This window comes from Mobula birostris, chromosome 8 (genome assembly GCF_030028105.1).
Source record: "Mobula birostris isolate sMobBir1 chromosome 8, sMobBir1.hap1, whole genome shotgun sequence".
NCBI lineage: Eukaryota > Metazoa > Chordata > Chondrichthyes > Myliobatiformes > Myliobatidae > Mobula > Mobula birostris.
This window is the reverse complement of record NC_092377.1, coordinates 94558660-94630748: the sequence shown is the minus strand read 5'-3', so window position 1 is coordinate 94630748 and position 72089 is coordinate 94558660. Positions and strand designations below refer to the sequence as shown.

Genomic DNA, 72089 nt, shown 5'->3' with positions numbered 1-72089 from the left:
CTGTCACCCCAGTTGCACTGGGTTCCTCCCACTGTCCTCCAGACTCTAAAAACTCACACTCGGTCCTCAGCCACACTTTATTCACTCGTGCACAGACAACTACATGGCCCCTGTCACCACATTGTTCCAAAGTCTGAGCAAAGAAAAGCCACCTTTTCACAGAACTTGTCGAGTTGGATACCGATATTGACCAACTGGTAACCTTGTGTACATTCAAATTCACTACTTGCATAATCAATCACCAATCACACTCTGATAATACAGGTATTAATAGACAATAGAATCGCCACATTAAAGGCTGATATTACTTCAGAATTAGTAAAGTAAGTGACCAGGATCAGAATCAGAAGCAAGTTTAATATCGCCAGCATATGTCATGAAATTTGTCGTTTCGCAGTAGCACCACATTGCAATACATAATAATAAAAAATATAAATTACAATAAGTGTATATAAAAATTAATTAAATAGCTAGTGCAAAAAGAGAGGGATAAAAATAGTGAGGTAGTATTCCTGGGTTCATTGTCCATTCAGAAATCTGATGGTGGAGGGGAAGAAACTGTTCCTGAAATATTGAGTGAGTGTCTTCAGGCTCCTTTACCTCCTCTTTGCAGGTAGAAATGAGAAGATTCAATGTCCTGGATGCTGGGTGTCGTCAGTGACAGATGCTACCTTTCTGATTTGGTGGGAGGGGTGGGTTGTGGACACCTGCCTGGTCAGTTTGGACCAGAAGAATTGCCTTTATAAGATATAAGTCGTAAGACATAGGAACAGAATTCAGCCATTTGGCCCATCAGGTCTGCTCTGCCATTCCATCATGGCTGATTTATTATCCCTCTCAACCCCCATTCTCCTGCCTTTTCTCCATAACCTTTGACAGTTTAACTAATCAAGAACCTATCAACCTCCACTCTAAATATACCAAATGACTTGGCCTCCACAGCTGTCTGTAGCAATGAATTCCACAGATTCACTACCCACTGACTGAAAAAAAATTCCTCCTCATCTCTTCCAAATGGGCATCCCTCTATTCTGAGGCTGTGCCCTCTGGTCCTAGACTACCCCACTATAGGAAACATTCTCTCCACATCCACTCTATCTAGGCCTTTCAACATTCAATAGCTTTCAATGAGACCCCCCTAATTCTTGTAAAGTCCAAGGAGTACAGGCCCAGAGCCAAAAACTCCTCATACACTAACCCTTTCTTTCATGGAATAATTCTTGTAAACTTCCTCTGGACCCACTTCAATGCCAGCATATCTTTTCTTAGATAAGGGGCCCAACACTGCTTACAATACTCCAAACGTAGTCTGACCAATGCCCTATAAAGTCTCAGCAACTGCTCTCAAAATGAATGCTAACATTGCATTTGCCAACCTCACAGTCGACCTGCAAATTAACTTTTAGGAATCCTGCACAAAGACTCCCAAGTACCTTGTGCTTCTGATTTTTGAATTTTCTCCTCATTTAGAAAACATCTACAGCTTTATTCCTTTTACCAAAGTGCATGACTATACACTTCCTAGCACAATATTCCATCTGTCACTGCCTTGGCCATTCTCCTAATCTGTCTAAGTCCTTCTGCAGATTCCATGCTTCCTCAACACTACCTGCCCCCCACCTATCTTTGCATCACCTGCAAACTTTGCCACAAAACAATCAATTCAGTCATCTGGATCATTAATACATAATGTGAAAAGAAGCGGTCCCAACACTGAACTCTGCAGAACATCACTAATCAGCTGCAGCCTACCACAAGAGGCCCCCTTTATTCATACTCTTGGCCTCCTGACAGTCAGCCAATCTTCTATCCATGCTAAATCTTTCCTGTAATACCATGGGCTCTACTTTCGTTTAGCAGCCTCACGTGCGGCACCTTATCAAAAGCCTTCGGAAAATCCAAGTAAACAATATCCACTGACTCTCCTTTGTCTATCCTGCCTGTTGCTTCCTCAACAGATTCCTTTTTTTAACCTCCCACTTAAAGAAAAAACAATTTCTTTCTCCCTAAGGAAATCATGTTCTGACTTTGACCTATATAATCATGCACTTCCAAGTACTTCGAAACCTCATCCCTTAATAATGGACTCCAGCATATTTGCAATAATGGCCCACAATTTCCTTTCTTTTGCCTCCTTCACTTCTTAAAGGTCTTCATCCTTCAACAAGATATTATATGTACCTGACAGATGTGCTCCCCAAAATGGGAATTGGGGAGGGAATCAGGAATTGGATCCAACTGCTCAACACAGACATCCGTGGTGCGGTCCAAATCAATGAGTGGGAAACAGACAGCTTCCCCATTAAGTCTAGAGTCAGGCAGGGCTGCCCTCTCTCCCCTGCCTTGGTTGTGTGGTGTATAGGACCCTTTACCAAAACCATCAGGAACAATGAGGGGTGATGTTGCCGGACAGTGGAGGGACCAAGTGGAACCGTCCATGGACATGGGAGATGTTACTGTCTTCTGCTTGGATCTGATGTCGGTTCACAGGTTGATCCGTGTCTGTGACCAGTTTGAGTTGGCATCAGGGGCCAGGGTTAACTGCACAAAGAGCAGAGCCATGCTCTTCGGCAACTGGCCTGACAGACCCAGTGTCCCCTTTCCCCCTCACCATCAGGGCCACAGGGGCTGAGGCATGCGACAAGATTTTGCTGGAGCGGATTGGGGAAGTAAGAAGGAGATTGGGACTGCGGAGAGGACGTGCCCTTTCGGATAACTGGGGAGAACCTGGTCATCAGGTGTGAGGTGCTCTCAGGCCTGCTGTGTTTGGCATGGTGTGGCCGTCCCCTGCTCCTCCAAATTGGAAAACTCCTGAGCCATCTTCAGGTTCAGCTGAGAATCCAAGATGGAGCAAGTCAGGCAGGTCACAGTCCACAAGTCCCTGGACAATGGGGGCAAAAACCACACCCAAATTCACCCTCACCCTGGTGACCACTGTCAGTCTGCAATCCAAGATCCGCAATCTGCTGAGGGCCAGATCAGTGGGATTCAGGTCAGGTGACAAAGTAACATACAAGGGGTCCAGGTCAGATCTCCAGAAAGCCACCTCACACGTGAAGTGACAATTCCGGACCAAATTTGAATCCCTGAAGGATGGTCGACAGCTGTGACAGGGCTTGTGTGCTGTCACCTCTTACAAAGTGAAATCAGGTGACATAGGTGACAGCAAGGCTTCGCTCCCAGATGAGCTCAATGCCTTTTGTGCCCGCTTTGACTGTCAAAACATGGAGGCACCTTCACGAACTCCCCCAGTCCCCGATGACCCTGAGATTTCTGTCTCTGAGGCTGATGTGAGAGCATCATTCAGGAGGGTAAACCCACGGAAAGCATATAGCACAGACAGAGTACTTGGCCGGGTACTTCAGACCTTTGCTAATCAACTGGCCGGACTGTTCACTGATATAAGACCATAAGACCATAAGACAAAGGACCAAAAGGCGGCCATTCAGCCCATCGAGTCTGCTCTGCCATTCTATCATGAGCTGATCCATTCTCCCATTTAGTCCCACTCCCTCGCCTTCTCACCATAACCTTTGATGCCCTGGCTACTCAGATACCTATCAATCTCTGCCTTAAATACACACAATGATTTGGCCTCCACTACCGCCCATGGCAACAAATTCCATAGATTCACCACCCTCTGGCTAAAAAAATTTCTTCACATCTCTTGTTCTGAATGGGCGCCCTTCAATCCTTAACTCATGCCCTCTCGTACTAGACTCCCCCACCATGGGAAACAACTTTGCCACATCCACTCTGTCCATGCATTTCAATATTTGAAATGTTTCTATGTGGTCTCCCCTCATTCTTCTAAACTCCAAGGAGTACAGTCCAAGAGCGGTCAAACGTTCCTCATATGTTAACCCTCTCATTCCCGGAATCATTCTAGTGAATCTTCTCTGAACCCTTTCCAACGTCAGCACATTCTTTCTTAAATAAAGAGCCCAAAACTGCCCACAGTACTCCAAGTGAGGTGTCACCAGCGCCTTATAGAGCCTCAACATCACATCCCTGCTCCGATACTCTATTCCTCTAGAAATGAATGCCAACATTGCATTCGCCTTCTTCACCACCGACTCAACCTGGAGGTTAACCTTAAGGGTATCCTGCACGAGGACTCCCAAGTCCCATTGCATCTCGGAACTTTGAATTCTCTCCCCATTTAAATAATAGTCTGCCCACTTATTTCTTCTGCCAAAGTGCATAACCATACACTTTCCAACATTGTATTTCAAATTTGCCACTTCTTTGCTCATTCTTCCAATCTACCCAAGTCTCTCTGCAGACTCTCTGTTTCCTCAGCACTACCGGCCCCTCCACCTATCTTTGTATCATCAGCAAACTTAGCCACAAAGCCATCTATTCCATAATCCAAATCGTTCATGTACAAAGTGAAAAGAAGCGGCCCCAACACGGACTCCTGTGGAAAACCACTGGTAACCGACAGCCAACCAGAATAGAATTCCTTTATTCCCACTCTCTGTTTCCTGCCAATCAGCCAACACTCTATCCACCTATGCAACTTTCCCGTAATTCCATGGGCCCTTATCTTGTTAAGTAGCCTAATGTGTGGCACCTTGTCAAAGGCCTTCTGAAAATCCAAATATACAACATCCACTGCATCTCCCTTGTCTAGCCTACTGGTAATTTCCTCAAAAAATTGCAATAGGTTTGTCAGGCAGGATTTCCCTTTAAGGAAACAATGCTGAGTTCTGCCTATCTTGTCATATGCCTCCAGATACTCCGTAATCTCATCCTTGACAATCGACTTCAGCATCTTCCCAACCACCGATGTCAAGCTAACAGGTCTATAGTTTCCCTTTTGCTTCCTTGCCCCCTTCTTAAATAGCGGAGTGACCTTTGCAATCTTCCGGTCCTCTGGACTTCTGAAAAATCATTGCTAATGCCTCCGTAATCTCCACAGCTACTTCCTTCAGAACTCGAGGGTGCATTCCATCTGGTCCGGGAGATTTATCTACCCTTAGACTATTCAGCTTCTTGAGTACTTTCTCTGTTGTAATTGTGACTGCGCACACTTCTCTTCCCTGACACCACTGAGTGTCCGGTATACTGCTGATGTCTTCCTCAGTGAAGACTGATGCAAAATACTCATTCAGTTCCTTTGCCATCTCTTTATCTCCCATTACAATTTCTCCAGCATCATTTTCTATCGGTCCTATATCTACTCTCACCTGTCTTTTACTCTTTATATACTTGAAAAAGCTTTTAGTATCCTCTTTGATATTATTTGCTAGCTTCCTTTCATAGTTCATCTTTTCCCTCTTAATGACCTTCTTAGATTCCTTTTGCAGCTTTTATAAAACTTCCCAATCCCCTGTCTTCCCACTAATTTTTGCTTCCTTGTATGCCCTCTCCTTTGCTTTAACTTTGGCTTTGACTTCTCTTGTCAGCCACGGTTGTTTCCTTTTTTCCATTAGAAAATTTCTTCTTTTTTAGAATATATCTGTCTTGCACCTTCCTCACTTCTCGCATAAACTCCAGCCTCTGCTGCTCTGCCGCCCTTCCTGCTGGTGTCCCTTTCCAATCAACTTTGGCCAGTTCCTCTCTCATGCCACTGTAATTTCCTTTATTCCACTGAAATAGTGACATATTGGATTTCGGCTTCTCATTCTCAAATTTCACAGTGAACTCAATCATGTTATGATCACTGCCTCCTAAGGGTTCCTTCACCTCAATCTCTCTAATCATCTCTGGTTCATTACACAATACCCAATCCAGTACAGCCAATCCCCTAGTAGGCTCAACAACAAACTATTTTAAAAAGCCATCTTGTAGGCATTCTACAAATTCTCTCTCTTGAGATCCAGTGCCAACCTGATTTTCCCAATCCACTTGCATGTTAAAATCCCCCACAATTATCATAACACTGCCTTCTGACAAGCCTTTTCTACTTCCCGTTGTAATTTGTAGTCCACATCATGGAAGCTGTTAGGAGGCCTGTATATAACTGCCATCAGGGTCCTTTTACCCCTGCTATTTCTTAGCTCAACCCATAAAGATTCTGCACCTTCCAATCATATGTCACCTCTTTCTAATGACTTAATATCATTTTTCACCAATAAAGCCACACCACCCCCTCTGCCTGCCTGCCTATCCTTCCAATACAGCGTGTATCCTTGGATGTTCAGCTCCCAGAGACATGCATCCTTTAGCCACATCTCAGTGATGGCCACGATATCATACCTGCCCATCTGTAGCTGTACCTTTAACCTCTTGCTTCAGCAGTCTAAGGTGCCCACTTGTGTCAAGCAGGCTTCAACTATACTGGTGCCTAAGAAGAATGTGGTGACCTGTCTCAATGACTGTCATCCAGTAGCACTTACATCCACAGCGATGACGCGTTTTGAGAGACTGCCATTGACTCTTCACTCAACCCTGGAACATCTGGACTGTGATGGTGTATGTATACATCAGGATGCTCTTTACCAACTACAGTTTGACTTTCAATATCATCATCCCCTAAAAACTAATCAATAAACTTCAAGACCTTGGCCTCAATGCCCCTTTGTGCAAGTGGATCCTCGACTTCCTCACTTGCAGACCCCGGTCAGTTTGGATTGACAATGACATCTCCTGCACAATCTCCATCAGCACAGGTGCACCACAGGGCTGTGTGCTAGCCCCCTGCTCTACTCGTTTCATAATTAGGATTGTGAGGCTAAGCACAGCTCAGTTCCATATTCAAGTTTGCTGACGACACCACTGTCATTGGCCGAATCAAAGGTGGTGACAAATCAGCATATTGGAGTGAGATTGAAAATCTGGCTGAGTGGAGCCACAACAGCAACCTCTCACTCAATATCAGCAAGACCAAGGAGCTGATTATTGACTTCAGGAGGAGGAAACCAGAGGTCCAAGATCCAGTCCTCATCGGGGAATTTGAGATGGAGAGGGTCAGCAAGTTTAAATTCCTCGGTGTTATCATTGCAGAGGATCTGTCCTGGGCCCAGCGCCTAAGTGCAGTTACAAAGAAAGTATGGCAGCGCCTCTGCTTCCTCAGGAGTTTACAAAGATTTGGCATGACATCTAAAGCTTCTGTAGATGGGGGGTGGAGAGTAGATTGACTGGTTGTATCACGGCCTGGTATGGAAACACTAACGCCCTTGAATGAAAAATCCGACGAAAATAGTGGGTGCAGCCCACTCGATCCAGGGTAAAGCCCTCCACCCCTTTGAGCACACCTACACGGAGCGCTGCCACAGGACCCCTACATCAGGCCACGCTCTCTTCTCGTTTCTGCCATCAGGAAGAGGTTACAGGAGCCTCAGGACTCACACCACCACCTTCAGGAACAGTTATCACCCCTCAACTATCAGGCTCTTGAACCACAGGGGATAACTTCACTCAACTTCGCTCGCCCCAAAACTAAACTGTTCCCTCAATCTATAAACAAGAAAATCTGCAGATGCTGGAAATCCAAGTAACACACACAAACTGCCGGAGGAACTCAGCAGCCAGGCAGCATCTCTGGAAAAGAGTAAACGGTTGATGTTTCAGGCCGAGACCTTTCATCAGTCCTGATGATGGGTCTCAGCCCAAAATGTCAACTGTTGACTCTTTTCCACAGATGCTGCCTGGTCTGCTGAGCTCCTCCAGCACCTTGTGTGTGTTGCCCACAATCTATGGACTCACTTTCAAGGATTCTCCATCTCATATTCTTGATATTTTTTGGCTTATTTATTTTTTCTCTTTTGTATTTGCAGTTTGTTGTCTCTTGCACATTGGTTGTTTGTCCATCCTGTGGGTTGCAGTCCTTTGTGTTATTATGTGTGTGCATAATAAAGAACTTCAGTTCCTAGTGCCCAATGTGGGCAGTTCACCTGGAGCCAGAAGCTAGTCGCGCTCGCTCAGTGTTGAGCTGAAGCCGGTCTGGAAATAAGATGTTCTACCATTTACCCACACTAACTTTGTCTTCATTAAGGACAAACACAACATGATGTCAGGGGTCTAAACATGGAGACCAAATTAATACCGTGCGCAACTGAGAAAAAGACTGCCTGAGCACCAAAGGTGCTAGCAGCGAGTGAAGTCAGTTGGCCAGTGAGGCAAGACAGCACGTTGTGACCCGAAGTTCATCAAGGAATTCGGGTGAGAGGCCAGAAATTCCGGTCATGGATAACCTAAGCCCTCTCGCACCTATGGAGTTTACCAGCAATTTAACAGATAACTGGAAACACTTCAAACAGCGACAGTACTTAGCAGCTAGCGAAGCAGGAGGGGCTGATGAAAAATTGAAAGCGTCAATTTTTGTCTCAGGTAAAAACATCATGTTTGAGAGTGATAATTTTTTTTCCCTGTGATCAGAAACAAGGGGTCAGTTTTGATCAATAATTAGCGGAACTTAACACACTGAGTAAGTTCTGCGAGTTTGGAGGTTTGAGAGGCTCACTAGTCCAATACAAAATGGTTTGCAGAATCCCTGATAATGGGTTCAAAAGAAAGATTGCTTCGTGAAAAAGATTTGACTCTGGAAAAAGCTGAGGATATGTGTAGAGCAGCAGAGACCACACGAACACGAGCTAAGGAGCTGCATAGGGCAGACTGGATGGTGCACGCTGTGAAAACAGAGGGGCAGAGGACAAGGCATTTCACAAATCAACAACAAAGCAAAAAGGAAGGCTCAAACAGCAAATGTGGAGGTAATCATATTCCAAAACCGTATCCTGCCTATGGAAAGTCCTGCAATTATTGTGGAAAGAAGAGTCATTTTAAAAAGAGCTGCAAAGCTGAGGCTACCAAGAGAAAGGAGCACATGTTGATGAGGAAATGGAGGAATTCTTTGTGGATTCTCGGCAGACAGCTGGTGCTGGTAAAACAGAATGGATTGTTCCAGTGACTGTGAATGAAACGGTAATTCCATTCAAGCTTGACACCGGAGCCCAGGTGAATCGGTTATCCATGGATGATTATAAGACTCTCACAGTAAAGAGTAAGATTTACCTAGTGAAGTTAAAAGTGACAGGTTACACTGGAGAGACCATTCTGGTAAAAGGGGGCTGTATAGGGACATTCAAGCACAAGGAGCAGCACCTGCAGCCATAGCTACTGATTGTAGAAAAGAAATTACAGCCAATATTAGGTCTGAGTGCATGTGAAAATCTCAACCTGGTGAAAAGAGTCTTCGTAGTGGCTTCACAGACCAAATATGACCACACAACACTCATGAAGAGTACACAGATGTCTTTGAGGGGCTTGGATGCTTACCTGGTGTACACAAAATTCACATAGATGAGGCAGTAGCTTCAGTTGTCCGTGCATGCCGGGAAGTTCAGACAAACTTAAACAAGAACTATCATGTGTGGAACGGATGAATGTCAAACAGAAAATTGAAGAGCCAACAGATAGAGTGAGCTCAATGATCATTGTGCAAAAGAAAATGTAGTATTGTAGATATGTTTAGACCCAAGAATCTCAACAAGGTCATCAGGAGAGCATTTTAAATTGCCAACACATGACCAAGAGATGAATGCTGATATACAGGTCTATGTTGACATGATTGTTGCCTCCATTCCAGTATCTCCGGATGGAACAGAGAAGATTAGGACAGCAGCAGTGTCAGATGAAACAATGAGAGTACTCAAAGAGACAATAGAGAAAGGATGGCCAGCAACTAAGAACGAATGTCCAATGTGGATTCAGGACTATTGGGCATGCAGAGTTGAACTGGCAGTAGTGAAAGATATGGTCTTCAAAGGGAACAGGTTTGTGATTCCAGTGTCACTATGCAAGGAAATGCACTAGAACATGCATAAAGGGCATCTTGATGAGGAAAAATGCAAACGTTGAGCTCGTGAAGTGACGTACTGGCCAAGAATGAACCAAGACATCAGCCAGAAACATGGGAAACATGCCTGATGGGTCAACGCATACACACTAACCTTCCAGTGCGCAAAGACTTGTTGACACCTAAAGGAGCAAACAAGGTGAAATTGGCTAAAGAGAAAGACTAAAGACAACAAGACTGGGGAAAGCCGACCAGTCCTGAAGCCTGGAGATCACAAGCGAATGTGAGATCACGATTCTGGCACATGGTCCATGCAAGGGTATGTGCAGGAGGAAGTAGCTCCACATTCCTACCAGATCCAGACAGAGCGAGAGACGCCACTGAGAAGAAACTGTGTGGATCTATGACCTCACATTCCAATCCATAACTGTGACCCGTCACCTGTCAATACACCAAAGGAACCAGCAGATGTAAAAAATGAACATGCTGAACAGAGTTCTCAGAAAGACACAAATAATAATGTGTCAAATGCAAGCAATAAACCTGTGGAAACAAACAGCAGACCAAAAAGGATCATTAAACAACCACAGAGACTGATTGAAACTTGTTGTGTGAATAAGAGACTTTATTAATATGAGCATAATAAAGAACTTCAGTTTCCAGTGGGCAATGGGGGTGGTTCATCTGGAACTGGAAGTGATATTGGTGAGATAGTTCCATGTGTTCAGTGTCGAGCTGGATCGATTCTGTAAATAAAACGTTCTACCATTTACCCAGGCTAAGTTTGTCTTCATTAGGAACAAACATAACATCCTTCATTGATTCTATTGTGTTTCTTGAATTTACTGTAAATGCCCGCAAGAAAATGAATCCCAGGGTTGTATGTGGTGACATATATATATACTTTGATAATAAATTTACTTTGATTTTTGAAACTTTGTGTGTAGCTGCATCAGGCTGTATGTGCAATCTAAATATGTGGGCATGAAGTTCCACTACGTGCCAAGGTTCTACCTGACCCCAGTATTGTGAAGGACGGGTCTGGCCCCATTGCTGGGCAATGTCCAGTCAGCTGGACGGTGTTGGACTACCTGTCCTTCATGGAAAAGTTCTTCCAGATCCACACCTTTGACCACAGGTCCATCATGCAGTGGTCAGCAGGAACATCCAGCAGACACTGCAGGAGAAGGACTCAATGAACACAGTGGGGTGGTTCCCTGAGCAGACTGCCCAAACCATCTGGCAGAATGCCTCATTGCCAAACCTCACCAACAGGCACCAAGACCTTGTCTGGCAGGCAGTGAGAGGGGCCCTCCCAGTCATGTCCTTCCTGAATGCCTGGAGTATCACTCCCCCTGCACGCTGCCTGCAGATGGCTGTAGTAAAGAGACGGTTGCTAACCTCTTTGTGGACTGTGGAGAAAGATGCAAGAGCTTATGCCATGGTTAATCCCAGACTTTCTGATCTACAGGCTGTTCGCAGGGATACACAGAGGTGGACAACACATGCTGCTGGAAAATCGTCATCCTGGAGAAAGATGCCCTTTAATTTGCCCAGAACCTGTTGGTCTGCTAACACTTCAAGCTGCTGACTGGCTCATCCCAGGCTGCAGGAGAATGTGCTGAGGGACGCAACTGAAGTTTGGTGCAGCCACCGTAAGGGGTTGGTGGGGAAGGACCACAGTATGGGGGCAGGGTTGGATGCGGAAGCCCCTCGAGTGTACCACCCCAGAGGCTCACCTGAGTGGCAGCATTCCTATTGGCTTTACGTAATGTAATAGAACACTACGTAACACATTGACTATGACTGTAGGAGTAAAGGAGAGTGCATAGTTTATTCCTGTAAATAATAGTTTTATTAGGAACAAAGTTTATTTTGATATAAAAACCCTTGCCTAGGACAGCATCCACACCACATCCCAAAGGCATGCAGGTTGGCCAATGGACCCTGTAAATTCTCCCTAGTGTGTAGGTGATGTGTAGGATCAGTGGAAGGATGGGAAATCTGGAGAAAACTGGGGAAAATTTGGAAAAATGTGATGGGATTGGAGTGGTCATTGTGGGCTGAAGGATCTGTGCTTGTGCAGTACATCTCTCTACATATCTTCTACCCCCAGCAAGCACTTGTTCACCTGTTCAACATCCCCTTGCATGTCATCAGACTTCCTCTGCATCTCTCCTAGGGGGTACCCGGGGACATGGTGGCACATTAAAACCTCTTTATACAAAGGCCTTCATTGTACGTGGAAAAGGGAGGAGGCGATGGCAACACGATGCAGCTCGCAGCGGCCACTCCGGTGGTGATGTCTGTTATTTGTCAAGTAGGGTGCCGTGCACAATCCTGATTTGATGGAGACAGACGTGAGAGCACGGAGGAACATCTGGTGAAACTTCTGAAATGCCTGCTTCGCTGCTGCTGCTACTGTGTGGTCCAGAATCTCCGGAGGGGAAGGCCCTGAGTCCACGGATTTGCTTGTTGCTCGGCGGCCGGGGCGGGGTCAAAGCACTCAGCAGAGGATGGTGCTCGGAGAGGCTGTGTCAAAGGGCTGGTTGGAGGCTCGGAGTTTTCGGACGGACTCAGAGTCCGCTGCGGTTGGGTGCTTCCAATGGTGCTGCATCGGCAAGTTGGCAGCACTTGGAGGTTCGTGGCGGGGAGAGTTCCTCCCTTCTGCCACCTGCGTGAGATGATGAGTCTATCGGACTTTGAGATTTTTTTATACCGTGCCCATCGTCTGCTCTTTATCAAATTATGATATTGCTTTGCACTGTTGTAAACTATATGTTATAATTATGTGGTTTTGTCAGTTTTAGTCTTGGTTTGTCCTGTGTATTCTTGTGATATCACTCTGGAGGAACATTCTATCATTTCTTAATGCATGCATTTCTAAATGACAATAAACGAGGACTGAGTGTCCTCATAATCTAATTTACTCACATGTGACACGATGACAGCACAATGACTATTCAGCCCACTGAACTTCTGCTAACCTTCTAGCTAGTCCCATTCTACACCCCCCCCCACCTCCACCACTCACACCATGCCTCTTTTAGCCTCACAAATGTCCCCATTCTGAGTTTTTACCAACAACCATCAGGTTCTTGAGCTGACCAGCACAACCCTGGCTCTACCTCAGCAACGGAACACTACGGGACACCTCTGGCACTGCCATGGTCTTGTCTCTGACTGTGGTTATTTTCTGCTCTAAGGTCTTGTTTTCGCACTGTTTTTTTTAATCTCTCATCACTGTCTTATGTAACTTATATATAGTTTATATTCTGTGCATTGTCTCAACTACCTGCTTATTATGGCGAGGCAACCAAATTTTTCATTCTACCTGTACCTTGCCACAATTGTGCACATGATGAAAAACTCGATTTGATATATCTAATGGCTTTGAAAGGCATTTTTAAAATCTCCTTCCCATAAACAGCACCCTCTAGATCAGAACCATTCATCACATAGAAGTAATTTGCCTCATATCACCTCTGATTATCTTGCCATTCACCTTCTACCTGTGTTTTCTAACACTGGAAACTGTTCCTTACTTTATTTCTTCTTTGCCAAAATCATTCAAGGTGTTATCTCCCACCGTTGGAACGTTGCCTTCTCTGAAGCAGCCACAGTTTCTCTCACCTCACTGCAATGTTTGTCCCTGGGTTCCTTCTTGTGGTCTTCTAAGGCTTCACATCCTTCTTAAAGTGTGGCATCAAAATTAATCACAGCACCCCGATCACCTTTTACTTAGCTTCCTTCCCTTTGTACTCTATGCCCCTGCTCTAAATTCAAAGAATTTTGTTTTTTGTTTGGTGTTCTTCTCCCTGCCTTGTGGTGCGTCAGGTGGCAACCTTTGCAATTTCATTAGCATTGTCTGTTTTTTACAAGGCCAAGTTGCTAGCTCGATGCTCAACCCAGCATGGATGGAAGCGTGCAAGGAGCCAGCAGGATTCAAACCCAGGACCACTCACCTCAAAGTCCAATGCGGATACCACTACGCCACCGGCTGGTTAAATTCAGAGGACCCTTGCACCTATTTATCAACTTGCCCTGTTACGTCAGACAATTAAATGTCTTAATTTTATGGGATCTCAATGTAATCTTAAATATTTGCACACTTTATAATCTCATTTGTGCATCTTTAGTAGCATGTTACATTAAAAAAGGAATTCCTTTCAAAGATTTTTGAAATGTATTCCCACTGAATTCCCAGTTCATATGGACAGAGGGGAAGGGGGTGTGTTGAAATATTTATAGCAGTGTAATCTGTTGTTTCCTTATGGTGTTTTGCCTTGATTTTTTTTTCAGCGGTTGTCATAGTGATGGTGTCAGGACCTAAATGTGCACTGGGTGGAACTTGACAATTGCCCCAGGCTGAAATTTATTTCCTTGCCACTCTCAGGTAATATAACAAATAATCCTGAATTGTATCCCAAAAAAAACGAACAAAAAGAACACTGCAGATGCAGGAAATCCGAAATAAAAACAGAAATATAACTCAGCAGGTCAGGTGGTCTTTAAGGATAGCTGATATTACCATAAGACCATAAAACAAATAAGCAGAATTAGCCTATTCAACCCATCAAGTCTGACCACCTTGGTTGATTTACTATATCTTTCAAATCCATTCTCCTTCCTTCTCCACATAACCTTTGGCACTCTTACAAATCAAGAAGCTATCAACCTCCACTTTAAGTATACCCAATGACTCGGCCTCCACAACTGTCTGTGGCAATGAATTCCACAGATTCACCACCCTCTGGCCCAAGAAATACCTTCTCATCCCCATTCTAAAGGGATGTCCTTGTATTCTGAAGCCATGCTTTCTGATCCTAGACCCCCCCCTACAAGAAGAAACATTCTCTCCACATCCACTCCTTCTAGGCCTTTCAAAATTCAATAGTTTTATTGAGCTCCCCCCGCCTTTATTCTTTTAAACTCCAGTGAGTACAGGGCCAGAGCCTCAAATGTCCCTCCTAAGTTAACCCTTTCATTCACAGGATCATTCTCGTGAACCCTCTTGGGACCCTCTCCAATGCCAGCACATCCTTTCCTTGATAAGAGGCCAAAAGCTGCTCATGATACACCAAGACCAACGCCTTATCAAGCCTCAGCAGGTGTCAATGATCAATCAAATGCATTGATTACAAATCGACCACATTTCCTCACACTTGGAAAGAACATAAGAATTAAGAGCAGGAGTAGGCCATCTGGTGAGCTGCAGGGAAGGAGGAGTTGTAGGCAGAACGAAGAGAATGTCCCAATGCAAGGCCATTTGTGTCTCAATCAAGGTCTATTACTCTCCTAGCACCTGCTATCTAGTACACCTCCCCTCCCCCACCTTCTTATCTTGGCTCCTTCCGCCTTCCTCTCCAGTCCTTGGCCCTAAGTGTTGACTGTTGGGTGCTGCCTGATCTGCTGACATCCTCCATGATGTCATGGATTTCCACTACCGGCAGAATCTCTTGTGTTTATAATACTAGCTCTCTCTCCGGGGATGCTGCCTGACTGGTTGAGTTTTTCCAGCATTATTTCAGGTTTCCACCCCTACATATTCCCTCTTTCTCCCACCCCCCCCACCCCCATCTCCCTCACCTGCCCTGAGACACCTCCTCCAGCACAGAGCTGTGCTCAACAAGAATTCAGCATTCTCTCCCCGGGGCACCAGTGACATTCGCGTCCCTTGGATGATCGCGGTCCCCGCCCCCAGCCCCCAATCAGAGGGACCAAGGAGGTGCCTCACCTTGCCCAGGGGTGACCTGCAGGCTAGCGGAGGGAAGGAGAGCCTTACACCGCCTTTGGTGGAGACATATGTCCACCCCGCCACCTCGCTCCTGTAGGTAGAAGTGAGGCAAATACTACATCAACTTTGTTTGTGTTGGTGGAGGGTATGATATTCAAAGTTCAAAGTAAATTTGTTTGTATATTTCACCATATGCTACCCTGAGATTGATTTTCTTGTGGGCATTCATGGCAAAACAAAGAAATGCAATAAAACCAATGAAAACCTGCACACAAAGTTAGACAAGCAACCAGTGTGCAGAAGATAAACTGAGCAAATACAAAATAATGATGATAGGACCATTAAGACATAGGAGCAGAATTAAGCCATCTGGCCCATCGAGTCTGCTCCGCCATTCAATCATGGTTGATCCTTTTTTTTCTATCTCAACCCCGGTCCCCGGCCTTCTCCCTGTAACCTTTGATGCCATGTCCAATCAAGAACCTATCAATCTCTGCCTTAAATACGCCCAATGACCTGGCCTCCACAGCTCCATGTGACAATGAATTCCACAAATTCACCACCGCTTGGCTGAAGAAATTTCTCCACATCTCTGCTTTGAAAGGGCGCCCCTCTATCCTGAGGCTGTGCCCTCTTGTCCTAGACTCTCCCACCTTGGGAAACATCCTTTCCATATCTACTCTGTCTAGGCCTTTCAACATTCAAAGGTTTCAATGAGGTCCCCCCTCATCCTTCTGAATTCCAGCGAGTACAGACCCAGAGCCATCAAATGTTCCTCATATGATAATTTTTTCATTCCTGGAATCATCCTTGTGAATCTCCTCTGGACCCTCTCCAATGCCAGCACATCTTTTCTAAGATCAGGGTCCCAAAACTGTTCACAATACTCAAGGTGAGGCCTTGAGTATTGGATAGATAAATAAATGTTACTAAGGACATGAGTTGTAGGGTCATTGAAAGTGAGTCCATGGACCGTGTTCAGTGATCGGTTCAATATTGAGGTGAGTGAAGTTGCCCACGCTGGTTCAGGAACCTGATGGCTGAAGGGTGACAACTGTTCCTTAACCTGGAGGTGTGTGACCTGAGGCTCCTGTACCTCCATCCTGAAGGCAGCAGTGAGGAGGGAGCGTGGCCTGGACGGTGGGGTCCCTGATGAGGGATGCTGCTTTCTTCTGGCAGTGCTCCTTGTAGATGTGCTCAATGGTGGGGAGGGCTTTGCCTGTGCTGGCCTGGGCTGTACCCACCACTTTCTAATGTTGGCCAGTTCATCGTGATTGAAAGTATAATACTGCTCACAGGTGGTGCTGGCTGTCAGTATCGTGTCGATCAGAATTGGTACTGGTTGAGGGCCCACTATTGGCCAGAGCTGTGTGAGTTTAGGGCACAACATTGGTCACAGTTGGTGTTGGGAGGCTGATGAACTCTTGTTGAGCACACCTCTGCACTGGCAAGGGAGAGGATCCAGAGGAGAATGATTGTGGGAATTAACGTATGAGGAGTGTTTGACGGCTCTGGGGTACTCGCTGGAGTTTAGAAGAATGAGGGAGTATCTCATTGAAACCTATCAAATATTGAAAGAACCAGATAGAGAGGAGATGGAGAGGATGGTTTCTATAGTGAAGGATTTTAGGACCAGAGGGCACAGCCTCAGAATAGAAGGACGCCCCTTTAGAACGGAGATGAAAAGGAATTTCTTTAGCCAGAGGCAGGTGAATCTGTGGAATTCATTGCCACAGATGGCTGTGGAGGCCAAGTCATTGGGTGTATTTAAAGTGGAGGTTGATAGCTTCTTGATTTGTAAGGGTGTCAAACGTTACGGGGAGAAGGCGGGAGAGGGGTTGAGAGGGATAATAAATCAGCCATGATGTAATGGCAGAGCAGACTCGAAGCTGAATAGTCTAATTCTGCTCCTATGACCTGTGGTCTTATGGTTTAAATTGAGGGTATAATATTGGGCAGAAATAGTGTAGAATGAAGGTATAACTCAGACCAGAATACCGAAGACAACTACTTTCCTGTAAAAGTATTGAGACACAATTAATGTCAATTTAAGTTTATGTGATTGAAGGTCGTGAAAACAAAGCTAATTTTCATCGACTTTGTCCGCTGGGTATGACAATGAACTTGAACCTGAGTTATCTTTTCCAGCCGTCTGATAGAGTCCCCCTCACCCCACCCCTCGCCCCCCAAGGAGGAACCTTTAGACAGTGAAACACTCCCTCGGCGCCACATCCCGTGTCTCGGAGGTGGGTCGAAAGCCCTTTGTAGCGAGGGTCCATAGCGCGCCGCGTCCAGCCGGCGCTGGAACACTGTATTGTTGGTTTCTGCCGCCTCGGTGTGTGCGGGGGCGGAGGCGAGGGAGGTGGATGCTAAGCAGAGCGGCGGAGAGAGATCAGATGTAGCACTCGGAGTGAGACTTCGAGAGAGAGAGACTGCGAGACAGTGAGAGAGGGTAGGGGGAAGAGAGAAAGAAAGAGAAAGCCGCCCCCCCGCCCCTGGAAGCCTCTTCTCCACCGTCCGGATGTCAGATGAAAGGGAAAGCGTCTGAACCGCGCAAAGGCAGCGAGGGGTGACCGGGGCCGCTCGGAGGATGGGCAGCCGCGGCTGGAGCAGCATAGGCAGCCTGGCGCTGAGCGTCGGCGCCCTTCTACTGCTCACAACCGCGATCTTCACCGACCACTGGTACGGCACGGACACCCGCCGGCACCGGCAGAGCTGCGGCGGCCCGGGGCAGCGGCGGCTGATGCCCATGTCGAGCCTGCCGCTCCGGGAAGCCCCCGACTCGCTGCCAGCGGGAGTCCCGGACTCGCCCACCGCCTGGCGCTCCGTGCCGGGGCTGGGAGTCCTGGAGTCGGACTGTGAGCGCCCGCTCTTCGCCACCCACACCGGGCTGTGGAGGAAATGTTATTACCTGGGCGTGGACCCCGATATCGATCATCTCGTCTCCAGAGGTAAGGACCTCTCCCCCCTCCCCACCGCCGTCCCAATCTGGCATTGGGATGTCGCTCCTATATCGGGTTTAAGCGCGATCGGGGCACTGCGGTCCTGTCCAGCCCCAAGTTCCTGGGCTGTGTCAGAGCCGGTGGTAAAATCGGGTATCCACCAGGTAGACGCCAGCCGGATCGGGAACTCCGGCCGGTGTGACTTTTAATGCGCGGGTCTTGTTGTACAAGAAAGAATTGGAATTAGATAGGGTTTAGACCTCCGGCAGGGCGTCTTCCCAATCTGGAGTCCACGGACACTGATTAATAGTGTTGGTCCATGACATTAAAAAGATTGGGAACTCCTGTCAGGGCTTCACAATCTTAGAAACACAGCCATGGTGTGCGATATACAACGTTTCGGAGTTGTTTAATGAAAGCTTTTCAATTGACGATAATGGCTGATATTGTATCAACGGTTCTGAACGGAAAACGCCAAATAATTATTTTGTTCATTTACTCTTTTCTTTACGGGGATCTCGGGCTTTGCGTTTTTTTTAATCCTCCAAAAGATAGAGGTGAGCTCCCCGCTGTCTTTCCGGAGAATATGATCCCACGGGGCTGCTCAGTGTTGGGACTTAGACCGGGCCACGGTGAAGGAGCCGCAATTTACCTCAGATCGGCGGGGAGGCTGCAGGTGGTGCTGCTCGCGAAGCGCCTGCTTGGGTTTGGCCTTCCTGGCGGCGGCTTGGCACAACCAACTTCAGTCTTTCTTGTGAATGATTCGCGCGGTCGCAACTAAATCGCAGCTAGATCGGGCTTGGACCTCCGGCAAGGCGACCATGACCTCTGTGCCTGTGGGGGAGGCAACCTATGCATCCGCAGTGGATGGGGAGCCATCAACTGGGCTGCCTTAGAGCATAGAACAGGACAGCCCAGAACAGCCCTGTCGGCCCCACAATTACGTTAGTAATCAAATGGACGACCTGACTGATCCCCTCTGCCCGCGCTATGTCCTTGTGCTTCTGTTTTCCTCGCACTCATGTGTCTCTTCAAAGCTGCTAATGCACCTGTCTCCACCAATCTGTAAAAAAAGCTTGCCCCTCGTATCTCCTCTGAAATGAGCCCTTCTCACCTGAAATGAGGGCCCTCATTTCAACTCTCCGGGAAAGGTGCCGTGTGTCTGGATGGTGCCGTTTTCACGAGTGTTAAAACATAGAACATTACAGCACTGTACGACCTTTAAACCTACTCCAAGATAAATCTAGCCCTTCCGGCCTCCATAACCCTCCATTTTTCTATCATCCATGTGCCTGTCTAAGAGTGTCTTCAATGCCCCTAATGTATCGGCCTCTACCACCGCCCCGGGCAAGGGTGTTCGACACCCCAGCCACTACCTATGTAAATAACTTACCTCTGACAACTCCCCCTATACTTTCCTCCAATCACCTTAAAATTATGTCCCCTCGTATTGGCCATTTCTGCTCTGGGGAAAAGTCTCTGGCTGTTCACTTGATCTACCTCTCTTATCATCCTGTACACCTTTATCAAGTCACCTCTCATCTACTGTCTCTCCGAAGAGAAAAACCCTAACTTGCTCAATTTATCTTCATAAGACATTGTCTCTAATCCAGGCAGCAGTCTGGCAAACACGAGGAAATCTGCAGATGCTGGAATTTCAAGCAACACACATAAAAATTGCTGGTGAACGCAGCAGGCCAGGCAGCATCTATAGGAAGAGAATCAACAAACTCATTCGTAAGGCCAGTGATGTTGTGGGGATGGAACTGGACTCTCTCATGGTGGTGTCTGAAAAGAGGATGCTGTCCAAGTTGCATGCCATCTTGGACAATGTCTCCCATCCACTACATAATGTACTGGTTGGGCACAGGAGTACATTCAGCCAGAGACTCATTCCTCTGAGATGCAACACAGAGCGTCATAGGAAGTCATTCCTGCCTGTGGCCATCAAACTTTACAACTCCTCCCTTGAAGGGTCAGACACCCTGAGCCAATAGGCCGGTTCTGGACTTATTTCCTGGCATAATTTACATATTACTAGTTAATTATTTATGGTTTTATTACTATTTAATTATTTATGGTGCAACTGTAACAAAAATCAATTTCCCCTGGGATCAATAAAGTATGACTATGACTATGACTATAAGAGGTTCAGCCTGAAACATCAACTGTACCTCTTCCTATAGATGTTGCCTGGCCTGCTGCGTTCACCAGCAATTTTTTAGCAGTCTGGTAAATCTTCTCTGCACCTTCCCTAAACTTCCACAGCCTTTCTGTAATGAGGAGACCAGAGGTGAACACAGTACTCCAAGCGTGGTCTGACCAGCTTTACAGAGCTGTAGAGTTGTCAGGGCTGCACTTATCCTGGCAGGTGGGGAGCGTCCATCCCATTCTTCACTTGTGCCTTGTCAATGGTGCAAAGACTTTGCATTGTTGAGAGTTGCAGATAGCCAGCCTCTGATCTGCTCACTGTGACCACAGTATTTATGTGACTGTTCTGGTAAGGGGTGAATCTTCCCTCCCCCCCGTCTCCCCATCTCCTGCCAGGGTGGTGACAGTGAGAGAGTCAGCAGTGGTCAAGGGGAGGTGGCGGGACTCTTTCACGCAAGTGGTCAGGTTAGTGACACCAGAGTTACCTGCCCCTGCTTGAATGGTGTCGAGAGTGAGGCCCATATTGTGTGCAGTTCTGGCTGTCTACCTCCAGAAAAGATGTCAATATGATTGAAAGAGAATAGAGAAAACTTACAAGGATGTTGCCAGGACTGGAGGACCTGAGTTATAGTGAAGGGTTGAAAGTTCGGACTTTATTTCTTGGAATGTAGGAGAATGGGAGGAGATTTGACAGAGATATACAAAATTATGAGGGGTATAAATAGGGTAAATGCAAGCAGGCTTTCCCCATTGAGGTTGGGTGAGACTGGAATTAGAGGTTATAGGTTAAGGGTGAAAGGTGAAATGATTCAGGGGAACCTCTTCACTCAGAGGGTGGTGAGAGTGTGGAGCTTGCTGCCAGTGGACGTGGTGATTGCAACTTTTAAGAGAAATTGGGATAAGTACGTAGATGGAGGAATATGAAGGGCTATGGTCTGAGAGCAGGTCAATGGGACTAGACCGATTAAGAGTTTGGCATGGATTAGATAGGCTGAAGAGCCTGTTCCTATGCTGTAGTGCCTTATGACTTGCTGCATACTGAGGTGTTGTGAATAGAATTGGACACTGTGCAATGGTCAACAAACCCCACCTCCACCCTCCTGGTAGACAGAAGTTCAGTGATGAGGCAGTGGAGGATGGTTAGACCTGGGATACTGGCCCAAGGACCTCTCTTCAGTGGTGTCCTGGGTGATGATCGACCACCAATGACCACAGCCATCTTCCTTATTTTGAAGTTTGGCCCTCGCCAATGACATCCCCCCCCCCTTTTGTTGCCCCTTGCCTTTACTGCTACCAGGGTGTTGGGATGCATTCAAAGTGAAACACTGCCCTGATGTCAAAGACAGCCGAGAGGCCCAGCTCCTTGGCTTGTTGATGTCTGAGACTGGGTGGGGCTCAAGCTGTTATTGGCTGAGCAGGTTATCGTGGCAAGGATCTGAAAGACATTAACTACTTCTAATATCTTGGGAGCCTCCTCCCATCAGTGGTGAAACCCACCATTGCTTTTAGTGCATTAACACAACCCTCATTTGGTTCATGAAACATGTGTTTGAAGATCAGAACTCCAGACAAGGCCCAAAGCTCAAGATCCACCAGGCAGCCTTGATCGCTGTCCTCTGGTGTGCTTCTGAGACCCAGATACCTACACCAGGCCCTGGAGATTTACCATCAATGCTGTCTGCACAGCAGCACAGAGCAATACATGAAAATTATTAATATGTCACAAAAATAGATTAATAGAGCATAAGATAAATAACAAGGTTGTGTAATGCACACAAGGTTCTGGAGAAACTCAGCAGGTCAGGCAGCATCCATGGAGACAAATAAACAGTTGATGGGTTGAGACCCTTCAACAGGACTAGCAAGGTAGTGCCCATTGGTTCATGGACCAGTCAGAAATCTGATGAAGGGGAAAGGGTGTTCCTGAATTGGTGAGTGTGGGTCTTCAGGCTCCTGTACCTCCTCCCTGATGAAGAGGGCGTGTCCCAGATGGTAGGATCCTTAATGATAAATGCTGCCTTCTTGAGGCCCTGCCTCTTGAAGATGCCCTTGATGGTGGGGAGTGTGGTGTCCATGATGGAGAAGGCTAAGTTTACAGCTCTCTGCAGTCTCTTTCAATCCTGTGCTCTGGAATCAGTCAACCAGTCAAAATGCTTTCCGTCGTACATCTTTGGAAATTTATAAGGGACTTCGGTGACATACCAAATCTCTGCAAACAAAGTAGAGTTGCTGATGAGCCTTCTTTGTGATTGCACCAATCTGTCAGGCCGAAGACAGATCCTCTGAGATGTTAGGTAAACCAGCCAACAGCAGTGTCCTCTCCCAAGCCCAACATCCCCCACACTGAGGCCCCAGAGACACTCCACTCTCTCAGGCAGACCACGTCATTTGTACAAACTCTGCCCTGGGAAGTGATTATGAGGGGGGTGTCGTGTGGAAGAGATTCAAAGTGATCCGCTCAAATGCTCCTTCTGCACTGATGCCTGGGAACCTCTGGGCCGTGAAGCGGGAAGGAGCATTGGGTTGGTGTTGAGCATATGAGACTGTACACCAGAAGCACACAGAGACCCTGTGTAAGGGGTGAAGGGGGCCCCACTAACCACCCCTCTGACACCTCTTGCCTCATCTGTGGAAGAGTCTGTGTGGGCCATATTGGCCTCATCAACCACTAAGAGCCCACAACACTGGGGTGGTAGCAACTCATCCGCAATCCAGCAGCACGTAGGATTCCTCATTGCTGTTTCCCTAACAACTCTGCTTTACCAGTCAGAGCTGAACTTCACCACCAACCCCCCCCCCCCACCACCTCCTCGAAACCTGGAGGATCGGTGGACCACTCTTAGTCTGGCCACTACCCTTTGACCTGTTTGGCATGGGTGACCCTATTAAGAGCCAAAGCACAAGACCCTGACTCCAGCCAACATAGGTCATTGAGGCACGCAAACCTCTAACCTTGATGAGGTCATGGAAGGGTAGTGATGATACTGTTGCTTTCTCACTGGGTTACTGTACCAGCTCTTGCACTTGCTTTGATCTTTGACACTGGCTAAAGCCAACGGTTGTGGAGGGAAAATGCTGATGGCTCTGAGCAAATCACTGGTTGATGCCAGTGGTTGTCAGTAGCTAGGAATGACAATGCCAACCACTCCAAATGGAGCTGCTTTGTTTTAGCAGCAGTTAGCATGCTCACTCTCGGATCTGGAAGAACCAGACTGGCTGACAGATTGAGAGTGCCAACTCTGTCAGCCTACCCTGCTGGAACATTCCACAAGGAGTCCAGTGCCAGTGTTTCACTTTTCCAGATTTCTGTAGGCTTTGCAGAAGGAAATAACCTCTCGGATCTCGCCATGGGAGCACAGAGACTATTGTTTAACTAGGGATTAGGGCGTTAACTATTTTCCCCTAGGGTTATGTACTTAATAATTTATGTGCTTGATATTTATTAGTGTTAATTTTATGTTTTTATTTTTATGAAATACTGAATAATTGCTGACATTGAAAAGATTCACCAGTTGTAATAATTTCTTTTGTGTCTGAAGCTGGAGACTCGTAAACTCATTTTTTAAAAAATCGCTCAGAACCTTTGTAGCCAGAGAAGGTGGGGACAGGGCTTTGGGGCCGTTTGGGGAGCTGGTTGTCCTCACTGCACTACTGGAGCCTGTGAGAGACGGGCACTTTGCACCCAGTCCAGGTTTGTACAGATGCGAATGTGGGAGTGAACAGTAGAAACGAGCCTGGTGCAGGATCTAGATCAGAGGCATCAGGCCCATTGGTGCCCAACTGGTGTTCACTTCGGCCCTTCATTTGGAGGATATTTCCCAGGACGCCAAAGGGGAGAACTTCCAACCAGTGTCCCAAGATGCTTAAGCCCACTTGAAAGGAGAGGTAGATGAGACCATAAGACATAGGAGCAAAATTAGGCCATTCAGCCCATCAAGTTTGCTCTGTCATTCCATCATGGCTGATCCTAGATCCCACTCAACCCTATACACCTGTCTTCTCGCCACATCCTTTGATACCCTGACTCATCAAGAGATGATCAACTTCCACCTTAAATACACGCACAGACTTGGCCACAGTCTGTGGCAGAGCATACCACAGATTTGCTACTCTCTGGCTAGAAAAATTCCTCTTTACCTCTGTTCTAAAGGGTCGCCCCTCAGTTCTGAGGCTGTGCCCTCTAATTCTGGATACAGTACCCCCACCATGGGAAAGATCCTCTCCACATACACCCTATCAGGTCCTTTCAACATTCGACAGTTTCAATGAGATCCCCACACATTGTTCTAAATTCCAGTGAGTACAGACCCAAAGCTGCCAAACGCTGCTCATATGTTAACCCTTTCATTCCTGGAATCATCCTCGTGAACCTCCTCTGGACTCTCTCCAACGACAACACATCCTTTCCAAGATATGGGCCCAAACTGTTGACAATACTCCAAGTGCGGCCTGACTAGTGTCTTATAAAGCCTCAGCGGTATCTCATTGTTTTTATATTGTATTCCTCTTGAAATAAATGCCAACATTGCATTTGCCTTCCTTACCACAGACTCAACCTGTAACATAACCTTCTGGGAGTCTTGCACGAGAACTCCAAAGTCTCTCTGCACCCCTGATGTTTGAACCTTCTCCCCATTTAGATAATAGTCCGCACTATTGTTCCTTTTACCAAAATGCATTATCATACATTTCCCAACACTGTATTCCATCTGCCACTTATTTGTCCATTATTCCAATTTGTCAAAATCCTGCTGCAATCATATTGCTTCCTCAGCACTACCTACCCCTTCATCTATCTTCGTGTCATTCGCAAACTTTGCCACAAATCCATCAATTCCATTATCCAAATCATTGACAAACAATGTGAAAAGTCGTGGTCTTAATACTGACCCCTGAGGAACACCACTAGTCACTGGTCATCAACTGAGATCTAATCGGAGTGATGTGAGGTACTCAGCTTTCCTGGATCCACAACCTCCAGAGCACAGAGCGCACTCAACCAATGCTGATTCCTGCACAGTGCCTTCTTTGTGTGTGTGTGTGTGTGTGTGTGTGTGTGTGTGTGTGTGTGTGTGTGTGTGTGTGTGTGTGTGTGTGTGTGTGTGTGTGTGTGTGTGTGTGTGCTCTCAGTGTTATCTGCATTCCATTATATTTCTCTTGGGTAATTTCTGGTGTTTGGGATGTCTCGTCTCTCAGACTGACAGCTGTCAGTGAGCCGTCCCGCCGAGCACCAGGCTCTGCTCCTTTGTGGCTGTCTGTACGGTAAATGGATGCAGCAGGGGATTAATTTACAAGCGTGTCGCAGCTATTTTCACAGCTTCACAGCAAAACTTCTCATGCATCAGTCACGCGTGCTGAACCATTTATAGATGTCTAGCGAGTGCCTTGAAAATTATTGCTGAACTGCGGCTCCGGGCACATCCGGCAGATTTAACACAAGCGCAGGCGGAGCTGAGCCCCTGCCTGCACTGTGTGACACTCAGAAATGGAGAACCACGTCGTCAACTGCGTTCTGCTCCACGTTTCAGCAACCAGTCGCTCCTCGGCGCTCTCCAGCGCAGCCAAAGCGACGAGCTGTGTTTCGCTCCTATGTTGAGCCCTCCGCCCCACTGCTCCCGGTGCACCGGCTTCAGCGCACCCTTGTGAAGGCAAGAGAGACCAGACACGATGGATGGCCGGCATGAAAAGGGGTGGCTTGCAGCGCAGGGCAGAGTGGCAGCCGTCTGCCCGCTGGTATGAGACACCACTGCTGTCGAACAACAGAGCCTGGGTTCAACTCTGAGCTCGGCTGCTGCCCGTGAGACATCCGGCTTGCATTTGCCCCTGATGCTCCGCTTCCCCCCACTCTCAGAACTGTGCGTGTTGCTGTGCTGAACTGCCAGGGGTATAAATAGGGTAAATACAAGCGGGCTTTTTCCCACTGAGGGTGGGTGCGATCAGAACTGGAGGTCACAGGTTGAGGGTGAAAGGTTAGATATCTGAGGGGCAGCCTACAGCTTCGCTCAGAAGACGGTGAGGGCCCGGAACGAGCCGCTAGCGGAAGTGATGGGTGCGGAGAAGCTTGGACGGCAGGGCTGTGGGGAACTATGGTCCAGCTGCCGGCCGCTGGGACCAGGCAGAATAACGGGTTGGCATGGCCTAGACGAGCCAATGGGCCTGTCTCTGGGTTTCTGGGTTAATTGGCCCCTGCAGATAGCCCCCTAGGGTACCCATGAGTGGCAGAACCTCGGGTGTGGAGTGGGAAGTGAGCTAACAGGAGTAAATTGGCGTCAGTGTAGGGTTAGTGTAAATGGCTGGCAAGGGGGAGATGGGCAGAGGGGCCTGTTTTTGCACTGTATCTCTCTATGACTCTAAAATAACTCGGTTGCAATACACTTTGGAAGGACAAACTCCAAGGCAGAGTACAAAGTAAATGGCAGGATACTTGGTAGTGTGGAGGAGCAGAGGGATCTCGGGGTACATGTCCACAGATCCCTGAAAGTTGCCTCACAGGTGGATAGGGTAGTTAAGAAAGCTTATGGGGTGTTAGCTTTCATAAGTCGAAGGATGGAGTTTAAGAGTCACGTTGTAATGATGCAGCTCTATAAAACTCTGGTTAGGCCGCACTTGGAGCACTGTGTCCAGTTCTGGTTGCCTCACTATAGGAAGGATGTGGAAGCATTGGAAAGGGTACAGAGGAGATTTACCAGGATGCTGCCTGGTTTAGAGAGTATGCATTATGATCAAAGATTAAGGGAGCTAGGGCTTTACTCTTTGGAGAGAAGGAGGATGAGAGGAGACATGATAGAGGTGTACAAGATAATAAGAGGAATAGATAGAGTGGATAGCCAGTGCCTCTTCCCCAGGGCACCACTGCTCAATACAAGAGGACATGGCTTTAAGGTAAGGGGTGGGAAGTTCAAGGGGGATATTAGAGGAAGGTTTTTTACTCAGAGACTGGTTGGTGCGTGGAATGCACTGCCTGAGTCAGTGGTGGAGGCAGATACACTAGTGAAGTTTAAGAGACTACTAGACAGATAAATGGAGGAATTTAAGGTAGGGGCTTATATGGGAGGTAGGGTTTGAGGGTCGGCACAACATTGTGGGCCGAAGGGCCTGTACTGTGCTGTACTGTTCTATGTTCTATGTAACTTTGTAGTATAATATAGGGCAGGAAACCTGGTGGGTCCCTGTGAAACCCCATTTTACATCCAGCTGCAGGAACGTGTCACACAGATACAGCTAACAGTGCAATACTCTCCAACATACTGGCTTTGAAACTCCCTAAGTACAAGTCCTCTCCTTTCTGCTTTTCAACAAGTTAATTACTACAACCCACAAATGGGTTAAAAATAATAAGAACTGAGGTGTGTTTATGTGTAATGAATAGACAAGCGTACACAGTCTTTCAGACCTTATGTAGTGGCACAGCACTGCAGAAAGGACAGCTCCAAGCTGCAGTCCCCTTCCAGTTTTTTAGGGGTTTTTGGTGTTCATGGGGTGGTTTTGGGGACAGAGGGGGTTCAGGCTAGGGTTTAGGGACGGGCATGTGGTGGAATTAGAGGACAGGCCAGACTCTAAGCCTCCACTCGGAGTTTAAAGGCCAGCGACGCGCATGGTTGGATGATGGCTGGCACACCAGTGAGATCGGCGTTTGGTTCCTCGGTTGTCGTCACCGATGAGCCCTGGGGTTGATTCCAAGGACCGAAGCCCGAAGGTCGATTGGAAGTCCTGATCGAAGCCCAAAGGTCAATTAGAGGCCCAGACCTAAGACGGAAGGTCGATTGGAAGTCCAGACTTTGACGCCCAATGCTCAGAGCTCAAGCCGGAATGGCTGTGAGTCCACTGGAGAAGTTGAAGGTCCGGTGTCTGTGAACCCACGAGTCCACTGGAGGCTGGAGACCGAAGACAGCCTGTCCTGGGGCGTGAGGACTGTCGATGAGGGTGGGTGGGTGGAAGGGAGGGTGCTTTGCTTCGATGTACATGTGATACATAAATCTGAAGTCACACTTGTTCTACTTTATGTGCCATGTATTGCTGCAGATTTAAGCAAACAAAGCTCCTTAGTGCACATCAGACTCCTCTTAGCAGCTCCAGAGCGATGAACCGGTCAGTCTATTCCACTGGTGTCGGAGGGAGGAGAAACGCCGTCCAAGGCAAGAAGTGAATTTCCCGTTTAGCTCTGTATCATACTGCAGATCTCTACTGTCCATCTGTGCCTCTGGAACAGACGGAGCCCGGGTTTCCTGTCCCAGCTAAACACTAGTACTCCCAACTGAAACAACTTGTAAACATAACTACAAACATGTGAGATCCAGAAGATTCTGGAAGTCCAATGCCACACACACAAAATGCTGGAGAGACTCAGTAAGTTAGGGCAGCAGCTATGGAGAGAAAGAAAAATAAAACAGGTGATGTTTCAGGCCAAGACCCTTCATCAGGACTGAAAAGGAAGGGGGCAGAGGCCAGATGGAGAATAGGGAAAGGAAAAAGCGTAAGAAGAGAGTGGGGACAAATCACTGAAAGTTAGAGAAATCAATGTTTATGCCTTCTGGTTGGAGGCTGCCAGATGGAACATGAGGGGTTGTGCCTCTGACCTGGGATTGGCCTCTTCATTGCAGCAGAGGAGGCCGTAGACCGGCACGTCAGAATGGGAGTGGCAAGGCAGATTGAAATGGGTGGCCACCGGGAAATCCTGCCTTTTGCAGAGGATAGAGCGAAGGCGCTCAGCAAGGCAGTCCCCCGAGTCTACGTCAGGTCTCACCAACATCGAGGAGGCTGCACCGGGAGCAACAGGTACAGTAGATGAGCTCGACAGACTCACCTGGAAGGACTGGTTGGAGTGCTGAGGGAGGAGGGGTGGCACTTGTCCTGCTTGCAGGGATAAGTGTTGGGGGGGTGGGATGAATAAACAAGGGAGTCATGTAGAGCGGGAACACCTACAGAAAGCAGAGGGGCAGGGAAAGATGTGTTTGGTGGTAGACACTTCTGTCCCTGTCAGGAAGGCCTTAAAGCTCCCCTCTTCTTTATTGACAACAGACCTAAACCAGTTTCCCTCCTCCATCTGACTGAACTGGTCCTCACCTCAACAATTTCTCTGTTGGCTCCCCCCACTTTCTCCAAATCCAAGAGTGTAGCCATGGACACCTGCATGGGTCCCAGCTATGCTAGCCCTTTCATTGGCTATGTGGAAAAGTCCATGCTCCAAGCCAATACCAGCATCGCCCCCCAGCTCTTCCTGTGCCATGCTGACCAATGCATTGGCGCTGCTTCATGCAGCCATGCTGAGCTCGTCAATTTCACCAACCTTGCCTCCTAATTCCACCTGCCCTTAAACTCACTTGGGCCATCTCTGACTCCTCCCTCCCCTTTCTCAATCTCTTTGTCTCCAACCTGTTTTACAAACCTACTGACTCTCACAGCAATCCTGACTATACCTCTTTCCACCCTGTCACTTGAAAAAATGCTGTTCCCTTCTCTCAGTTCCTCTCTCTCTGCCTCATCTGTTGCTAGGATGAGGCTTTCCATCTCAGATGCCCTGTTTTTTTCCTCGAAGAATGGAGGGTCCCCTTCCACCGCTATCAATAATGCCCTCACTGGCATCTCCTCCATTTCTTGTGCATCTGCCCTCACCCCATCCTCCTGCCGTAATAGCAAGGATAGGGTTCCCCTCGCCCTTTCCTACCACCTGACACAAGGCTCTTCAGCAAGTCCGGGCTATAAACTGGATGCTTTAAGCCCCTTCCCACTTCCACACTGAATTCCACCAGAAATCGAGTACTGGAATGCAGTCGTCTGCCCTGCTGTCTATCACCAACAGTCTGAAACACCGGCTCGGTTTTTCCCTGTATAGATGCTGCCTGACCTGCTGAGAGCTGCTGGTGGTCCCCGTCTTTATTTCAGCTTTCCAGCATCTGCAGCCTGAGAAGTTTCAAAGGTTGGACCTCCAGCTCTTTGGGTCTGGTACATGAGTGCAAACTACTGTGGGGGATAACAGCGGCAAACTTTGGCACACGTGTCTCAGAAAATCCAAGCCACTACTTTCAATGAAATTGTGTTGCTACAACAAGGCCATAAGATACAGGTGCAGAATTAGTCCATCCAGCCATCTTCCCCGCCATTCAAACACGGGTGATGGTTTTAATTTCAACACCACTCACCGTCCTTCTCCCCATAACCCTTCACCCCTTCACCAAGAACATGGCCGACATCTCAAATAAAGCCCACTGCATAGCAAGGTATGTAATCACCAAACGTCAGATGAATATTCTATTCTGCAATACTGTGGGATCACCGATTGTTGATTGCACTGCTCGTGTGTCTGTAGAGTGAGGGGCTGGATGCTAGGCTTCAAACGGGAGAGGGTAGGTTAGTGAAGAGCTGAATGGTTGGTGCTGCAGCTAGACCAGTGCTGATGCCTGGGCCCTGGTCTCTGGGAACATTGGCGGGGTGCAGAGCAGGGGAAGCTCATGTGATACCAGGCAGCACCAGGCAGACTCTTCTCGTTCTACTCGCAGAAGGAAAGGAGAATAGGGAACAGAAGAAAGTCTGCAAGGTGCTGGAAATCCAGAACAACACATGTAAAATGCTGGAGAAACTCAGCAGGCCAGGCAGCATCTATGGAGGAGAATAAACAGTTGACATCTTGGGCTGAGACCCTTCTTCAGGACTGAAGAGGAGGGGGGAAGATGCCAGAATAAAAGGGTGGGGGGGGCGGGGAAGGAGGGTAGCTGGAAAGTGACAGGTGAAGCCAGATGAGTAAGAAAGGTAAAGCAGGGAGAGAGGGAGAAGTAGAGATGCGCTTTGTGGTAGAATCCCTTTGGAGATGGTGGACATTGCGAAGGATGATGCGCTGGGACATGGTTTTGCGCCGGAGCCCTGGGGCATGAAATAATGGAGAGGGGCTCCTGGGACATGGGAGGTTTAACGTGCCCAGTTCCAGCTCTTCATTAATTAGCTGACTTCACTTTCCTCTGTTCCACTGGAGCTGACAGATTGGTTGGGCTGAGCTCCCTTTGCACTGTAATAACCCCTGCCCTGAGCAGTTTGGTTTCCCCACTTCCACTGATGGTTTCAGAAAACAACCGAGAAGCAAAAGCCAAGCAGGCACAGCTCAGAGGTCGCTAGATGCCGACGCCCCTTGTTATACAACACAACATTTTGCGAACAGATGCAAACATAGATTAAAGTCCCCTGAGTACACAGCACAAACATGGAGGTCACTGGCCCTGAGCCAGGGTCTTATAAACAATTTTCATTTACAAATTGGAAGCACAATAATATTTGGTTAATGTGCTGTACAGCACTTGGCATAAAAGAGACTAAAGAATTTTATTAAAATATGAATGATCAGCCTAATTTCATGAGCTAAATATTGTGAACATTGGCAGTATTCCAAAGCGAACATGTTATATTTTGCTGGTAGTATTTAACCAGTTCTATTATAAAACAGTATATAATCATGTTGCTTTTGATGTTCAGTGCGTAGCTCTATATCCTGCGTATTTACAATGACTTCAAGGTCTGTCGTGCTAAGTCCCCCATTGTCTGATGTTCTGAATCTCATTCCCCCGTCAGGAATTGCACAGAGATGCACGTCTGTCAAGTATCATTACTCTCAGCCCCTTCGTCTGAGAAATATTCCTTTCAACCTCACCAAGACTATCCAGCAAGACGAATGGCATCTGCTGCGTGAGTATAGACCAACTTATGCTTCGTTCAAAGTCAAAGTTAATTTATTACCGAAGTACGTATATGTGTCCATGAGATTCACTTCCTTATGGGCATTTACAGCAGTGTAAGGAAACACAATCGAATTTATGAAAATATAGTCAGAAAAAGACTGACAAACGACCAGTGTGCAAAGAAAGACAAATTGTGCAGCTAAAAAATGAATAATACTGAGAACATGAGTTGTAGATTTTGAAAGTGAGTCTGTATGTTATGGAGTCAGTTCAGGGTTGAGGTGAGTGAAGTTGTCCACGCAGGTCCAGGGGCCTGATGGTTGCGGGGGGGGGGGGGGGGCGCGGTAATAACTGTCCTTGAACCTGGTGGTGTGGGACCTAAAGCTCCTGGACTTCCTGTCCAATGGTGGTAGCAAGAAGAGAGCACAGCCTGGATGATGTTGGGGGGTCCTTGACAATGGATGCTGCTTGTTGATGTGCTTAATGGTGGGGAAAGCTTTGTCTGTGATGGACTGGACTGTATCCACACTCCCTATAGACTTTCCCGTTCCAGGGCATTGGTGTTTCCATACCAGGCCGTGATGCAATCAATTAGGATACTCTCCACTGTGCATCTATAGATGCTTATCAAGGTTTGAGGTGACATGTCGAATCTACACAAACCTCTAAGAAAACCCTTCACTTTTCCTCCACACCCTGCCTTTACTAGACTTTTCTCCCCACATGCAAGTCTTTTCTTTAAACAAAATAGTTTTGTTACATAGAAATATTTCACTTGTTCGTACAAGTCATGGTTGCAGTCAATACGTTGGTTTCTTTGGCATTATTCCACATCGGCTGAGTTGTCTCACAGCTTGCATGGGGGTAACTCTTGTGTTGAGCGCTGGGCGGAGACCTCCAGGATGTTACTCCAGTAACAGGGAAGGAATACGAGTGAGTCCTCCTCCCGGTCAAACCGTATGGGGCTTGCAGGTGATGAAATTCTTGTGCACTGTTGTCCTTCCAGGTATATAAATCAGAAACACAAAGGGATTCTGCAGACGCTGGAAATCCACACACTAAATTCTGGAGGAACTCAGCAAGTCTGACAGCAACTCTGGAAAGGAATGAACAGTCAATGTTTTGGGCTGAGGACTGGAAAGGACAGGGGCAGAAGCCGGAATAAGAAGGTGGGGGAGGGGAGGGAGTACAAGCCGGTGAGACCAGGTGAGGGGGGGAAGGTGGGTGGGGGAGGGAGAAGCTGGGAGGTGATAGGTCAAAGAGGAAAAGGGCTGACGAAGAAGGAATCTGATAGGAGAGGAGAGTGGACCATGGACGAAAGGGATCACTCACTTGATCTTTGCAGGCACGTGGTGGCCTCCTTACAACTTCCAGCCACCATTCTTTTTCACTGTTAGTAAATATAAGTACAGCACCTTCATCCAAGTCACTAATACAGGCGGTAAAGATTTGAGGGCCCAGCACTGATTCTGGGGGAGTCCCATTAGCTATTGTTTTATCACTCTGAAAAGTATATCTTTATCCCAATTCTCTCTTTCTCATGAGAAATCCCATTAGTTATTGTTTTATCACTCTGAAAAGTTATATCTTTATCCTAATTCTCTCTTTCTTGTGAAAAATCTCATTAGTTATTGTTTTATCACTCTGAAAAGTACATCTTTATCCCAATTCTCTCTTTCTCGTGAGCCACTCCTGTACCCCTGCTGGTATTTTACCTCCGAACCCACGCATCCTTACCTTTTATGAGGGACCTTATCAAGTGCCTTCTGGAAGCCCAAATATACTACATCTACTGGTCCTCCTTCATCCACCTTTAATGTTACCTCCCTGAACAACAGGAGCAAATTTGACAATCGTTATCTCATGTTACCTAGTTATCCCTGCCATTACTGGCATAATTAAGGATGCCAGAATGGTGGTGAGGCGTTTACACTTTAGCCCTGCTCAGTTCAAAATTGGTGAACTTCCCTCTTATCTCTGCTGAATGGCAGACATCAGTCCACATGGGGGTGACTTGGTGCTTGTCCCCCATTCAATCACATTGATCCTTGTACACAGGAAGCCTGAGGCAATGCTGGCCATCAGCGTACAAGCAAAAGTTGAAGATGCAAGAATTGGCAGGCGAGATCCACTCCCTCTGTGGGTAGTTTGACTGCAGCTGGGCTCACAGCCTCGGGCCCTTCTACCATCTGGCCTCACCTTTTGACAGGCCACCGGGGATTGCCGAGCCAGTGCTCTGACCCTCATTATCAGGGAACAGTGCCTCTGTCTGCACAGTGTTAAGGGACACATGATCAAGAGAATTACTGGAAAGAACAAATCCTTCGCTATGTTCAGTAGAAACAACATGTTATTTTTATTCAGCAAAGTTCATTCACCCTCATGTGCTCAAATCAGACACGTTTGAGGTTTGTTTCCAAGAATCAAAATCAGGATTATTATCACCGGCATATGTCATGAAACTTGTAGCTTTTATATACATATAAATTACTATTTTTATATATATAGAGAGAGCAAAAATAGTGAGGTAGTATTCATGGGTTCATTGTCCGTTCTGATGGTGGAGGGGAAGAAGCTGTTCCTGAAACACTGAGTGTGTGTCTTCGGGCTCCTGTACCTCCTCCCTGACGGTAGCAATGAGAAGAGTATACTACACGTGAGCTCCAATCACTGCAACCCGCAGCCTGTAATTTCCCTTTAAGAAAAGTACTTTTGAACTATCTGAACGAACTAGTGATCTTACAGTCTCCTGAAGGATTCGGCCAGCTTGACTCTCAGGAACGGCCATCGCTGGGGGCAAACGCTGCGTCAAAGCCCAAGAGTGGAAAACGGACCCTTGCTCAGCTCTGTTACTCCGCACCGATTAAAGCATCGAGTCAGGATAAAGTGTCAAGGCCCAAGAGTGAAACACAAACCGTTGTTCAGCACTGTGTGCCTGAGTCTGACACAACTCCCTCCCGTCTCACTACTGCCATCGGGCAGGTGTCTTGGGCCCTACACCATTTGGTTCGGGACCAGTTATGGCCCTGAAGCCATTGGGCCCCTGGACCGGCTTCACTCTCCTCAGCCTAGTGCTGATTCTACAGCAGGGGACTGGCTGTCGGGGATTCTTCAGCTCATATTCCATGTATTATTTGTTTACTTTTTCACTATTTTGCACACTGGATGTTTGTCAGTCTTTATTGTGTGTGGTTTTTCATGGATTCTGTTGTGTTTCTTTGTTTTGTGGCAAGGAGACGAATCCCAAGGTTGAGTGTGGTGTACACCCGATGACAATGAATGTGAACTTTGAACCTTGAAGAGGGTGTTTCCTGGGTGATGGGGGTCCTTAGTGATGGATGCTGCCTTTTGAAGTTGTCCTCGACGCTGGGAAGGAAAGTGATGATGATGGAACCGGGCTGAGTTTGCAACCTTCTGCAGCTTTTTCTGATCCTGTGCAGTGCCCCCTCCGTACCAGATGCTGATACAGCCAGTCAGAATGCTCTCCATGGTACATCTGTAGACATTCGCTAGAGTCTTTGGCGACTTACCAAATGCCCTCAGACTCCGAATGAAGCACAGCCATACACATGTCCTCTTTGTAACTGCGCCAATGTGTTCTGCCCAGGACAGATTGCAATTCTAACGATCTTTTTCTCTTCCTCGCCTCGCTGACTCAGACCTGAGGAGGATCACAGCTGGATTCCTGGGCATGGCCGCCGCTGTCCTGCTGTGTGGTTGCATTGTAGCGTCCATGAGTTTCTTCTGGGAAGAAAGCCTCACTCAGCACGTGGCAGGTCTCCTCTTCCTAATGACAGGTAACTTTCCAGCACCTTCCTTCAGCTGCTCACCTGTCCGTGATGTCTGTGCATGTGTGAAACGGGGTACCTGCAGGGAAGAGAGCAGGACAGAGGGCATTACGTTTACTTTCCTATCACTGCCAAGTGGGAAGAGGCCAGAGGAGAAAGAAGGACATTGCATTTATATAATTAACTGTACAGCTGCAAGAGTTCCTGCAACAGCTCATGATCTGCTTCCGAAATGCAGACCAACTGCAATGTCCTGCAGGTGATGGAAAACCTGAGAAAAAATACAGGAAGTGCTGGAGAAACTCTGCAGGTGGGACAGCATCTGTGGAGAGAGAGAGAGAGAGACGTTGACGTTCTCTCTCTCTAACTCTCCCTCTCCTCCCCCACCCCCCCCCTCCCCCCCCGGCATTGCTGTTTGACCTGCTGACTATTTTCAGCTTTTACATTTGAAATATAGTCACTGTCATACTGTAGGAAACATGGTAATAAATAGTTTTGCAAGGCCCCAAAATGAATCATGTGACAATAACCAGATACTAGGCGTACAGTTCACTTTATATGCTACACTAAATGGGGGTTGTCCTTTGTTTTAACACCTGGGTGGGAAGTTCCCAAAAGTTGGCAGAAATAGGGAAACTGATCGTAAACAAAAGAAATTCAGAGCAACCCACACAAAATGCTGGAGGAACTCAGCAGGTCAGGCAGCATCTATGGAAATGAATGAACAGTCGATGTTTCGGGGCGAGACCCTTCATCAGGACTGGAAAGGAAGGGGAAAAAGCCAGAGTAAGGAGGTGGGCAGAGGGATGGGAAGGAGTACAAGTTGGCAGCTGATATGCGAAGCCATTTCTCCACCTCATACCCTTCCTTCTTTTTTCATTCCCCATCCTGGCTCCCCTCTCACCCCTTGTCTTCTCCTCACCTACCCATCAGCTCCCTCTGGTGTCCCTCCCTTCCTCCTACAATTAGACTGGCCCTCTCCCATTAGACTCCTTCCTCTTCAGCCTTTTACCTTTTCCACCCACCACCCCCCCACCTCCCAGCCTGTTACTTCATTCCCCCTTCCCCCTCACCTGTCACCTGTCAGCTTGTACTCCAACCGCCCGCCCCGCCACCTTTTCATTCTGGCTTCTTCCCTTTTCATCTCCAGTCCTGACGAAGAGTCTCCTCTTCATAGATACTGCCTGAGCAGCTAAGATCCTCGAGCAATGTGTGTGTGTGTCTGTGTGTGTGTGTGTGTGTGTGTGTGTGTGTGTGTCTGTGTGAGTGTCTATGTGAGTCTGTGTGTATGTGAGTGTGTGTGTGTGTGTGTGTGTATGTCTGAGTGTGTATGTGTGTGTGTGTCTGTGTGTGTGTCTATGTGTGTCTGTGTGTATGTGAGTGCGTGTGTGTGTATGTCTGAGTGTGTATGTGTGTGTGTCTGTGTGTGTCTGTGTGAGTGTCTGAGTCTGTGTGTATGTGAGTGTGTGTGTGTCTGTGTGTGTGTGTGTGTGTCTGTGTGAGTGTCTATGTGAGTCTGTGTGTATGTGAGTGTGTGTGTGTCTGTGTGTGTGTGTGTGTGTCTGTGAGTGTGTGTGTGTGTGTGTGTGTGTATGTCTGTGTGTGTGTGTGTATCTGTGTGTGTGTGTGTGTGTGTGTGTGTGTGTGTGTGTGACTCCAGCATGGGGAAATGTACCTTTGAGATATCGCTGACGATTGGTGTGCAGCTTGCTACGAAGACACACTGCTGAACGATTTCCATCAGGAGCCGTGGAAAGCTGGTCTCTGCCTCAGAGCACTTTCTCCACAGCAACCCCCAGCCCCACTGACCCACTCACCTGGGGCCATCTCTCATTTGCAGAACAGAGCCCCCAGTCTCTCCACCCTCCACGTGGGTATGGGGTACCCCAATGTTAGGGTAATGGAACTCTACCCTCACATAATTCACAAATCCCCACAAAAATAACCCGAGACACAGAATAAAATCTCTACTCACGCAATTTATGTGTGAAAAAAGTACCTAAGTACAAAAAGCGAACACAATTATGAATGTTGTTAATTTTTGTCGGGGTTTGCGTTCTGGAAACTAGTGATACGGATAGTTTTGTGGGATCCACCCCTTCTCGGGTTAATGGACTGCGTGTGTACACGGGCGGGGAGGAGGGTTGGGGCTTGTTTCTGCTGTTGTTGTTGTTGTTCTGCTGAACACTGTGGGCTTGCTACTGTTGGCACCACAATATGTGGCCACTCTTGTGGGCTGCCCCCAGCACACCCTCAGGTGTGTTGGTTATTAACACAAACAATACATTAATTGTACGTAGGACAAGTGAGTTTCAATCTTCAATCTTGGATCTCCCTAACGCAGTGCTGTACTGTACATCCTAAGCCCAAACCTGAAGGCCTGGATGAACTCTTAGTCTTTCATCCTCTGTCACTTCCCTTCATATTTCAATCAAATCAGTCTTGACCTATTGTATTTTCAGGAATAATCGCGATTTATATAATCTCTCCTCATAATTTAATGTTTGGACTCCAAGTATAATTCTGATAAACGCATTTTGGATTTCCATAAGAGATAGGACATAGGAGCAGAATTAGGCCATTCCGCCCATCAAGTCTGCTCCACCATTCCATCATGGCTGACTTATTATCCCTCTCAACCCCATTCTCCTGCCTTCTCCCCATAACCTTTGACACCCTTATTAATCAAGAACCTATCAACCTCCACTTTAAATATACCCAATGACTTGGCCTCCACACACATCTCTGGCAATAAATTCCATAGTTTCACCACCCTCTGGTTAAAGAAATTCCTCCTCATCTCCGTTCTAAAGACATATCCTTCTATTCTGAGGCTGTGGCCTCTGGTTCTAGACTCCCTCACTATAGGAATCATCCTCTCCACATCCACTCTATCCGGGCTCTTTGGATATTTGGTAGGTTTCAATGAGAATTCCCGCCCCATTCTTCTAAACTCCAGCGAGTACAGGCCCAAAGCCATCAAACACTCCTCATGTGTTAACCCCTTCATTCCCAGGATCATTCATGTGAACCTTCTCTCAACTTCCTCCAGAGTTAAGATATTTTTCCCAAGGGACTGCCCTCAAAACACACAGTAACACCAGATTCTCTCTAACTTTAGAGAGGGTGCAGAGGAGATTTACCAGGATGATTAGAGAGCATGTCTTATGAGGATAGGTTGTATGAGCTAGGCCTTTTCGCTTTGGAGAGGAGGATGAGAGGTGACAATAGAGATGGTTAAGATGATAAGAGACTAAATTGAACGGACGGTCAGGGAAATTTTCCCGAGATATAAACGGATAATACAAGGAGGGATAATTTTAAGGTGTGGGGAGGAGAGTGTGTGTGTGTGTGGGGGGGGGAATTCCAGAGGTAGCTTCTTTACACAGAGAGTAGTGAGTGCCTGGAATGTGCTGCCAGCAATGTTGGTAGAGCCAGATACATTAGGGGCATTTAAGAAGCCCTTAGATAGGCATGTGGCTGATAGAAAAATGGAGAGAAGGATTAGATTAATCTTGGAGTCAGTTAAAAGGTCAGCCTGTACTATGCTGTAATGTTCTATGTTCTATATTTTAACCAAGTCAAAGTCGAAATGCGTAGGTATCACTATATACAGTGCAGCCCTGAGATTCATTTTCCTGCAGACATTTATGGAAAAATAAAGAAATACAATAAAATGTATGAAAAAAACTATACTTAATAAAGACTGACAAACAACCAACGGGCAAATGGTGACAAATCATGCAAATAAATAAACAAGCAAACACACAAGTCAATCAATCAGTCAATAATTCTGAGAACGTGAGTTGTCGAGTCCTCGAGAGTAGGTTATGGAATCCGTTCAGAGTTGAGGTGAGTGAGGTTATCCACACTGGTTCAGGAGCCTGATGGTTGTAGGATCAGAACTGTTCCTGAACCCAGTGGCAGGGGACCAGAGACTCCTGTATCTCCTTCCCAATAGCAGTCATGAGAAGAGAGCGTGGCCTGGGTGGCGAGCCACCTCTTTACTTTACTGACGGAAACCCTGTTTACTTCAAAGTGGGGAATGTTGCAGTTTCCAATTTTACTCCTTACATTTAATCTTTTGAGATTTCTTTACAATGTCTCATTTTTATTTTGTCTATGTGACGTATAATGCTGCTTATCTTTGCTTCATTCTACTCCACTGATAAGTAGGAAGAATTGTTGACACGCCTGCACAGGTCCCGGGAGACACCAAACATCCTGTTGTAGCCTCAATGCAGTAAAATGAATGCCCTAGTGAGAGAGAATTTAGATGCAACTGTAAATCACATTGTACAATGGATTATTTCTGAAATTTGTTTCTCTATGAAAAAATAGCCTTATATGAATGTAAATTTTGTAAAGCAGCATGTATTAAGTAACGGTGTCTTAGAAAACCCCTCCAAAAAAAACTGTGCAGGGCATTCACTCGGTGTCCACTTTATTAGGCTCCCTCTGTGCCTAATAAAATGTCGTCGAGTGTATGTTTGTGGTCGGCTGCTGCTTTAGTCCATCCACTTCAGGGTTTGACGTGCTGTGCATTCAGAGATACACTTCTACACTCCACTGTTGTAATGCCTGGTTAGTTGAGTTACTGTCACCTTCCTGTCAGCTTGAACCAGTCTGGCCATTCTCCTCTGACCTCTCTCATTAACAAGGTGTTTTCACCCACAAAACTGCTGTTCACTGGATGTTGTTTTTGGCACCATTCTCTATAAACTGTAGATACTGTGTGTGTGAAAATCCCAGCAGATAAAGTTTCTTTGATACTCAAACCACTCCATCTGGCACCAACAATCATTCCACTGCGAAGTCACCTGGATCACATTTCTTCCCCATTCTGATGTTTGGTCTGAACAATAACTGAACCTCTTGACCATGTCTGCATGCATGAGTTGCTGCCACATGATCGGCTGATAAGGTATTTACATTATTGTACAGATGTACCTAATAAAGCGGCCACTGAGTGTATCTTTATCCATTTAAAAGAACTTGCCACTGATCGTGTTTTGTCACAGATCTCTGTTCATTCATCTCTCAATGAAAGTGGTCCGTTGTTGAAATGGTTTGTATAATGGATACATATAATGAGATTATTTACACTTGTTTTTTTTGGTTTTTTTTAGGAATCTTTTGCACAATTTCTCTTTGCACCTTCGCAGCCAGCATTTCTTATGACTTGTCACGCCAGCCAAAGTTTATCTACGGGCTCCCGAGGGATGTGGATCATGGTTACAGTTGGTCCATGTTCTGTGCGTGGACCAGCCTGGGGTTAGTGATGATAGCAGGATGTCTGTGCACTGCCTTTCCTTTCCTTAACAGAACCAAGACAATCCATCAAAAGTCCATCAGAGATTCCTCTGTCTGACAGACTGTTGCGACCATCCGCAGAGTCTGGCTTTGTGTTGGGGGTGTTACCCTTGTCTTTCTCATCCCTTGTAGGTTGTCCAAGAGTTATTTCTTGCTATAGATCCATACTCGTGTCTTTAAAACACAAAGTGGTTAGTTGAAGTATTGCACATTCAATGTGAACCTATCAAATGCAAAAAGGACTTTAAAGCAGGCATTAATGATATTGTACTCTACATGAAGCAAACAGTAAGTCACAGACACAAGAGGTTCTGCAGGTGCTGGAGATCCAGAGGAACACACTTTCAAAATGCTGGAGGAACTCGGCAGGTCAGGCCGAGCGAAAGGCATATTTTATGTCAGTTTGGTGCCTCCAGCTTTCAGTTATAGTGGTGAAACACTGCAGATGCAGGACATCTGAAATTTTTGAAAAAACAGAAAGATGTTGGAAAATCTCATCAAGTCAGGACCAGGAAATTGAGTGAGGTTTCCGACGGATGACTAAGAAGCCATTGTTCTGAGTTGCTAATTCTCTTTCTCCCTCTGCAGATCCTGCCTGACCTCCTGAGGATTTCCACCATTTCCTGTTTTTGTGCCAGTCCTTCATTGGTGTATTACAAATTCAAAAAAAAATCAAACAGAACTATCACATGGGCCTGTGCTACAAATAAATTTTACATTTCAGATCATTTTGCAGTATCCAATAGAGGAAAAAATCCATCAATTTTATATAAACAGTACATATGCATAATGAAATTGTCCTTAGCTGGAATAATTGAACAGTCAATAGAAAATTCAAAGCCAAAAATATATATTTTTCCACTCAATTGAGAAAAAACTCAGATTGTGCTGAAAATGTATCACCAAACTTGTATCACCATCTTAGCACTATTTCCACCAAAGGTAATATCACCCTATTAAATTTAAATTTGTCGGGTGTAGGGTCAACCTGCTCTTTTAAATTCCAAATACTGTCTGATAGACGTGTGTGATTTTCTTTATTGATCAATATATTTGAATAAGGTCCATCTGCAATTATTTCATGGTAGCGTGCTGTCATTTTTTAAAACTGGTGTGTTAAAGTGATAGTGTGTTGTCATTTGCCTTGTGTTAAATAACGTAAATTTAAATATGTGGGTATATAGGTAGAATATTCCATCGATGTGACACCAGGTGTAAATTCTTTGTGCTAGCTCTTTGCTTCTGAAGATAGTGTTTGTGTGATAAGGTTGAAAGCTCTGTGATCTGAATATTGCCTCTGCAAGTCTAGCGAAGGCAGCACTTTGTCTAAGGAGGCCTGTTAGTTCAGCGGCTTCTTTATTTATTGCTGGCAGCCCACGGCCGCAGGATAAAGAATGGTGACTGTGCCGCGAGGTGCTGACGGGACCGGAGGTGGGGATGTGAGAGGGACTTTCCTGTTTTTCCTGGCTCCCCAGCGGAGTTCAGCGGCTCTGACCGACGGCACTCCAGGGGGCAGGCCAGGCAGCCAGCGGCTCAGGGGTTTCACAAAGTGGCGTCTACGTGTCTCTCCGTGACTCTGAGTAGACATGACGCCCTCGTCAAGGTCTGCCGAGAAAGTGGGGTCACAGAGCTGGACCTTACTGTCCAGTGGGTTCATACTGACCATCAACCATCCAATCTCCTTCCCTCCGCACGCTCACCAAATACCCCCAATTCTACCACAGCAGGGGCTGATCTACAGCGGCCGGTAAATCTACCATTCCCGGACCTCTGATCACAGAGCGAACATGCAAGCTCCTAACAGACAGCACCTGAGGTCAGGATTGAACCCGGGCTGTGGGCAGCGTCTCTTCCTGTGTGATTGGGATGATGACCCTGAAGGCAATGCCCTCATATGGTTCACTCCAGTCTTTACCAAGAGATCTGCCATTCTTACCCAGCCTGGTCTGTGTGTGTGTGACTGCAGGCACCCTGCTCTGGGCCAACTCTCAATTCTCATTCAGTCGATGAAAGCCAACACGTTGTCTCCTTGCAAGCAGATGGAGGGAAATGGGGGATGAACAATAAATGCTGTCTTCCACAGCAATCCAATCCCCACATAAGACATAGGAGTAAGGTAGGGTATGCTGCCCTTCCACCATGGCTGACTTATTAGCCATTTCAACCCCATTCCCCTGCCTTCTCCCCGCAACATTTGACACTTTAATAATCAAGAACCTATCAACCATCACTTTAAATATACTCAACAACTTGGCCTCCACAACCATCTGTGACCACGAATTCCACAGATTCAACACTCTGGCTAAATAAGTCCCTCCTCATCTTTCTTCAAAAGGGACGTCCTTGTTTTCTGAGGCTGTGCCTCTGGTCCGAGGTTCCCTCCCTTCAGGAAAAATCCTCTCCACCTCCCTGCAACCACTCTTATCTAGGCCTTTCAATATTCAATAGGCTTCAATGAGATCCTCCCTCATTCTTCTAAACTCCAGTGAGTACAGGCCCAGAGCCTTTAAACGCTCTTCATACGTTAACCCTTTCATTCCCAGGACCATTCTCATGAACCTCCTCTGGACCCTCTCCAATGCCAGCATATCCTTTCTTTGATAAGGGGCCCAAAACTGCTCACAATACTCCATGTGGTCTGTCCTATGCCTTGAAGCCTCAGCATTACACACTTTTATATTGTAGTCCTTTTGAAATGAGGCTAACATTGCATTTGCCTGCCTTCCTACACAAGGACTCCCAAATCCCTTTGCTGCTCTAAGTTCTAAATTTCCTCCCAGTTTTGAAAATAATCTACACCGTTATTCATTCTGCCAAAGTGCATGACCATACACTTCCCGACACTGTATTCCATCCACCACCTCTTTGCCCATTCTCCCAATCTGTCTCAGTCCTCCTGCATCTCCCTGCTTCCTCAACACCACCTGCCCCTCCACCTGTCTCCTTATTGTCCGCAAACTTTACCACAAAGACATCAATTCCATCATCAAAATCATTGACATATAATGTAAAATCATAGCTCCCAACACCAACCCCTGCAGAACACCACTAGTCACCAGCAGCCAACCAGAAAAGGCCCCCTTTGTTCCCACTCTTTGCTTCCTGCCAGTCAGCCAAACTTCAAGCCACGCTCGTGTCTCTCCTGTAATACCATGGGCTCTTATCTTGGTTAGCAACTTCATATGCGGCACCTTATCAAAGGCCTTATGAAAGTCCAAGTCAACAACATCCTTTGCCTCTCCTTTGGCTATCCTGCCTCTTATTTCCTCAAAGAATTCCAACAGATTTGTCAGGCAAGAATTCCTTTGAAGGAAACCATGCTGACTTCAGCCTATCTTATCCTGTGCCTCCAAATACCCTGAAACTTCATCCTTAATAATGGACTCCAACATCTTGCCGATCACTGAAGTCTGGCCAACTGGACTATAACTTCCTGCCTTTTGCCTCACTTCCTTCTTAAAGAGTGGAGTGACATTTACAATTTTCCAGTCCTCGGGATCTACTCCAGAACCTATTGATGAACAGACAAAAATACAAAAATACCTCAGGTGTGTGTGACCCACCCTGAGGGGGTAACGTGCACGCAGCCTCTCAGGTGTGTGTGACCCACCCTGAGGGGGTAACGTGCACGCAGCCTCTCAGGTGCCCATTTTGACCCAACATTAGTGACACACCCAGTTTAATATGTTGTTGATAAGATGCCTGCAAGATAGGCCTTGTTTTAAAATAATGTGATGGTTGACATGTTTAGATACTATTGGAGAGGACGTATCTCTGTGTGGGGTATCTATCCTTTGATGTTGTGCAAACCCTTGTTCGATACAATTTTTTGAATGGGCACTTGCTGTTCAGAGTAATACTTCTTTTCAAAAGTGAAGCAAAGATACCTGGAGACAAAAGCTTTACTTCCAATAAAAATAAGAGTATATTAAAAATATATTAATTATTCTGAATTTTACAAATGTCATTCACAAACCTCAGAGCAAAACTCCTGCTCACGGTGAATGTGGGATCGAGTACCGTTATCACTATGAGCCTGTTGCCTACAATGCCACTCTGCCACACTGTTATCTAAAACAGCCTTGCACAAGTAAAAGGTGCCGCACAGAAGCTGGTTTAATTAGAAACACAACGGTGCGCCATGGCAGGGTAGCAGTTAGCGTGATGCCACTGAAGCCCAGGGTGTTGGAGTCTGGAGTTCAAATCCAGCGCCATCGGTAAGGAGTTTGTAAGTTCTCCCCGTGACCAGGTGAGTTTCCTCCGGGTGCTCTGCTTTCCTCCCACAGTCCAAAGATGTACTGGTTAGCAGGTTAATTGGCCATTGGAAATTGCCCCATGGTTAGGCTAGTGTTAAATGCTGCAGCTGGGTCGCTGGGTGGTGTGGCTTGTTGGGGTGAAAGACCCTGTTCTGCAGAAGTAAAAAAAAATAAAGGAGTGGTTTTGCAGATGCTAGAAATCCAGAGTAACAAGGCCTGATGATTCTCAGCCCAAAATGTCAGCTCTTTATTCCTTCGCATAGGTGCTGCCTGGCCGCTGAGTTCCTCCAGCATTTTGTGTTGTCCGCCGGTTTACTGAAGAGTGGAGAGCAGGTTTCAAAAGTGGGGTACCTTATTTAGCTGGGAGGCCTGGAAGGGGAGCAGGAATCCAGGTAGGAAGCCGGCCTATCTCCACTCTCACCCTCCCCACCTAGATCCACCTCTCACTTGCTGCCTGTTGCTCCACACCTTCCCTTCACCTCTTTTGGCTGGTCTGTCTCAGTCCAGATGAAGGGTTTAGAGCTGAAAGACCAGCTGTCCATCTCCCTCCATTGATTCTGCCTGACCCACTGAGGCCCTCCGGTTTATCAGAACCAGAACCAGATTTACTGTCACTGGCTTATGTGAATGAAGCATGTTGTTTTGTGGCAGCAGGACAGTGCAAAGGCATAAAGTTACTATAAATTATTGTTCATGGGTTCCTGGAAACTGATGGCCAAGAGGAAGAAGTGTTCCTGAATTGGGTCTTCTGGCTCCTGTACCTCCTCCCAGACAGCAGGTTTCAAAACCGTGGCATAACTCAGCATATCAGAAATGATTTACGATTAGCTGCTGTAATGGGTGAATATGTGGAACCTGCTTCAATCACAATAAACTACATGTACTCTACTTAGCAAAGTTTAAAGATGCTACTTACACACTGTTTGGAACATCGAAGAGTACAAACCCTTCAGCCCACAATGTTGTGCTGAACCAGCTAAAAAGTAGAGCAAAAAGCCCCAAAAAAAACTAATCCCTCCTACCTACACAATGTCAATATCCCTCCATCTTCCTCATATTCATGTGCCTATCCAAACATCTCTTAAAAGCCTCTAACGTATTTGCCTCTACCACCGTACCTGGCAGCCATAACTCCGAGTAAAAAACTTACTACTCACATCCCCTTTGAACCTATACCCTCTCACCCTCAATGTATGCCCTCTGGCATTAGACATTTCTACTCTGGGAAAAAGGTGCTCCTTGTCTGCTCTCTCGATGCCTCTCAATCTTATAAACCCCTATCAGATCACCTGTCAGCCTCCACCGCTCTAAACAAAACAACACAAGTTTGTTGTTATTATTGAACCAGACCTATATAAAGTTCAAAGATCGAAGTAACTTTATTATCAAAGTACTTATAAGTAAGTAACCATGTGCAACCCTGAGATTCACTTCCTCATGGACATACTCAATAACTCCAATAACGGTAATAGAATCGGTGTGAGACCGCAGCAACAGGGTGGACAACTACTGTGCAAATACAAAAGGAAAGAAAGAAAAATTTAAAAATAGCATTCTCAATCACATTTGATGCCAAGTATTTCTATGTAAAGCATTATTAATACAGGCAGCACAGGAGTTTCAACCCTGAGAATATCTTGTGATCTAAATTAGGCAGCAATTTAAGATGCATAATTTGCTGAGATTGGGCAGGAAAAAAAATCACTCCCCAACTAGCAAACTGCCTTTTTCTAAAACTCCCTTTTGGAAAGCACTACAGGACTATTAAAACAACAAGCTATATTCGAAGTATCTTCCACAGACAGTTAATCTGATCAACCATTCTAATTTGCCCATCCCTTTCTCTCTATCTGTTACCTCAGTCACTGCATTGTAAACACTTTAAATCACTTTATAATGCTGTTCCCATTGAAAATACTCTACATGCTGGCATCTATGTATTTATAAACTTTTTACACTATATCTGTCCTTTGACCTCCAACTTTCTTCTCATATAATTCTTTATAATTGTTGAATGTTTTTGTTGCAAGTCATGCCCTGGTAACACACAACGGCACATCCCTAATTGATCCTTGGAGATTGAAAGGATCGGCCTCAGCTAACAGGCCTCGCAGACCAAACGACAATGGCCTTACACTCAGGGACTATTGTACGGTGACCTGCCAGATCCATTTGAGGGCAGCAGGGATCAGCAGGGACTGCTGAGCTGTTTAGGTAAAAGTTCAGAATCAGGTTTATTATCACCGGCATGTGACGTGAAATTTGCTAACTTACCAGCAGCACCTCAATGCAATACGTAATCTAGCAGAGAGAGAAAAAAATAGTAAAAAATAAAATAAAAGGTAACAATAAATAAACAAGTAAATCAATTATGTATATTGAATAGATTATTAAAAATGTGCAAAAACAGAAATACTGTACATTAAGAAAAGTGATGTACTGTCCAAATCTTCAATATCCACTTAGGAATCGGATGGCAGAGGGGAAGAAGCTGTTCCTGAATCCTGAACAGATTAAAAATAGTGCAAAAACAGAAATAATATATAGTTTTTAAAAAGTGAGGTGGTGTTCAAGGATTCAATGTCCATTTAAGAACTGGATGGCAGGAGGAAGAAGCTGTTCCTGAATTGCTGAGTGTTTGCCTTTAGGCTTCTGTATCTCCTCCCTGACAGTAACAATGAGACAAGGGCATGTCCAGGCTGATGGTCCTTAATAATGGACGCCGCCTTTCTGAGGCATTGCTCCTTGAAGATGTCTTGGGTACTTTGGAGCCTAATACCCAAGATGCAGCTGACTAATTTAACAGCTTTCTGCGGCTTCTTTCAGTCCTCTGCAATAGCCCCTCCATACCAGACAGTGATGCAGCCTCTCAGAATGTTCTCCACAGTGCAACTACAGAAGTTTTTGAGTGTTTTAGTTGACAAACCAAATCTCTTCAAACACTTAAAGAAAAATAGCCACTGTCTTGCCTTCTTTATAGCTGCATCAACATGTTGGGACCGGGTTAGATCCCCAGAGATATTCACACCCAGGAACTTGAAGGTGCTCACTCTCCACTTCTGATCCCTTTATGGGGATTGGTTCATACTCCCTCGTCTTACCCTTTCTGAGGTCCACAATCAGCTTTTTCATCTTACTGACATTGTATATCTTGCTCTTGTACACCCTCTCATCTCCATTTGAGGTTTGACCAACAATGGTTGTATCATCAGCAAGTTTATAGATGACATTTGAGCTACGCCTAGTCACAAAGTCGTGTGTACACAGTGTGATGGGATCATGGATTACCCCTATTAACTGTGCTTTTGAAGAGAGAGAGAGAGTTATTTACCACCGATAGCTTGTTTGTAAAAGAGAGAGAGAGAGACAAAGACTAACTGTTGGACCGTCACTTCAAGGAACAAGAAAGAACTGGTTAACTTCTGAATTTCTGCTGGAGTTGGAGAGAGATCACCGAGCAGCTCGTAAGTTGCTATGGTGACCGAAGGCAGGTTGTTGATACTTTTTCAAGGACTTTTTGCCTGCTTGCATTTCTTCACAGACAAAGGAAGGAGGAGTTATTTGAATGACAGTTGATGCTCAGTACGGGAAGATAAAATAGGAGGTCAGGTGAGAGACCTCCGACACATGTTCTGGACACTGAATGAGCATTGTTGTGCCCGCAGAAAAAGTGGGTTTTGGAGGATCGATCCATCGCTCTTGCAGTGGAAGGAGGAAAAGGGTTGACTGCTAGGGAGTTGTCCATGTGTCCAGCCTCACCTGGGTGATAGCTCCACCACAGAAAACCGGTCCCCTTTGTTAAAGTCACAGTCGATGACTTTTAAAGGATTTCGAAGGACAACGGGAAGATCAACGGCATCAGCTCACCTGAAGACTCAAATCTCTCCCTCTCCATCACTACTCAACTCAATACCACGAACTAAACTGAACTTTACTCATCATTGTAAGACTGTATCTTTTTACCCCTAGACTGAAAGAAGCTTGGTTTTTCATACATATATATTTCCACACTTACTGATATACTTATATATATAATCATTGCTAACCTGTTTGATTTATCTACATTTATATTACTGTATTGCGTAGTTACTAATAAATATTATTAGTTTATAGCAATACTCGACTCCAAAGTGTTTTCCATCTCTGCTGGTTCTTTATTCCCGTCATGGGGTTCATGACAATAGAGAGTAGAGCAGTGGGCTAAGCACACACCCCTGAGGTGTACCAGTGTTAATTGCCAGTGAGGAAGAGATATTATCACCAATCTGCACAAATTGTGGTCTTCTGGTTAGGAAGACGAGGAAGCTCACTGTGAATGTGTTATCAAAGTAAGGCTATGTCACCATTACTACCTTGAGATTCATCTTCTTACAGGTATTCACAGTAGAACAGAGAAATACAGCAAAATCAGTGGAAAACCCCACACAAACTCAGACTGACAACCAACGTGCAAAAGAAGATCAACTGTATAAAAAAATCATATATAAATACATAAGGTCAAGGTGCACGGGTTGTTTTGGGAGGAGTGCTGACTTTGGTCAAATGTCATTCAAATGGAAATCGCTATCTCTGTCGTCCTGCCTGGCAGTTTTGGCAGTCTGCCTGCGGTGTGCGAAGTATAATGAATACTGATCACCTACAGACTACACTAGGCGGCATAAAAGTACGTTGACCCGTGAGATTAGGACAAACCGGACGCGCTTCATCGGGTTTTATTTTCCACACAACACAGAGAATGAATTAATATCTACTGAAGTCAGAAAAGATACCTCTGCCTCTGCAACCCCTTTGTGAAATCTCCCCCCCCCCACCGCGTTGCATATTAAAACTGGGAATAAACTCCAAATGCTAATTATTTTATACGTTTTGAGCAGAGAATGACTCCAGACATTGGCAACTCAAACGTCAGCCCGAATCTACAACGTCCTTCCCGGGAACTTCTGAGATATTTCATTTCATTTACATACCCAAAATACATTGCATTTAGGGGGTAAGAGCTAGAGCGAAGATACTGAACATTGTTCTAATAGCAAAATCTGTCCCAATTAAAGATTTGCTGCAGTTACGTTGTTATTGTGGATGTTCACCTTAATGTTCTTCGGCAACTGGCCCGACCGATCCGGTGTCCCCTTCACCATCAGGCCCGACCACGTGAGGGTGTTGGGGATCTGGTTCGGAGGGGCCGAGGCGTGCAGGAAGAACTGGCAGGAGCGGACTGCCAAGGTGATACAGAAACTGGGACTGTGGGGAGGGCGTTTCCTACCGATAACGGGCAAGAACCTGATCAGGGGTGAGGTGCTCTCAGGGCTGCTGTACTTGGCGCAGGTGTGGCCCGTCCCCCGCTCCTGAGTAAAGAAAACAGGGCACTTCTTTAAGGTACGGCTATGAATGTAAACATTGCACAGTTAATTATTGTAAATATGTTTATTACGAATAAAGTTAATTTTAATCAATCATGCCCCTCGATGTGCTAGTGAGACAGCGGGTCATAAACACAAGAGTTACCGCACACGCTGGAGGAACTCGGCAAGTCAGGCAGCATCTAAGGAGAGGAATAAACAGTTTTGGGCCAAGACCCTTCTTCAGAACTGCTGAGGAAAGATGCAAACGCCAGAAAAGATGGGGGGGGGGGGAAGGAGGATGCTGTGTAGGTCAATTCCTGATGAAAGGCCTCGGCCTAATACAATGATTTTATTTCCCTTCCATAGATACTGCCTGACCTGCTGAGCTCCTCCAGCATTTTGTGTGTTACTCTGGATTTCCAGCACCTGCAGAGTTATATGTAGGTGATAGGGAAAAAGATAGGTGAGGGGGGAGGTGGCAGGTGGAAAAGGAAAAGGGCCAAAGGAGATGGGAACTGATAGAACACAATGGACCACAGGAGAAAGGGAAGGAGGAGGGGAACCCGAGGGAAGTGATAGGCAAGTGAGGAGAAGGGGTGGGAGGGGAGACAGAATGGGAATGGAGAGGTGGGGGTCACCTGTCGCCATATGTTACCTGAACTACAGACCTTACTGAGTTTCCTGCGGTGGATTTATAGTATCTGCAACAGCTCTCGCTGCACGGTAGACAGTAACGGTCTATGCAAACATTTTCTGTTTTTCACGTTAGAGCAGCCCTACCGAAGCAGGGCAACAAAAAATTGTCTGAGACTCTGAGTGTTCCTCTCCACGGAAATCTTTAGTAAAAGGCGAAAGATTTATACGATCTGAAGAGAAACCAGAGTATACTGACATTGAACCCTCTCCATTCTCTCCTCACACATCCCCTACCCTTCTAAAGTAAATACGACCAGCTACAATTGTAACCAAAATCACACTGGAACAGAAACAACGACTTAACAAAACTTCTCCAAGCAGCAAAATGTTATTTTACAATTATTCGAGCGAACCACAGGAAGGGGAATTATTATTAATTTGCATTTGCACAAAGCATTCTGGTATGTAAATAAGGGAGCGGGACGTGACCAAGCACAGACTGAACTTGCAGCGCAAGAGATAGCGAAACTCGGCAGGTCAGAGAGTGTCTAAAGAGACGAGTAACTGCGACGTTTCGCCCCGAGACCCTTCATCAGGACTAGAAAGGAAGGGGAAAGCACCTGAAAACTGTGCCACCTTGTGTTAGCCATTTCAGCCCTGGGAAAAAGCCTCCGGCTATCCGCCCGATCAATGCCTCTCATCGACGAAAAGGCCACAGAATCCACAGCCTCCCGCAACTTCCTGTCGTCTATCACGCAGGTCTTAGACGACAGCAAGCGGGAGAGTCTGGATCAGCCACTGACCCTGGACGAGCTGACAGGCTCCATCCGTTCCTTTGGGTCGGGTAAGACTCCCGGAAGCGACGGCTTACCGGCTGAGTTGTACTCGGCTCTGTGGAACTGGGTGGGCCCAGACCTGCTGGAAGTGTACAACGCTATGCTTCTGGCCGGCAGTATGTCTGAGTCCATGAGGAAGGGCATCATCACCCTCATCTACAAGCAGAAGGGGGAAAGGGAGGACATTAGGAATTGGAGACCCATCTCTCTCCTGAATGTGGACTACAAGATCCTGTCCAAGGCTATCGCCAACAGGGTCAAGTCTGCTCTGGGACAGCTGATTCACCCAGACCAAACCTGTGCTGTACCGGGCAGGAAGATCTCAGACAGCCTCGCGCTGCTGAGGGACACCATCGCCTATGTGCAGGACAGGGGGGTGGACGCCTGCCTGGTCAGCTTGGACCAGGAGAAAGCCTTCGACAGGATATCGCACACGTACATGGCGGACGTGCTCTCCAAAATGGGATTTGGGGAGGGAATCCGGAATTGGATCAGACTGCTCTACGCAGACATCCGTAGTGCAGTCCAGGTCAACGGGTGGGAAACAGACAGCTTCCCCATCAGGTCTGGAGTCAGGCAGGGCTGTCCCCTCTCCCCTGTCTTGTTTGTCTGCTGTATAGAGCCCTTTGCCGAGGCCATCAGGAGGGATGGGGGCATAAGAGGGGTGACGCTGCCAGGCAGTGGAGGGACCCAAGTGAAAACCTCCCTGTACATGGACGACGTCACCGTCTTCTGCTCTGATCCGAGGTCAGTTCGCAGGTTGATTGGCACCTGCGAACAGTTCGAGCTAGCGTCGGGGGCCAGGGTCAACCGCACGAAGAGCGAAGCCATGCTCTTCGGCAACTGGCCCGACCGATCCAGCGTCCCCTTCACTATCAGGTCTGACCACATGAAGGTGTTGGGGATCTGGTTCGGAGGGGCTGAGGCGTGCAACAAGAACTGGCGGGAGCGGACTGCCAAGGTGAAACAGAAACTGGGACTGTGGGGAGCGCGCTCCCTGTCGATAACGGGCAAGAACCTGGTCATCAGGTGTGAGGTGCTCTCAGGGCTGCTGTACTTGGCGCAGGTCTGGCCCGTCCCCCGCTCCTACAGCTCGGAAATCACCCGGGCTGTCTTCAGATTCGTCTGGGGATCCAAGATGGAGCGGGTGAGACGGACCGCCATGCACAAGTCCCTGGACAATGGGGGCAAGAACGTCCCCAATGTCGCCCTCACCCTGATGGCCAGCTTCGTGTGTGGCTGCATCAGGTTGTGCGTGGATCCCAGATACGTGGGCACAAAGTACTACTATGTGCCCAGGTTCTACCTGTCGCCCTGGCTACGAAGGATGGGTCTGGCCCCACTCCTGCGCAACGCCCCCGTCAGCTGGTCGTTGCCGGCATACCTGTCCTTCGTAGAAAAATTCTTCAAGACCAACGCATTTGACCACAGGGCCATCAGGCAGTGGTCGGCACGTAGTGTCCTGCAGGCACTGCAGGAGAAGGACGTGATGGACACAGTGGGGTGGTTCCCTGAGCAGACCGTCCAGTTCATCTGGCAAAATGCCTCATCGCCAGATCTCACCAACAGGCACAAAGACCTCGCCTGGCTGGCGGTGAGAGGGGCCCTCCCAGTCAGATCCCTCCTGTACGCCCGGAACAGTTCCTCCACACCCCACTGCCCACGGGAGGACTGTAATGGGGTGGAGTCGGTGGCTCACCTCTTTGCACACTGTGGGTTCGCAAAGAAGGTGTGGAAGAGAATGGAAGGGACAGTACTAAGATTCATGCCCAGCAGCTGCGTTACCGAGGACTCCGTGATCTACGGGCTGTTCCCGGGACGCACACGGAGACCAACATCCGGAGCTGCTGGCAGATCATCAATTCGGTGAAAGACGCTCTTTGGTCGGCCCGAAACTTGATGGTCTGCCAGCTGACGGAGATGTCCGTGGGAGAATGCTGCCGACTGGCACACTCTCGTCTGCAGGAGTACGTTCTGAGGGATGCACTCAAACTTGGTGCAGCCACCGCGAAGGCCCGGTGGGGAAGGACCACAGTTTAACGTTCATCACCCGTAGGAGGGGGAGAGGTTGGGTGGGGAGGAGACCGACCCTCATCAGCGGTGTGGACAGATAATCAACATGGTGCCCAAGGAGTGGGTGCAATTGTTAATTTGGGAAAGTATTAGAGCCATTGCCTGCCTTTATTGTTGAAAACTTTGATTGTTAATAAGTCTTAACACTTGACCAAGAGTTGAGAGTAAACGCATGATTTACTGTAAACATCTTTCATTTGTAAATGAACAGAGTCAATGCAAAATTTTATTGTTAATAACTGTATTGAATAAGGACTCACAGTCAACGAATGGTTTTCTTTTTCTGTATGTAATTATTTTTATTTTGTAATATTTCTGAATAAAGTATTTTTGGAAAAAAAAATGCCTCTCATCGACGAAAAGGCCACAGAATCCACAGCCTCCCGCAACTTCCTGTCGTCTATCACGCAGGTCTTAGACGACAGCAAGCGGGAGAGTCTGGATCAGCCACTGACCCTGGACGAGCTGACAGGCTCCATCCGTTCCTTTGGGTCGGGTAAGACTCCCGGAAGCGACGGCTTACCGGCTGAGTTGTACTCGGCTCTGTGGAACTGGGTGGGCCCAGACCTGCTGGAAGTGTACAATGCTATGCTTCTGGCCGGCAGTATGTCTGAGTCCATTAAGAAGGGCATCATCACCCTCATCTACAAGCAGAAGGGGGAAAGGGAGGACATTAGGAATTGGAGACCCATCTCTCTCCTGAATGTGGACTACAAGATCCTGTCCAAGGCTATCGCCAACAGGGTCAAGTCTGCTCTGGGACAGCTGATTCACCCGGACCAAACCTGTGCTGTACCGGGCAGGAAGATCTCAGACAGCCTCGCGCTGCTGAGGGACACCATCGCCTATGTGCAGGACAGTGGGGTGGACGCCTGCCTGGTCAGCTTGGACCAGGAGAAAGCCTTCGACAGGATATCGCACACGTACATGGCGGACGTGCTCTCCAAAATGGGATTTGGGGAGGGAATCCGGAATTGGATTCGACTGCTCTACACAGACATCCGTAGTGCAGTCCAGGTCAACGGGTGGGAAACAGAAAGCTCCCCCATCAGGTCTGGAGTCAGGCAGGGCTGTCCCCTCTCCCCTGTCTTGTTTGTCTGCTGCATAGAGCCCTTTGCCGAGGCCATCAGGAGGGATGAGGGCATAAGAGGGGTGACGCTGCCAGGCAGTGGAGGGACCCAAGTGAAAACCTCCCTGTACATGGACGACGTCACCGTCTTCTGCTCTGATCCGAGGTCAGTTCGCAGGTTGATTGGCACCTGCGAACAGTTCGAGCTAGCGACGGGGGCCAGGGTCAACCGCACGAAGAGCGAAGCTATGCTCTTTGGCAACTGGCCCGACCGATCCAGCGTCCCCTTCACCATCAGGTCTGACCACGTGAAGAAGGTGTTGGGGATCTGGTTCGGAGGGGCCGAGGCGTGCAACAAGAACTGGCGGGAGCGGACTGCCAAGGTGAAACAGAAACTGGGACTGTGGGGAGCGCGCTCCCTGTCGATAACGGGCAAGAACCTGGTCATCAGGTGTGAGGTGCTCTCAGGGCTGCTGTACTTGGCGCAGGTCTGGCCCGTCCTCCGCTCCTACAGCTCGGAAATCACCCGGGCTGTCTTCAGATTCGTCTGGGGATCCAAGATGGAGCGGGTGAGACGGACCGTCATGCACAAGTCCCTGGACAACAGGGGCAAGAACGTCCCCAATGTCGCCCTCACCCTGATGGCCAGCTTCGTGTGTGGCTGCATCAGGTTGTGCGTGGATCCCAGATACGTGGGCACAAAGTACTACTATGTGCCCAGGTTCTACCTGTCGCCCTGGCTACGAAGGATGGGTCTGGCCCCACTCCCGCGCAACGCCCCCCATCCGTGGCTTCTGGTTTCTTTTAACCAAAAAAATCTGGTTAGCGCGTGTAGTGACGGCCTTGGCCACAGTGACGTCATCAGTGCCCTTGCTGACGTAGCTAGTCACTGACGCCGTGCACTCCTCTAAGTCGCTTGCAGCCTCCCTGAACATGTGCTCAAAGCAGTCTCGAGGAGCAGAGACAGCTCCTGCTGGCCAGGTTTTCACCTGCTGCTGAACTGGTCTGGAGCGCCTGTCGAGCGGTGTGTATGCTGGGGTTAGCATAGCCGAGATGTGGTCTGAGTAACCGAGGTGCGGGCGGGGCTCCGCCCGGTACGCGTCGGGAATGTTTGTGTAAACAAGGTCCAACGCGGAGAGGTTGGGTGGGGAGGAGACCTACCCTCATCAGCGGTGTGGACAGATAAGCAACATGGTGCCCAAGGAGTGGGTGCAATTGTCAATTTGGGAAAGTATTAGAGCCATTGCCTGCCTTTATTGTTGAAAATTTTGATTGTTAATAAGTCTTAACTCTTGACCAAGGGTTGAGAGTAAACGCATGATTTACTGTAAACATCTTTCATTTGTAAATGAACACAGAGTCAACGCAAATTTTTTATTGTTAATAACTGTATTGAATAAGGACTCACAGTCAACGAATAGTTTTCTTGTATGTAATTATTTTTATTTTGTAATATTTCTGAATAAAGTATTTTTGGAAAAAAAGATCAATGCCTCTCATCATCTTATACACCTCTATCAGGTCACCTCTCATCCTCTGTCACTCCAAGGAGAAAACACCAACTTCACTTTACCTAAGGCATGCTCCCCAATCCAGGCAAATCTCTTCCGCACCCCTTCTATGGTTTCCACATCCTTGCTGTAGTGAAGTGACCTCTGTCACTCCAAGGAGAAAAGGCCGAGTTCACTCAACCTGTTTTCATAAGGCATGCTCCCCAATCCAGGCAACATCCTTGTAAATCTCCTCTACACCATCTCTATAGCATCCACATCCTTCCTGTGGTGAGGTGACCAGAACTGAGCACTGTACTCCAAGTGGAGTCTGACCAGGGTCCTATATAGCTGTAACATTACCTCTAGCCTCTTGAACTCAATCCCGCTGCTGATGAAGGCCAACACATCATACGCCTTCTTAAAAACACTGTCAGCCAGCGTAGCAGCTTTGAGTGCCCTCTGGACATGGACCCCAAGATCTCTCCACACTGCCAAGAGTCTTACCATCAATACTATATTTTGTCTTCAAATTTAACCTTCAAATTTACAGACCCAGAATCATCAAACATTCCTCAAATGTTAACCGTTTCAATCCAGGGATCATTCCCGAGAACCTTCTCTGGAACCTCTCTACTGCCAACACATTTTCTTAGATATGGGCCTTAAACTGCTCATGGGAATTCACCACTGTCCTTATAGTCGGTGTGTATATTGCCCCCAGCGCTAATGCTAAGGAGGCGCTCTGTGAACTGTATCAGACCACTAGACAACGGGGTGACCTGTTGGGGCACCCTTTGAGAGAAGTGTAAGGGGTTTCTTCTTTTACATTACTGCTAAGGCTAATAAAGTGGCTTCTTTGTTATGTTATAATAAAAATGGCTTTTCTGTAATAATAACTGCGATGTAAGGCGTTCTCTCTCTCCCTGTTTGTTTGGGTTATAATATTGATAAGAGAGTGAACGAACCAATGAGTGTCCATGTTATTCTTTTTGTGGGTGATACTCTGTCTCATATGGCTGGGAACCGTGTGGTTTGGCGGGGTTTTCAGGAGGAGACCCGAAGAGGAAGGACGTGCTGGACGCGCTCTGGTCGACCACCAGGGTTGGTCCCGAGTGGCGAGTCGAGGGAGTCGGAGGGGATTGCATGGTGGAAAGAGGAACCCATTAATTGAGCTGCAACGGTTGTGCACGAAGTGGTTGAACTCTGATAAGTTTGGCACCTTTTACTTTCCCTTTTATATTGTATCTCTATTAATTGCATAGTTCCAGTAAGATTTATAAAGTGTAATCTGTAAATCGTATATTGTGTGCTGTCTGATATTTGATGTGTGAGTTTATACCAGGTGGCATTACACAGCAACTATGCAACCGTGAGACACGGTTTGGCGGACAGACGGGTGTCCCCTAGATAAACACGAGCCGATAGACCTGGGCGTTACAGAAGGGTTGTGCAGTCTGATGTGACCAGAATGAATATTAAATTTTCCTGAATGCTATTCGTATCACTTTGCTTTGGAAACTGAAGTAGAAAACCTCAGTTTAGTAAAGAAGAACGATGCGTAGCAAAGCAAATATAGCTGCTCCTCATTTAATGAAGGACACTTTTGATGGCATCATTTCTGGTTTATCTGCTACCCTTGTGCCTCTCGTTGTCATTCTGGAGACGTGCACTCCTTTCATCCCCCATCTCTTCAGCTCTTCTGCTGTTTCTTGTTTGTCTCTGATCCTGGAGATGTGCATGCCTCATCCGATTCTTGTTCTCTCCCTCTCCTTGCCGCTTCCCGAAATGGTTGGCGTCATCTCTTGACCATAATGACCCCCTTCCCTTTTCACGCGGCATAATTAGACTGACCATTTTTTTTACCCTAATACTAGATAGAAGATACTAAGCACTAACACCAAAGGATGCTGATTATTCTTGATGATCTGGTTGGTGCTGTCCTAAATGGTTGTGATATAGTCACCGCTGTCCTTTGACTGCAGCAAAGGGTTTTATGGGTGTCTCCAAGTACGTGATTACAATAAGATTTAATTATCTCTCATTGATGGGTGGCAGTTAGATCTGTCCCAATCCTGCACATGCTGATGGTGATTAGCAGAACGTGACCCATCCAAATAGAGCTGCCCTGCCCTTCTGCTCCGGTAGGTGTCGCTGTTGAGGCTGGCCGTGCGCATGCGTCGGGCTGTCGCGTCCCGATTTCCATGATGGTCGATCAGGTCTCGGGTGAAGATTTTTGGCGAATGAGCAATTTTATACGAATATATAACCCTGAACTTTGCTTGCATTCTGTAAGTTAGCACATTTTAATTCGATTTAGCCAAAAAAGTGCCGCTGTAGTGCACCGTTTGCGCTAATTGGGGGACACAGACAGACAGAGCATGAGAGTTTCAGTAGTATAATAATATAGAGATAGATAGATGAGCGAACTGCAGAAGGCACACCCTGATGGACTGTTTATTGTCGCCGGAAATTTTAACCACGCGAACATCAAGTCAGTGCTCCCCAAATTCCATCAGTATGTGGGCTTTGTAACGAGAGGGGTGAACTTTTTTTTCCAAAAATACTTTATTCAGAAATATTACAAAATAAAAATAATTACATACAAGAAAAGAAAACCATTCGTTGACTGTGAGTCCTTATTCAATACAGTTATTAACAATAAAAATTTTGCGTTGACTCTGTGTTCATTTACAAATGAAAGATGTTTACAGTAAATCATGCGTTTACTCTCAACCCTTGGTCAAGAGTTAAGACTTATTAACAACCAAAATTTTCAACAATAAAGGCAGGCAATGGCTCTAATACTTTCCCAAATTAACAATTCCACCCACTCCTTGGGCACCATGTTGCTTATCTGTCCACACCGCTGATGAGGGTCGGTCTCCTCCCCACCCAACCTCTCCGCGTTGGACCTTGTTTACACAAACATTCCCAACGCGTACCGAGCGGAGCCCCGCCCGCACCTCGGTTACTCAGACCACATCTCGGCTATGCTAACCCCAGCATACACACCGCTCGACAGGCGCTCCAGACCAGTTCAGCAGCAGGTGAAAACCTGGCCAGCTGGAGCTGTCTCTGCTCCTCGAGACTGCTTTGAGCACATGTTCAGGGAGGCTGCAAGCGACTTAGAGGAGTGCACGGCGTCAGTGACTAGCTACGTCAGCAAGGGCACTGATGACGTCACTGTGGCCAAGGCCGTCACTACACGCGCTAACCAGATTTTTTTGGTTAAAAGAAACCAGAAGCCACGGATGACCATGGGTCCTCCTGCTGAGGACCCGTGACTCCGCCTTCAGAGCAGGCACTAAGGCAGCCCTAACAACAGCAAGGGCCAAACTGTCCCGGGCCATCAGAGAGGTAAAGCGTGCACACACCCGGCGAATCCACAGCCTCTTCCAGGACAGCGGCAACACGCGGCACATGTGGAAGGGCTTTCAGGACATCACCAACTACAGGGCAACATCACCTGCCAGTGCTGGTGATGCCTCCCTCCCAGATGTGTTGGACAACTTCTATGCTTGTTTCAAGGCAGAAAATGACGTGGTGGCGAGGAAGACCACTCCTCCTCCCAATGACCGGGTGCTGTGTCTTACCATGGCCGATGTGAGGAAAACTCTATGCAGGGTCAACCCACAGAAGGCTGCTGGACCAGACAATATTCCTGGCAGAGTGTTCAGAGGATGTGCAGACCAGCTGGCAGATGTTCTCACTGACACCTTCAACATCTCCCTGAGCAGCACCGTCGTTCCAACATGCTTCAAGTTCACCACCATTGTCCCTGTGCTGAAGAAGTCTTCAGTGTCCAGCCTCAACGACTACCGTCCTGTTGCACTCACATCCATCATCATGAAATGTGTTACATGCTCAAGGAAATCTGTTTTTTTTTGTGAGAATGCTGTAATGGTCTTTTGGAGGTCACCAGATGTGATTTTCCCGCTGTGAGGTCACGTGATGACATGTGCCCCCGTGACTATATAAGAGTCGACTCAGGTGACGCAGTGGGGTTTTTGAGTTTGTAGATTTCCGGGTAGAACGTGTTGTGCCTCTGTTTCTGTTGCGTTTGTTTTTGTGACGCAGTTTCATTTTTAAAACGGTTGTACGTTCTGTTGAAAGATTCCATATTACTTGGACTGGGAATTTGTGGCTGGAAGTGCCAATTTACTCAATTCCGACAGTTTTGAAGGGAGAGTGAAGAATTCGTCGAAGTGAAGGATTGAGAGGAGTCGGCATCATTTGGCAGTTTAATAAAGCATCCACCTTATTGAGTCTTTGTTGAAGAGAAGTTGCATTGAGATAACTCTTGCAATAGCGCAATGAGTTCATGCACAAAGGCTCTCTCTCTCTCTAAACAATTTAAGGTCAGTCGATTTAAAATGTGTATTTTCGGCATCAGGAATCCTGTGGACGGAACCAGCAGTAAAGGTGCGTCGGTGAAGAAATCGTTCTCCAGAGAAGTCTCTCCCAATTGAATGTGTGAAACTGTTGGACTTTTGAAGTTATCGCTTTAAGAACTGGTTCTGCATTTAACTCTTTAAGAGCCAGAGCTGAGTGGAGTTGATGAACGGCTGCGTACCTGTTTAACCTCCGGTCAAAGTTTTCCTTTGTTTTTTCCCCTTGTCATTTATACGTGTTTAATAAATGTTCGGTTGTTTATATAAAACCTGTTTCGATTAATATTCATTGTTGCCGGTTACGTAACAAATGTTTCGAGAGGCTCGTCATGAGGCACATCAAGACCCTGCTGCCCCCCTCACTGGACCCCCTGCAGTTCACGTACCGTCCCAACCATTCGACAGACGCCATTGCCATCTCCCACTTCCTGGACAAGAAAGACACATACGTTCAAATGCTGTTCATAGACTTCATTTCAGCATTCAACACAATCATTCCTCAGAAACTGATTGGAAAGCTGAGCCTACTGGGCCTGAACACCTCCCTCTGCAACTGGATCCTAGACTTCCCGACTGGGAGACCTTAGTCAGTCTGGATTGGAAACAGCATCTCCAACACCATCACATTGAGCACGGGGCCCCCCCTGCTCCACTGCTGTTCACTCTGCTGACCCACGACTGTGCTGCAACACACAGCTCGAACCACATCAAGTTCGCCGATGACACGACCATAGTGGGTCTCATCAGCAAGAACGATGAGTCAGCATACAGAGGGGAGGTGCAGCGGCTAACGGACTGGTGCAGAGCCAACAACCTGTCTCTGAATGTGAACAAAAGAGATGGTTGTTGACTTCAGGAGACACGGCGTGACCACTCTCCACTGAACATTGATGGCTCCTCCATTGAGATCATTAAAAGCACCAAATTTTTGGTGCTCACCTGGCAGAGAATCTCACCTGGTCCCTCAACACCAGCTCCATAGCCAAGAAAGCCCAGTAGCGTCTCTACTTTCTGCGAAGGCTGAGAAAAGCCCACCTCCCACCCCCCATCCTCACCACATTCTACAGAGGATGTATCGAGAGCATCCTGAGCAGCTGCATCACTGCCTGGTTCGGGAAATAAGCCCATAAGACCATAAGACAAAGGAGCAGAAGCCGGCCATTTGGCCCATCGAGTCTGCTCCGCCATTCTATCATGAGCTGATCCATTCTCCCATTTAGTCCCACTCCCCCGCCTTCTCACTGTAACCTCTGATGCCCTGGCTACTCAGGTACCTATCAATCTCTGCCTTAAGTACACCCAATGACTTGGCCTCCACTGCCGCCCGTGGCAACAAATTCCATAGATTCACCACCCTCTGGCTAAAAAAATTTCCTCGCTTTTCTGTTCTGAATGGGCACCCTTTAATCCTCAGTCATGCCCTCTCGTACTAGACTCCCCCATCATGGGAAACAACTTTGCCACATCCACTCTGTCCATGCCTTTCAACATTGGAAATGTTTCCATGAGGTCTCCCCTCATTCTTCTAATCTCCAAGGAATACAGTCCAAATCACACTGGAACAGAAACAACGATTTAACAGAACTTCTCCAAGCTGCAGAAAGTTGATTTCGTCTTGCTGCGAATTACAAAAGGAATTATATTCGTTTTCATTTGCGCAAAGCATTGTGGTATGTAAATAAGGGGGTGGGGCGTGATCAGCCACAGACTTAACTTCCGCTGGTTTTCTTTCCAGTGTGTTGTGTGTTACGGCAGCGGACCCCAACCACCGGGCTGCAAAGCATGTGCTACCCAGCCATGAGGAAACGATATGATTTGGCAATATGAGTCTGTGCATCTTTCCTCATTCCCTGTCGCGCATTGTTGAGCTTGAACGCACGCCAGGTCATTACCCGCGCATCATCCATGTCAGCACAGGAAGAAAATCAACTCCTCGAGCTTGCAAATGATGGTGGGCTGAAAGGTATGTTTGACATAACATCTCTGTCGGCATTCAGGATCAAAGTCAAGGCTAAATATCCTGAGATAGCCACAGAAGCACTGAAAACGTTGCTTCCATTTCCGACGTATCTCTGCAATGAATGCAACGAAAACTAAACTGCGGAATAGACTAGACACAAGAAACCTCCTTCGAGTATCGCTGTCTCCCATCACCCCTCGATGGGACGGTCTTGTTGCAGGAAAACAAGCCCAGGGCTCCCACTGATTCAGCGATATTGGTATGTTGCAATGATTTTATATGTTCATATGGGGAAAATATGTGCTGTGTGTTTAATATCCAAACATTAACAATTATAGCACGGAAACAGGCGATCTCGGCCTTATCCCATTTTTCTTTAAATGATAATATCGAACCTGCTTCTACCACTTCTACTGGAAGTTCGTTCAACACTTACTTCAAGCTCCCCTGATAATTAACTTATCACTATATTCATGCGAGCAAAATATGCACTGTGTGTTTAATATTAAATTTGTTAGATAAACCCTTTTAGAAACGAAATTGAGTGTATTAGCCACTTATCACCTATATTCCGGTCATGATTAACACCCCCCCCCCCAAACAGAATCGCCAAAAACGATTTGTAGAAGAAAATCGGTATGTACACACATGCACACTGGTGCCTGCGCAAGGCTTCATGGTCATTGTAGTCTGTCTCAGAGTAAACACAATGTATTTGACTGCTACTCTTGTCCGTTGGCAACCCTACCCACCCCACCACCACCCTCCCCGCCCCGCCGGAGTCGGCCAGTCTGCAAGAATATTGTCAATAATAAACCGGTCCGCGGTGCAAAAACGATTGGGGACCCCTGTGCTAGATTATAAATTGCATTGAGGTGCTGCTGCTAAGTTAGCAAATTTCACATCACATGCTGGTAATAATAAACCTGATTCTGAACTTTGACCTAAACAAAGACCACAACAACTGTGATTGATCCGCTTGGCAGCATTGCATTTCCTCCTACGCTGAAGTAGTTTCCCATCGGGCGACTGAAGGGCAGGGAAGGAACTCTGGCTGCAATGCTTTCCATAAAGCTTTACAGACCTCCGAAATTATGGAGGACACATTTCGCTTTTACGAAAAAGTAGCTTGCTTTAAACTTTACCCCGAGAAAGTCTACCATGACCATGAAGCCTTGCACAGGCAGGTGTGTGCGCATGTGCGACGCAGACAGACCAGCACACAAGTATAAATGTTCACAACGCGCGTCGGCCACTTGCGTAGGTTATATTGTGAGTAAAGATTATTTTGATAAAAAGATTCTGATGTACAGCAACACACATAAGATCAGCCGCTTCACCACCATTCAGGCTACATCCCAGCTGGTCCATTACCCTTCCTCTTCTCAGGACTCCAAACACATTCTGGCCAACCATTGCCTAATGGATCTCTGCTCAATGAGGCCCCTTCTCAGGACTTTCTCCACCTGGAACAAGAGGACAGGGCTGCAGTCCACCATAGCAGAACATCCTGTGTATGACCAGATCATTGAGATAGAGCATCAAAGTGAAAGTTGAGTTCATTGTCTCACACACACAAGTACATGTCATGGTCTGGTCCGTGAAATCTGCGTTCCGGTTCACAGTCTGGTTCATGGACTCCGGACTCCAGGTCTTCCGGCTGTCCCTTGTTTCAGTTGGGCTTAATCATAGCCACCTGATGTTCATCTTGGGGCTGGGAATATAAGTGGCCCTGGGGTCGAATGTGGGTGCTGGTTTGTCTTGTCAGTATCCCCTTGGAGCAACCTGCTGGTGGAAGGCTAGACCAGCTATTCGTGATCTCTAGGCCTGGTTGGAGGACCACCACTTCATGAAGCCTTGTTGTCTCTAGTCGGAGCAGTCATTGTGGTATGGATTTGGCCGTTTCCGGGACCAGCTGAGTGGCTGTCTGCCTCTCCGAGTTGGATATGGATTCGGCTGTTTCTGTAGCCAGCCAAGGTTGCTGGCCACCCCGAGACTTCAAGACACCTCCGATTGAGCTCCCTTCCTGTCCTTGCCTCCGTGGGGTAAGTCAGGCCGTCCTTGCCATTACCCTGCGGTTGGATCTGTCCTTTCCCATCCTCACCTCCGTTGGGAAGTCAGGCCATCTTTGCTGTTACCCTGAGGCTGGACTGTTCCATTCCCCTCTCCATCTGAATCCCTGACAGTTTCCTCGGTGGTTTACCTCAGCAGTCATCCCGGCCCTGCATCCTAGTAAGTTACCCAGCCTCAAAGAACCCAAGTCTCGCCTAGTCCTGTAGCCAAGCCTCGAATAACCCAAGCCATGTCCAGTCCTGTAGCACGTCATGTCTTCGCCTAGTTCCGGAGTCCGAGCTCTAGTCAGGACTCAGGTTCTGGGTCCTTGCCCAGTCTCTGGCTCAGAGTCCATACCCAAGCCTCGAAGAACACAAGCCTTGTCTAGTCCTGTAGCCACGTCATGTCCTCACCCAGTTCCAGGGTCTGAGCCCGAGTCAAGACACAGGTTCTAGGTCCTTGCCCAGTCTCTAGCTCAGAGTCCAAGAACCTAAGCCTCGTCTAGTCCTGTAGCCACATCATGTCCTTGCCTCGTTCTGGGACCTTGTCCAGTCTCTGGCTCGGAGTCCAAACCCAGGCTCCTAGTTCCCAGTTCCTTGTCCTGGTCCCACTTTCCCAGTCAAAGTCCTAGCCCAAGTCTGTGTTCCTGTCCCAGCTCCTAGTCTATGGCCAGTCCCGTCCCTAACTCTAGTCCAGTGCAGTTCCCAGTACTTCAGTGTCCGTGTCTTGCATTTGGGTCCACTCCCAGTGCCCACCGTATGACAGTACATGTATAAACACAGGTGCAATGAAACACTTGCTGCAACATCACAGACTCATGGCATCAGGTGAGCAGTGTTCACAAGAAAAACATCAATCATACACAGTTTTTTGTACAAGAAAGCACAACTAGAACAAAATAAAACTCAGACTGAGAGCAAAGTGCTCATAGTGTTGCTAAACCGAAGTGATTAGGGTTTTAACCAGTTGGGTTGATAACTGAATATCTGAAGGAAAGTAGTTGTTCTTGAACCTGGTGGAGGGGGACTTAGACTAAGAGGGAGCATGACTAAAGTATATAAAATTGTGGATAATTTGCTGTGCGATAGAAATATAGCAAAATACTGATCTAAATGTACTGTACTTAAATGCACGCAGCATTAGAAACAAAGTGGATAACCCTGGTGTACAGCTACAGGTTAAAAGATATGACATTGTGGCCATCGCCGAGTCATGGCTAAATGATGGATGTGATGGGGAGCTGAATGTCCAAGGATACACAGTGTATAGGAAAGATAGGAAGGTAGGTAAAGGGGGTGGCGTGGCCCTGGTGGTAAGCGACAATATCAAATCACTAGAAAGAAGGGACATAGGATCAGAAGAGGTAGAATCCTTATGGGTAGAATTAAGAAATGGCAAGGGTAAAAAGACACTAATAGCAGTTATATTCAGGCCTCCAAACAGCAGCCGGGATGTGGACTACAAGTTGCAGCTGGAAATAGAAAAAGCGTGTCAGAAGGAAACTGTCAAGATAATTATGGAGGATTTTAATATGAAAGTGGATTGGGAAAGTCAGGAAGGTACTGGATCTCAGGAGAGGGAGTTTGTAGAATGTCTACAGGATGGCTTTTTGGAGCAGCTTGTCCATAAGCCCACCAGGGGATTGGCTGTTTTGGATTGGGTGCTGTGTAATGAACCTGAGGCGATTAGGGAGCTGGAGGTAATGGAACCCCTTGGAAGTAGTGATCATAATATGATTGAGTTCAGTTTCAAATTTGAAAAGGAGAAGCTGCTATCAGATGTATTGATATTTCAGTGGAACAAAGAAAATTACAGTGGTATGAGAGAGGAACTGGCCCAAGTAGATTGGAAAAGTAAGCTAGATGGAGGGACGGTAGAGCAGAATTGGATGAAATTCCTACAAGAAATAAGGAAAGTACAAGAAAAATATATTCCAAGAAAAAAGAAAATCATGAATGGAAAAATGGCACAAATGTGGCTAACGAGAGAGGTTACGGTTAAAATAAAAGCAAAAGAGACGGCGTACAAGGAAGCAAAAATTAGTGGGAAAACTGAGGACTGGACGACTTTTAAAAACTTACAGAAGGAAACTAAGAAAGCCATTAGGAAAGAAAAGATGAATTATGAAAGGAGGTTGGCAATTAATATAAAAAAGGATAACTAAGTGTTTTTTTAAATATATGAAGAGTAAAAGAGTGATACGAGTAGATATAGGACCGATTGAAAATGATGCTGGAGAAATTGTAATGGGTAACAAAGAGATGGCAGAGGAACTAAATGAGTATTTTGCATCAGTCTTCACAGTGGAAGACATTAGCAACATATCTGATAGCCAGAGGTCTCAGGGAATAGAATTAGGTACAGTCAAGATTACTAGAGAGAAAGCACTTGGGTAGCTAAATGGACTAAGAATAGATAAGTTTCCTGGACCAGATGAGGTGCACCCACAGGTTCTGAAGGAGGTGGCTTTGGAGATTGCGGAGGCATTGGAAATGATCTTCCAGAAATCAATAGACTCTGGCATGGTTCCAGAGGGTTGGAAGGTCGCAAATGTAATTCTGCTATATAAGAAAGGAGAGAGGCAGCAAAAAGCAACTTAGAGACCTATTAGTCTGACATCAGTAGTTGGAAAGTTAATGGAGTCGATCCTCAAGGATGAGGTTATGAAATACCTCGAGGTGCATGACAAGATAGGCCCAAGCCAGCATGGTTTCATGAAGGGAAGATCCTGTCTCACCACCCTATTGGAATTTTTTGAGGTAATCTCAAATAAGATTGACAAGGGAGAGACTGTGGATATTGTGTATTTGGATTTTCAAAAGGCCTTTGATAAGGTGCCGCATAAGAGGCTGCTTAATAAGATGAAAGCCCATGGAATTATAGGAAAGATATTGGAATGGGTGGAGCATTGGCTGATAGGCAGAAAGCAAAGGGTGGGAATAAAGGGATCCTATTCTGATTGGTTGCCGGTTACTAGTGGTGTTCCACAGGGGTTGGTGTTGGGGCCACTTCTTTTTACGATGTATATCGATGATTTGGATTATGGATTAAATGATCTTGTGGCTAAGTTTGCGGATGACACCGATAGGTGGAGGAGCAGGAAATGTTGAAGAAACAGAAAGGTTGCAGAGAGACTTGGTCAGTTTAGGAGAGTGGGCAAAGAAATGGCAGATGAGATACAATGTTGAGAAATGTACAGTTGTACATCTTGAAAGAAGAAATAATCGGGCAAATTATTATTTAGATGGGAAGAAAATTCAAAAATCGGAAGTGCAAAGGGACTTGGGGGTCCTCGTGCAGGATACCCTAAAGGTTAACCACCAGGTTGGATCGGCGGTAAGGAAAGCGAATGCTATGTTGGCAATCATTTCAAGAGGAATAGTGTATAAGAGTAAGGAGGTGTTGATGAGGCTCTATGGGGCACTGGTGAGACCTCATTTGGAATACTGTGTGCAGTTTTGGGCCCCCTATCTTAGAAGGGATGTACTGATGCTGGAGAGAGTTCAGAGAAGATTTACGAGGATGATTCCTGGAATGCAGGGGCTAACATATGAGGAGCATTTGTCAGCTCTTGGACTGTGTTCATTAGAGTATAGAAGAATGAGAGGGGATCTGATAGAAACATTTTGAATGTTGAAAGGGTTAGACAGAGTAGATGTGGAAAGGCTGTTTCCCTTGGTGGGTAAGTCCAGGACAAAAGGCCACTGTCTTAGAATTAGAGGGTACCCATTTAAAACAGAGATGAGGAGAATTTTTTTTAGACAGAAGGTTGTGGATTTATGGAATTCATTGCCACATACAGCTGTGGAGGCCCGATCATTGAGGGTGTTTAAGGAGGAGATTGATAAGTATCTAATTAGTCAGGGTATCAAGGGACATAGGGAAAAAGCTGGAAATTGGAACTAGATGGGAGAATAGTTTAGCTGATGTTGGAGTGGTGGAGCAGACTCGATGGGCCGAATGGCCTACTTCTGCTCCTTTGTCTTGTGATCTTGTAAATTCTTTCCCCTGTGGAGCTCAGTATTTGTTGTAAGCCACCCACTCTTCTGTTCAGCCCACTCAGCCTCTACCTCCCTGGATTTTGATTTGTGAACTGGTTCTTTTATTGGTTTATACCCGTTCTCGCTGCTCCTTAAATCACTCGCACACCCTCAAGTAACTCGTATTCTTTGGTGGATAAAACCAGTTGTAAACCGGAGTACATCGTCCACTCTAGACTGTTTTGCCGTTCTTTACAGATTTATGATTGTTGAAATCTGAACAGATTGAGAACGGATTGCCCAAGTATTGCTGTACAAGGGAGCGGTGGGATAGAGGGTGATGGAACTGGAGAGAGCAGGTGAATTCTCTCTGCATCCCAGGGTGAGGGAAGTGGATTTTTGGTCTGTAGGAGAATGAAGGGTTATATCCAGCAGGAAGGAAAGAGGAGCTGAGGTCAGGTCAGAGTAGCCATGAGTTTACTGAAGGAGGTCAGGCACGAGGGGCCAAATGGCCTCTGCTTGCTCCTTATTTTATGGTCTGAGTGTTGCCACCATTTCCCGTCTTGGTCCCTCCAGAACGTTAATCTACCAACACACGGGGATGTCCCAATGCTGCCGACTGGCACATTCCAGGCTGCGGGAGTTCGTGCTGAGGGACACACGGAAACCTGGTGCAGCCACTGCAAGGGCTCGGTGGGGAAGGACCACAGTGTAGGGTTCATTCACTACAGGAAAGAGAGGGGCCGGGTCGGGTGAGGAAGCCCCACAATTAATGTAATAGTGAACCACCCCAGGGGTCACGAGTGGCAACAGTCCTATTAGTTTTAAGGAATGGAATTGACATTCCGTAACACATTGACTGTGAATGTAACAATGAAAAGGTATTGCATGGTTTATTCTTGTAATTTATATTGTGAGTAAAGTTTATTTTGATAAAAAGATTCTGATGTACAGTATCCACTTTTCCCTGTGTATCACAGTCTTACCCAGGTTTTGTTCTCCATAACACAGGGGTCCCCAACCTTTTTTGCACTGCGGACCGGTTTATTATTGACAATATTCTTGCAGACCGGCCGACCCGGGGGGTGGGGGGGTGGTAGTGTTGCCAATGGACAAGGGGAGCAGTCAAATACGTTGTGTTCGCCCCGAGAAAGACTACCATGACCATGAAGCCTTGTGCGGGCACCAATGCGCATGCATGTACGTGCCGATTATTTTTTACAGATCGTTTTTGGTGATTCTGTTCGGGTGGGGGGGAGTGTTAATCACGACCGGAATATAGGTGATAAGTGATACACTCAATTTCATTTCTAAAAGGGTTTATCTAACGAATTTAATATTAAACACACAGCGCATATTTTCCTCGCATGAATATAGTGATAAGTCAATTATCAGGGGAGGACAGGGGAGCTTGAAGTAAGTGTTGAACGAACTTCCAGTAGAAGTGGTAGAGGCAGGTTCGATATTATAATTTAAAGAAAAATTGGATAGGTATATGGACAGGAAAGGAATGGAGGGTTATGGGCTGAGTGCAGGTCGGTGGGACTAGGTGAGAGTAAGCGTTTGGCACGGACTAGAAGGACAGAGATGATCTGTTTCCGTGCTGTAATTGTTATATGGTTATATAAGTCACTTATAAGTCAATAGCATCATAACATTTTAAGTAATGTTTGTATATTAAACGCACAGCGCATATTTTCCCCATATGAACATATAAAATCATTGCAACACACTAATATCGCTGAATCAGTGAGAACCCTGTGCTTGTTTCCCTGCAACAAGACCGTCCCATCGAGGGGTGATGGGAGACAGCGATACTCGAAGGGGGTTTCTTGTGTCCAGTCTATTCCGCAGTTTTGTTTTTGTTGCATTCATTGCAGAGATACGTCGGAAATGGAAGCAACGTTTTCAGTGCTTTCCTGGCTATCTCAGGATATTTAGCCTTGACTTTGATCCAGAATGCCGGCAGAGATGTTATGTCAAACATGCTTCTCAGCCCATCGTCATTTGCAAGCTTGAGGAGTTGATCTTCTTCCCGTGCTGACATGGATGACGCGTAGGCAATGACCTTGCATGCGTAATGGCTCAACAGTGGCTGTGACAGGGAATGAGGCAAGGTGCAGCTGACTCCTATCGCCAAATCATGTCGTTTCCTCGCTGCCTGGTAACACATGCTTTGCGGCCCGCTACCGGTCCGTGGCCCGGCAGTTGGGGACCGCTGATCTAGCAGAGAGAGAGAAAAAATAATAAATAAAATAAAACATAATAATAAATAAACAAGTAAATCAATTATGTATATTGAATAGATTATTAAAAATGTGCAAAAACAGAAATACTGTATATTAAAAAAAGTGAGGTAGTGTCCAAATCTTCAATGTCCATTTAGGAATCGGATGGCAGAGGGGAAGAAGCTGTTCCTGAATCCTGAACAGATTAAAAATAGTGCAAAAACAGAAATAATATATAGTTTTTAAAAAGTGAGGTGGTGTTCAAGGGTTCAATGTCCATTTAAGAACTGGATGGCCGGAGGAAGAAGCTGTTCCTGAATTGCTGAGTGTTTGCCTTTAGGCTTCTGTATCTCCTCCCTGACAGTAACAATGAGACAAGGGCATGTCCAGGGTGATGGTCCTTAATAATGGACGCCGCCTTTCTGAGGCATTGC

At 46.8% G+C, this 72089-nt stretch overlaps 1 protein-coding gene and 1 non-coding gene across 12 annotated transcripts; one reads left to right on the top strand and one right to left on the bottom strand.

Moving 5' to 3' along the window:
- The first annotated feature begins 17756 nt into the window (after positions 1-17756).
- tmem178a (transmembrane protein 178a) lies at positions 17757-71825 on the top strand. 11 transcript variants are annotated; one of them, XR_011886884.1, is made up of 6 exons: positions 17757-18433; positions 32132-32245; positions 35898-36035; positions 41156-41300; positions 45859-47809; positions 71814-71825. XR_011886884.1 is itself a non-coding variant. In XM_072265698.1 (6 exons), exons 1-5 carry the CDS (start codon positions 18073-18075, stop codon positions 45953-45955), a joined length of 855 nt encoding a protein of 284 aa, XP_072121799.1. In that variant the 5' UTR covers positions 17757-18072; the 3' UTR covers positions 45956-45987; positions 48576-49675. The 11 variants fall into 11 exon arrangements, 9 of the variants coding, with proteins under 9 accessions (XP_072121799.1, XP_072121800.1, XP_072121803.1 ...); XR_011886885.1 differs by lacking the exon at positions 71814-71825 and adding an exon at positions 48062-48078; XM_072265698.1 differs by lacking the exon at positions 71814-71825 and adding an exon at positions 48576-49675 and having other exon boundaries at positions 45859-45987.
- On the bottom strand, positions 51710-51823 carry LOC140202384 (U5 spliceosomal RNA). Its single transcript, XR_011887099.1, has one exon. It is a non-coding gene; the product is annotated as a U5 spliceosomal RNA (small nuclear RNA).
- Positions 71826-72089: the final 264 nt, after the last annotated feature.

Excerpts from the sequence above, each read along its gene's own strand:
- tmem178a (XM_072265698.1), top strand. The coding sequence starts at position 18,073 with ATGGGCAGCCGCGGCTGGAGCAGCATAGGCAGCCTGGCGCTGAGCGTC. Across the intron at positions 36,036-41,155 it reads TCTCCTCTTCCTAATGACAG|GAATCTTTTGCACAATTTCT; the intron begins GTAACTTTCCAG and ends GGTTTTTTTTAG. Across the intron at positions 41,301-45,858 it reads TGTGCGTGGACCAGCCTGGG|GTGCTGCCTGGCCGCTGAGT; the intron begins GTTAGTGATGAT and ends TCCTTCGCATAG.